The sequence below is a fragment of the Chenopodium quinoa genome, unplaced genomic scaffold (assembly GCF_001683475.1).
Source record: "Chenopodium quinoa cultivar QQ74 unplaced genomic scaffold, ASM168347v1, whole genome shotgun sequence".
Lineage (NCBI taxonomy): Eukaryota > Viridiplantae > Streptophyta > Magnoliopsida > Caryophyllales > Amaranthaceae > Chenopodium > Chenopodium quinoa.
This window is the reverse complement of record NW_018745291.1, coordinates 132,938-204,042: the sequence shown is the minus strand read 5'-3', so window position 1 is coordinate 204,042 and position 71,105 is coordinate 132,938. Positions and strand designations below refer to the sequence as shown.

At 34.8% G+C, this 71,105-nt stretch overlaps 7 protein-coding genes and 1 long non-coding RNA gene across 9 annotated transcripts; 2 read left to right on the top strand and 6 right to left on the bottom strand.

Moving 5' to 3' along the window:
- Nucleotides 1-1,640: 1,640 nt before the first annotated feature.
- On the bottom strand, nucleotides 1,641-5,430 carry LOC110712186 (probable indole-3-pyruvate monooxygenase YUCCA4). Its single transcript, XM_021890639.1, has 4 exons — nucleotides 4,311-5,430; nucleotides 3,502-3,750; nucleotides 3,172-3,294; nucleotides 1,641-2,334 (listed from the first exon to the last, which is right to left on the bottom strand). The coding sequence occupies exons 1-4, from the start codon at nucleotides 4,953-4,955 to the stop codon at nucleotides 2,161-2,163; spliced, it is 1,191 nt and encodes a 396-aa protein (XP_021746331.1). The 5' UTR covers nucleotides 4,956-5,430; the 3' UTR covers nucleotides 1,641-2,160.
- A 15,587-nt stretch (nucleotides 5,431-21,017) lies between these two features.
- LOC110712205 lies at nucleotides 21,018-24,121 on the bottom strand. Its single transcript, XR_002509519.1, has 2 exons — nucleotides 21,871-24,121; nucleotides 21,018-21,763 (listed from the first exon to the last, which is right to left on the bottom strand). It is a non-coding gene; the product is annotated as an uncharacterized LOC110712205 (long non-coding RNA).
- A 3,976-nt stretch (nucleotides 24,122-28,097) lies between these two features.
- LOC110712206 lies at nucleotides 28,098-29,173 on the bottom strand. Its single transcript, XM_021890665.1, has 2 exons — nucleotides 28,889-29,173; nucleotides 28,098-28,610 (listed from the first exon to the last, which is right to left on the bottom strand). The coding sequence occupies exons 1-2, from the start codon at nucleotides 28,996-28,998 to the stop codon at nucleotides 28,241-28,243; spliced, it is 480 nt and encodes a 159-aa protein (XP_021746357.1). The 5' UTR covers nucleotides 28,999-29,173; the 3' UTR covers nucleotides 28,098-28,240.
- A 5,159-nt stretch (nucleotides 29,174-34,332) lies between these two features.
- LOC110712156 (probable protein phosphatase 2C 22) lies at nucleotides 34,333-40,111 on the top strand. 2 transcript variants are annotated; one of them, XM_021890595.1, is made up of 4 exons: nucleotides 34,333-35,064; nucleotides 36,694-36,891; nucleotides 37,232-37,443; nucleotides 39,114-40,111. In XM_021890595.1, the coding sequence occupies exons 1-4, from the start codon at nucleotides 34,897-34,899 to the stop codon at nucleotides 39,676-39,678; spliced, it is 1,143 nt and encodes a 380-aa protein (XP_021746287.1). In that variant the 5' UTR covers nucleotides 34,333-34,896; the 3' UTR covers nucleotides 39,679-40,111. The 2 variants fall into 2 exon arrangements, with proteins under 2 accessions (XP_021746287.1, XP_021746288.1); XM_021890596.1 differs by having other exon boundaries at nucleotides 34,335-35,064; nucleotides 36,697-36,891.
- A 2,758-nt stretch (nucleotides 40,112-42,869) lies between these two features.
- On the bottom strand, nucleotides 42,870-43,877 carry LOC110712159 (probable xyloglucan endotransglucosylase/hydrolase protein 23). The gene has a single exon (XM_021890598.1). The coding sequence runs from the start codon at nucleotides 43,838-43,840 to the stop codon at nucleotides 42,983-42,985; it is 858 nt and encodes a 285-aa protein (XP_021746290.1). The 5' UTR covers nucleotides 43,841-43,877; the 3' UTR covers nucleotides 42,870-42,982.
- A 1,651-nt stretch (nucleotides 43,878-45,528) lies between these two features.
- LOC110712157 (probable xyloglucan endotransglucosylase/hydrolase protein 23) lies at nucleotides 45,529-46,615 on the bottom strand. The gene has a single exon (XM_021890597.1). It carries the CDS (start codon nucleotides 46,494-46,496, stop codon nucleotides 45,639-45,641), a length of 858 nt encoding a protein of 285 aa, XP_021746289.1. The 5' UTR covers nucleotides 46,497-46,615; the 3' UTR covers nucleotides 45,529-45,638.
- Nucleotides 46,616-46,720: 105 nt separating this feature from the next.
- On the top strand, nucleotides 46,721-48,441 carry LOC110712242 (probable xyloglucan endotransglucosylase/hydrolase protein 23). The gene is made up of 2 exons (XM_021890704.1): nucleotides 46,721-46,760; nucleotides 47,550-48,441. Exons 1-2 carry the CDS (start codon nucleotides 46,721-46,723, stop codon nucleotides 48,335-48,337), a joined length of 828 nt encoding a protein of 275 aa, XP_021746396.1. The 3' UTR covers nucleotides 48,338-48,441.
- A 450-nt stretch (nucleotides 48,442-48,891) lies between these two features.
- Nucleotides 48,892-58,622, bottom strand: LOC110712155 (pleiotropic drug resistance protein 1-like). Its single transcript, XM_021890594.1, has 22 exons — nucleotides 57,728-58,622; nucleotides 55,834-55,954; nucleotides 55,598-55,686; nucleotides 55,176-55,260; nucleotides 54,901-55,060; nucleotides 54,730-54,806; nucleotides 54,506-54,559; nucleotides 54,314-54,404; nucleotides 53,877-54,178; nucleotides 53,456-53,737; nucleotides 52,837-53,314; nucleotides 52,491-52,733; nucleotides 52,121-52,234; nucleotides 51,912-52,030; nucleotides 51,469-51,801; nucleotides 50,825-51,115; nucleotides 50,654-50,737; nucleotides 50,412-50,545; nucleotides 50,110-50,337; nucleotides 49,834-50,005; nucleotides 49,475-49,729; nucleotides 48,892-49,371 (listed from the first exon to the last, which is right to left on the bottom strand). The coding sequence occupies exons 1-22, from the start codon at nucleotides 58,063-58,065 to the stop codon at nucleotides 49,096-49,098; spliced, it is 4,326 nt and encodes a 1,441-aa protein (XP_021746286.1). The 5' UTR covers nucleotides 58,066-58,622; the 3' UTR covers nucleotides 48,892-49,095.
- Between the last annotated feature and the right edge of the window lie 12,483 nt (nucleotides 58,623-71,105).

The following is a 71,105-nucleotide window of genomic DNA, read 5'->3' as shown; positions in this document are numbered from 1 at the left end:
GAGAGGTAGGAGTGGTTTTCATCCCTGGCTGGGAAGTCTGGGCCTCGGCTGCAGGGAACGAGAGGCGACTACGCACGCTCGGTTCCTGGCCGCCGAGTCGGTCAAGGACGCTTCTGCGAACAGTCTCAGGTTCTCGGTGAGTAGATTCTGGCCGAGAAGCTGAGCTGCTGCTCTTATGCGCTTCTGGTCTTGAGGATGAGGATCCTTTTAAAAATTGAGGGTTCTTTTTCCTCTGTTTTTCATTTTTCCAAGAATCCTCCTCCCACTCTTCCAGTTCCCGGAAGGAAGGAAGCTTCCCACCATCATGGTCTAACTTCCTCCGCTGATGCCGGGTATGCGGAGGAGTTCGATCACGAGGTGGTGGCATATTTTGTGCCCTCATCGCCTCCATGAGTACTGCCAGCGCTCTTGCCACCTCTTCCGAACTGGGCCCCGTCAAAGGGGTCCTCGGCCGAGTGTGGGAATGAGGCCGCGCAGCCGATGGTTGGCTTTGGGACACTGAATATGTCCTATGATCGGACTGACCCCTGCTAGACCGAGAGTGGCCCGGCCTATATTGAGAGTCATGAATTACGGGAGATAGGGAATCCTCCTTGTATGATCCTCCCTCCGAGCCGGCACCCTTGGGAGAGTTCCGGTCCGGCGAGGGCGATGGTGTAGGGGTTTTAGGCTTTTCGCCCGCTCCTTGACGGAGGTTTTTGCTCTTGCGGTTCTTAGCCATTGCTGCTAAGATAATTGCAAGATGATCTTGGTTAGGAATTTGGCTTAAAGATTTTTGAAAGTCTTCCCCACAGACGGCGCCAAATTGTTTCGGGTGAAAACAATGAGACCTTGCCGAAGGTCCGCTGAAATGGAGAAGGCTGGATTCGGTCCAAGTTATGTTGGGCCGAAGATTTCCTGCACAGTAAACACACGTAAACTAGCCTCGGGGGTGTTGCCGAGGAAGGCCCCTCCGATGCTAAAGTTAGTACAATGTGTAAGAAGAAGACACTATGCAAGAGAGTTTGTTGCTTGAGGCTTTTTTGGAATATCTCAGAATATATGAATGAACATATGAATCTATGAATCAGAATATGAATCCCCTTTGAATGTATCAATATGATGGCTTTTATACCTCATCATACATGGAGAGGTTGGGCCTTAGCCCAATTGGCTTGCTTTGTGGGCTGTCCTTTGACTTTAGCAAAATTGGAGAGTTGAACCTTGACCTTGGGCTTTTAATTGGATCATTTAGTGCTTAGGCCCAATTGGACTAAATTGGACCCAAACATATGTGTTTCCAAAAATGTGTTTTTCACATTTTAACGTCACCATAGAGAAGTAGATTAATGCATAAGGGAAGGGGTAGCAATAAGGTACATACTTAGATTATTGCTTAATGTAAGTTGAGAAATATGTTACCAAAAATGTCAGTTTTCACATTTTATCATCACTATAAACAGGCGAATAAAGAGACAGATGGATGCAAGGGGTAGAAACTAAAAAGATATGGTATTCCGTACATGCTTGCATTATTGCTCAATGGAAGTTAAGAATATGTTACCAAAAATGTCATTTTTCACGTTTACATTTTACCATCACAATAGAGGCACATTTTAATTAACATCACTATAGAGACTAGAGAGGCAGATCGAGGCACAAGGAAAGGTTAATTTACGTATGTAGAAACAAGAAAGATATAGCGAACATACTTAAATTAGAGCGCTTAGTGTAAGAGTTTGATCATCTTCACTTAATTATACTTTGTACTTCTTTACAATACTTTTACAAAGCTTAATTTTTGAATTATATAAGGTCTAATAAATGTGCAAGAAGTAATTATAAGAAAAATATGCAATTTCTGTGAAAATCTTATATTACATTGCTAAGCAAAACAAACTAAAACCTACACTAATCCAAAGATGTACATCAGCCTTTGCAAAATTGGATGAATTTACAAGACCACCAATTAAAATTGACTAACTCCCAAAAAAAAAAGGCAAATTATACCACTCAAAATTTAAACACTTTATTTCCTCAAATCATTTTTTCTTTTTCTTTTTCTTTTTAATTTTTTTTTTTTTTTTTTTTTTTTTTTTTTTTTTTTACTTTTCTCAAAACCCTCATTTCCTACTACTAATAATGCCAGCCTTGTGAAAATTTATTTTACTCAACAATTAATTATGACCGTTGATTCCATTGATCAGCAATATCTTGAGCAACTTTAACAGCGTCTGATGCAGTCCCCAACAAACCTCTTCTCGTGAATCCAACCGTATACAATCCTTTCCCTCCTTTCCATCCATTAGGAAATGGTACTTTTGGCATCCCATCATCACTAAAAAACTCACAATCCTGCATTTCATAACATCACACACACAATTAATATCACACTTAACGTCGCAATTAAAAGATTTAAACTAATAATTGAAGTCCAAAATTGATTTTATATTCTATCAATCACGATTAAAAGATTTAAACTGATAATTGAAGTCCAAAATTGATTTTATATTCTATCAATCACGAATGTTGTAGTAATTCACGACACCTTGCTAGGGTGTAAGTAAGATTTTACGTGTAGCATGTACAAAAACGTTACGACTAACAATTATAACTCCAAATCGGACAATTCCGAAAATAGGCGAAGTAGCAAAAGGGCAAAAAGAACAGTCTCAAATTCCCCTTTTTTCCTAAAAATAAATAATTCACCTTGGGGATGGGAGAATTAAGAGATCCCAAGATGAAAGGTACACATCATGGGTGCCCCCCCTTAAAGAATTTAACCAGATTTTCATTTTTATTGTTTTTTTGTATGAAAAAAAATTCCCGTAGTAGAGGAAAAATTTGTCTTAATTAAAGAGTATATAGTATAATACAAGTATGCAGTGTCTGAATTTCCCCTTTGTTCTAAGATAGAGAGGAAAATAACGCTTTGTAGGGTAGTGTCACCAGTTGTGTAAGAAAGAAAGCGATAGATGAGTATGAGAATAAGGATAAAATGCACAAAACAATAAACATAACACTTTTTTTTTTTTCAACTTACCCTATGTTTCAATTTAATTTTCCCGAATCTATTTACATGCGAGTATTCAGTAATGAAATAGAGCAAGTAAATTGAGACACGCCATATAGGAAAATATGGGGCGGATATATTGTGAGACGGAGGGACTACAAGTAATAAGAGCATTTTACCTTGAGCCAAAAGGGCACATTGCTCTTATATCCAGTTGCCAAGATTATGGAATCAAATTCTCTCTCATGACCATCTATAAATTTGGCCCCATTCTTTGTAATCTCTTTCACTCCTTCCATCACCTACAAATTTTTTTATTAATAAAACAAAAAATATTAGCATGAAAATAACACGTCATAACTACTTAAAACTATTTTTTTTTTCACAGTATTGTATTCAGTATTCAACTACGAGTAGCTACTAAGCTCGTGCGATACACAGATTAAAACATATGGAGTAATGAAAATAATTAGTGAGAAAGCGACATTTTTCATGTTTATTTTTAGTACCTTAATATTTCCTGATTTGATTAACGAAAGTGCACCCACGTCAAGCACCGGGGTCTTCCCGGTGGCGTTCTTAAGCTCAATCGGACCGGTCTTTGGCCGTCGTAGGCCTAACCGATCCGTGTTACCTAAGGTAAGATTCGCCACTAATAAGAGAAATTTGTCTACTAATCTCAAAGGTAACCACTTTAGCAAAGCCATTGCAACACCAAATGTAGAGAAGCCAAACATTTCCCTTGGTAAAACATGCACCTACAAATATACACCAACAAACAACAATTAGTATGCCAAACTACAACTTATTAAAACATACTTTTGCATAAGTAGGAAATACCCAATTCATAAAACATAATGTTATCAAATGGGTTACAATTTTTTTACTAAATAATGTACTCAATTTTTAAATAAGGAGCATCAAAATTCAAATTGTAATACTTGGTCTTGTACATATGCAATTTCAAAGCAAAAAAAGATGATTGCTTTTATTCCATGGACCATATAATCAAGATAAGGTTTTTTTTTTTTTTTTTTTTTCTTCTTTTTGGCCAAAATACACTCTACAACATTAGAACTTAGAAGCATAACATTATAATTATGATTTAATACAATAATCTCAAAGACATAATAATTTAACACTTCCTAAGTAAATTAATCACATTTAAAAATTCACATTCAATGCAAACTGAAATAAGTCAACCAGTCAAAACCCGTAAAATATTTTTCAAAATAAATTCATTTTATAGACTAAAAATTTAATTTAAATTTTTCTAGAGAGAGAAAGTTAATATTTTTTAGAGAGAGAAAGGGCTTACAGAGTTTCTAACCACCATGAAAGGCATAGCATTGTATCTACAAAGGTCCTTACTAACTTCCATACCTGAATTTCCACACCCAATTACCAAAACCCTTTGATTTTTAAACTCAATTCCAGATTTATACAAACTAGTATGCAAAAATTTCCCTTGAAATTTCTCAATTCCTTGAATTTCAGGTATCAAAGGCTCTGCATTTTCACCAGTAGCAATAATCACCCATTTTGAAATGTACTCGATCTCTTTAATCTTCAATCGCCATACCCTCGTCTCTGTATCGAACTCGGCACTTTCAACTTCTTGGTTGAATACAGGGGAGATATTGAAAAATGCAGCATATGATTCCATGTATGAAATAAACTGTTTTTTTGATGGGTATTTTGGGTAATCTTTGGGAAACCCCATTAATGGAAGCTCACAAAATTTTCTTGGTAAATGAAGTTTGAGACGATCATATGTTTTTTGCTGCCATAATGGGGCAATGCAATCTGATCTTTCAAGGATTAATGAAGGAATCCCCTGTTTTCGTAAACACGCCGCGACTGCTAAGCCTGAAGGGCCTGCTCCGACTATTATAGGATCATGAAATTCCACCATTTTTGTTGCTGATTTTGTAGTTTCAACTTTTTCATTTGTACAATTCATTTTTGTGTGAATTGGGTTGCTCTGTTTTTTAATCACCCTTATTTCTCAATTGAAATGCTCTGTTTTTGGGGGAAAACAGAGTAAGGCGTGAAGATTAAGGTGAAAGATTTGGGTTTTTTGTGTGTTTGTGTTTGTGATTTTCTCTCTCTAAATTTTTAGAGTGAGAGTGAGAGGGAAATTGAAGTTTTTTTCTTGGGAAAATTTGAGGAGTGAGTGAAGAGGTATAAATACATATATATCCTATGTATGAATAATTTTATATTATGTCTTGGATTTTAAATTATAATTTTTTTTTTTTATTTTTTATTTTTTTTTTTTTTTTTGTCTTGTTAGAAGTATATTCCACTTTCATTTTAAGAATGTGTGACTCAAGCTCCATTTTTGTATTGGGAAGCTAAAGAGGTAAAGAGATCTTCAAACCAAATCTTATGTTAGCCTTAAGTAGTTAAGTCACTTAAGTGTGGTCACATCTCATAGGTTAGTACATATGTGTGTGACACTATTTCATTTCATAGCGTCTAACGTACCTCTTTGTTGTGATTACATAGTTACGTGTATAAGTTTTGACTAGACACGATTTTAAATTATAAAATACTATGATTTTATAGCCACGGCTTATCAATTATGAAATTTGTGCCTTCATATGCATCAAGTAAAAGATTATATCACCTAATACGTTATAGCATATGTATATTTTATGTTCCTTAAATCATAAATTTATCATAGGCTAGCTTTTGTTACAATTGTAAGAAATAGTTGTGTATCTGTGTAAAATACTTATCTATAAAGAACTAATATTATGAGTAAAATCCAGTTTTTTAATTGGCTTAAATTTAAGGTATGTTACTCAAAAATTAAAATTTCGCCTACATCATTATCTTGCTGTAACAATCCCTGCTACATAGCCCCCAAGGACTCTTATGTGCTGCCAATCTGCCATGCAACATGCCGCATAGCTTCGGGAATAAACTAAATTTGTTGCATGCGCGTGTGAAAAAAGCCCAAATATAGGCCCATTTTTTAAAATGAAACTTGTCAAAGCCTCAAAGATGATAATTGATAACAAGATAGAAAAATTACCGATTTACATTGTAAAAGTAAAGTAAATCCAAAGATCAATAGCAAATTGAAAACAGTTTCTTTTGAAGTAGTAGAAAGCTATACGACATTAAGAAGTATTATTTGTACAAAATTTGCTTGACAAAATTTGATCTAAAACTATCGTAATTTTTTGATAAGGAATATGATGATCACTATTTAAAAATTGTTGTCAAACTCGCCTCATAATACGTTGTTTAGAACTTGAATCGGTCTATCCTTGAGTCAAACAACTAAAATATACTTTGTATATGAGTATTTGGCACTAATATTCATCAATTTACTTATGCATGTCATGTAAATTGACACAAGAAAAAGAGAGATGAAATAGATGCGATTAATGATGGCAAATTAATTGACAAAGCACAATTCTAAAATACCATGCCACCAAGCCGTCAAAAGAAGGAAAAAAATATTAATTTGGACATTCTTCGTTGATTAAGCTCTAGTTGAAATTCACTCATAAAATTCTATGTGTCTTAATCGTTATAGGAAAATATAAAAACTTAATTAGCCTAATTAGGTGTATTTTGATGATTCATGATGTTCTTTTTATCATGCATGTAAAAAAGTGATCAATAGCTTATTTAATCTACTATATACGTAGTTTTTAAGTGTTGATTTTTTATTTAAAATACGATATACGTTGTTGTTATGAGTTGATTTTTCTTTTTTAGAGATGACCAAGCTAAGGTGTCAATAGTTGATCTGACTTGATAACTTATCTAAACAAAATTCGGGTTAAGGAGTTATTAAAAACGTTGATTTATTTTTTTCAACATTTAAAAGTATAATTGCAAAGCTTGTATCGATTTTTCCCAATCAATTACACCTCTAATCAATGAATTATACAGTACATAAAAAATGGGGATTTCATCAGGATAACAACTAATTTGCTTGATTAAGGTAAGAATAGATCAGACACTTCCTTGAAGGAGAAACACACCTCCATCGTGCATATAATTTGCGGGAAAGGGGTTGCTCCGGCTGGGGAAAGGGCTACTGCTGACTGTTGTTTTGGTGGGGATTATTTATTTTTATTGGTTTTTTTTTTTTCAAAAAAAAACCAATCATAAAAAGACACGTGGCAAGTAACCTTATTCAACAGGTTAAAGGACTATTTTGAGCAGATGAGGGGTAAAGGTGAAATTGTTTCCAGATTTTAAAAAGGTGAGATTATTTATTAGTTTTCATTTTTCCTTTAATTAATTAACAAGAACTAAATATTTTTATCTTAACAAATAAATTAAATCAAAAGATAGTCTAAGAAAGTAGTACAAAATTTCAAAAGGAGGAAGTATTTTTCCCATCTATCTACAAAACACATCGTTGTAATACATCCTCCTTCATTTGCCACTATTTTAATTTAAGTAAGAGAAATATACATACATATATAGTCTTTAAACCATTAAAAAAATCTACAACTAGTACTAGGTGACGTTCACGGCCAACATGCTTGAACTCAATTTAATAATAGAGTTATCACATTGTTAATTATAAAATATAAAGTATTAAGATATAGTTAGGACCCTTCATGCAGTATTTGATCTATAAAAACAGGAATAATATGATAATGACTTGAATAATATTTCACTTGAGCTGACTAATTTAGGACTTTTTGATAATTAATTAAATCGATTGCAATTTTGCAGAACTGCGTGAGCAACTAGGAATAACCACATTATTCGAAAATTGACCAATTACGGTGTTGCAATTCTTGCAAATTTCCTTACACATACTTCGTATTAAGGTGTTGAAATAGTGGTGTTTATCGCTCCATACATTAAATCTTTGTGTTATAGGATTAAAATACAAGACTCGTTTGAGAAATTTCTCTTATCTATGCACTTTAATCTCTTTTTTTCATACCTATAACTAGTTACTTATACATATATATACTCCATATGGAAATTAGTAGGTTTAATATTTGTACATCATAGCCTCCTAATCTACAATATTATTTAAATTCAAACTCTCAAAGGGATAACATGGTTTCGCTATGTGTCACCCTTTCCTTAATATATTTGGCGCCACATGAGCAATGACATGTCAAATCTATGCTAATTACCAAGATTCAATGCAAATTTATGACTGAGTTATAATTGAACCATTATTAAACTTAAGAAAGGCATATACCATCAAACTATTAATGCCTCTTAATACTTAACGACTTATTGTGATTAATAGAATGATTTAAACTACGCGTTATGGCTTTTTAATTTGACTGTAACGCTCCTTATTTCGCAACTTTGTATTATCTACTCAATACATTATTATTTCATTGTTTGTATTAACAAACATAAATTCATTTTTTAATTTCAACTTTAATTCACTATTGAAATTTTGTAACCATGAATTTTTTTAGTTTCCTCCTTGTAATATCTAATCAAATTTCAAATTAAACATTTAATGTTGTATTTAGAAATAAAAATAACTATAATTAAAATAAAAGCAATGACCCGGGACATCATTCGGGCCAAAAACTAGTTAATCTCCTAATTAATCAATAATTAACTCTGTTGTTCTTATTTTCATAAGGGTGACGTTCAATATAATTAATTCCGTTGTTCTTATTTTCACAAGGGTGACGTTCACTAAAAGGCTTGAACTCAATAATTTATTGGTATAATTGTTGGCCAAAGTCAATTTAAAATTGAGATCTAGATAAAACTAATAAAAACATTCTTTTCTTCTTGCAAAAAAAAAAAAAGAACAAAAAAATTCTTTTCTTCTTCTTCTTAATTTTTTATGAGTAGGACTTTTTTGTGTTTAGGTGATTAGGTCTACATAAAGTTAAATTAATGACTACAACGCCTAGCTAATATTGACCTTTTTTTTTTACTAGCAAAATACTCCGCTCCCTCCGTCCCTTAAACATTGAAATGTACAAAAAAAAAAAATTATATATTTATCTATTTCCATACTTGTAAAAATTATTTAAAATTACAATTAAATTGAATATCCTTTATTAGTTATCGCTAAGGATAAATTACTTGTTGTGTACTATCCAATATACTTGTCAACTTCTAATTAATACAGGCTAATCCGGAGCTCTAATAATGTATGTATATGTAATACTTCCCCTACATAAACACCTACTTATCAATTTTTTTAAAAAAAAAAAAACATAAATGTACGTCTATATGTTAGAATTGGTGACTTAAACTTATCTAATCAACTAATATTATACATAATTGAACAAAGTCCATACATTACTAAGATCTAGATAAAACTAAATTCTTGTATTTAATTGAGTTTAGATACTTGTATAATGGATTAATATAAATAAAATAATATTGGAATTGACTTATTAGTTTTAATCTGAATATTAAATCATTATATATAACATGTAGAACTCCATGCATAAGAGCATATAACTATATTCCAATGGTTGACATTCCAATGAATAAAATTGCAGCATGATGATGCACAATGACAGAGACAATTATAGACGGCTACATGTGAATAATTTGATCGGTTATATGAAGTACTACGTACAAAGTTGGAATTATTTTTTAGTCATTGATCAAAGTACAATTTATTATTTGTTCCATTTCATTTCATGCATTTTGCTTGCCTCCTTATTTCCAGCTAGCTTGAGGAATCTCAAACAAGTTAAATTGTACGTACACCACTCCTCTCCAAACTCACGTGGAAGCTAAGCAAAAGTTGTGCATCGCATATAGGTCAAGCGTGGCATATTGGCAAGTGGCATCTTTAGTTATCGATATATGACAACCTCATATTTTAGGACATACAAAGAAAAATGACTTAGATCGACAAGATAATCAACAAACTTTTCAAATTTTTGCAACTTAGATTAAACCTTACTTTGTCAAATATATATTGACTATGCTTTCATACAAATAAATTTTGATTCGTTGGAAGTCTTTTGGAGCCAAATTAAGTTATGAGGCATTCACAAGATTAGCAAAGATAGCATAAGTTCGAATGATAAAATTTATGACAAAATAAGGTATATAGAGCAAAATAAGGATAAGTTTTTCGATGAACTTAAAATGTTGAATTATTTAAGGTATGGTCTAAATTTTCAAGTTTAGCCCAGTATGAATCTATTATTTGGTGTATATATAATGTATGGTATGATCTAATTTGATATTTCGATTTGATTTACAAGACAAAGTAGTAGAGTGATATAATAAAATAATCAAAGGTCTATGTTATAATAAAATCTGTATGTTCTATAATGAAAATGTATGTTACACCTCTATGACATTATTGATATAATGAAAATCGGGATTTTTCATTTGGTACCATTGTAGTTTTGGTTTTTCTGTTTGGTACGCCCTTTTTTTTTTTTATTCCACATGGTACCATTGTAATTTTGACTACTAATTCTTTACTATAGCATCCCGTTAAATAAAACAGTAGTTTTGTGCGATTGTGGTCTTTATTTTTCTAATTTCGACTGCAAATTTTGATCCTTTAAGATCATAATGACCCCAACACTTTAACCAAACATTTTTTTTTTTTGTGCTAAACAAATCGAAATATTTTTTTTTGTGCTAAACAAATCGAAATAGAAAAAATCAGACTTTTTTGCACATAAATTATGACATTTTTAAGCATTTTTTTTTTTGCTAATTTCGACCTTAAACTTGAACCTTAAGGCCGCTAAGGGCTAAAACATCCTATTAAATCCTTAATCGATTACTTTTTTTTACACCCAAATCGAAGATTACATAATTTATTTGACAAAATGCTTTAGTAGAGAATGAATTGAAAGTATAGTGGTATTATTTGGAATAAAAATAAAAATTGGGTACCAAATAGAAAAGCCTAAACTACAATGGTACCAAATGAAAAATCCGAAAATCCCTAAAAAAAAATGATTAAAAAAAATGATACTTTGGATACTAGTCATGTTATTTTCCTATTTTATTGTTACTTAGTATGAGTACAAGGAAGTTAATTATGAGATTCTAAACATCTAACCAACTTCAATTCATGCAAAAATTAATTAAGCATGATCAACAAGGAAAAGACAAAGGATATATCTTAAGTGGAGTCCACTTTATGTACTAGTATTAATTGAAACTAGATTGCGTCTAGCTAGGTAGAAAGTAAAATAGTAGTCAGAAATTAAATGTATTGAACTTTTGGTGTGTTTATTTAGCTTAGGGTTAGCTACGAGTATAGCTAGCTAGGGTTTGGCATATTTGAACTTAACGGTGCTAATATTTTGACTTCTTATCTTCATGTAATTAATCTTGGTTCCTCTCAATTGGACCGTGTACAGTGAAAAAATCTTATGGTATCCTCTTTTCATTGACAAAAATATTAAGTATTAATTACAACTTTACAAGACATCAAATAAATTCATTAATTGATGAAATTTGAGAATCCATGTACAAAGTAATACATACATATACTACATTACTACGTATATACATGAATTTTATAATAAAACGCACCTTTAATATTATTGCTAGTATATCACTCTAATTTTATTTTATTTTTTAATTTTAAGATTTTTAAATTTTTGAACATGAATCATACAGTATATTAATTACTCGTATATACTTTATTTTAGAGTGTAAAATTTCTTAAAACTTATAACTACAGTATATGTCTATATTATATCCTCTTGTCAAAAAAAAAAAATGTCTATATTATATCTACTAATAATAATATTTACTGTACTAAATTGAGGATCACGATCGTCCCAAACATTCGCATCACATTTTGATGACTATTAGTCTTTATAGCAATTGACCAAAATACTATCTTATTTCAAGTCAAACTTTAATTTATCCCCCTTGCAATTGATGTATTTCAAAATTTATAGAGCCTTGAATTTTAATTTTGTTATGGAGTATTTACTCCCTCCGTCCTCGAAACTTCGACCCTTATGGCCTAATTTTAGTCCCAAAATGTTCATCTCATTTGCATTTTAATACCCCTAAATTTGCAATAATATTTGTGCAAAATTAGCTTCCCCATGCAAATTTTGTTTTTTCTATATACTTTTATTACTTTCTCTCTCTACTTTTTTGCAATTCCAATGTAAATTTCCCTTTTCAATTTACTTTTCAATTTACTTTTCTTAGTTTCCCCATACAGTCTTACACTTCCAATTTAACTTCTTAATACCCGCGAAATCAACCCAAAAGGGTCGAAGTTTCGGGGATGGAGGGAGTATTATATACGAAGCATTATTATCTAGGGACTTATTATTCTTTCGCATAGTACTTCGTATAATAATTGGGTAATGATGGATAAGCATGTTTCATGACGATAAATAAGAAGAGCTACTATCCTACAACGTTACGGTGACTTGAAAGGTTTCTTCAAGATGTTAAAGTGTATTGATTAGCAAATTAATGACAAAAAAAAAAAAAAAAAAAAAAACTCCAATTTAGTATTACAGTAATAAATAATAATACTGAATTTTCTAGACAAATTAATGACAAAAAAAATAACTCCAATTTAATATTACAGTAATAGATAATTTATATTTATAATATATAACATAATAATCTAAGGTTAAAAGAAGTTTTATAAAAAAAAAAAAAATCTAAGTTAAAAGAAGGATAAGAATATGACGTCAGCAATTGATTTAGGCGGGAAATTTTTTTATCACAGTTTGACATGTGTACAATTTAAAGAAGGAATGATATTAGCGGTTGTTATTTTAATAATATTTATAGATATTAATTTAAGCGAGTGCATGTAATTGATAATACATAAGCTCTCTTTATATTAGACTAGTATATTATTTTCTCCGTCTCAGAATAACTGAGACATTGGACATTATTTCACTATTTATTAACTTATTTAGTTTTTTATTAACATATATAATAATAACATTTTTATTATAAAATATTTTGTTACATAGATATTGATATAAAGTTACTTGATATAATTTTTTTTTTTTAATAATTTTCATTAATATTTACTTATGTAAAAATAAGGTCAAATTAGTGTCCCGAAATGATACAAAGTTTGACCGTGTCACTTATTTTGAGACAGAAAGAATATAATCTTTATGGTGGTAAGCATGGATGTTTTATAAGTACACGTTAGGTAGTATCACCAACACACACATATATATACGTACACTACTATTATCTTTTCTTCTTAATGAAAAATGTGATTGTTTGTGTTCGTTTTTTCTACTAAGATTTTTCTGTTCAATTCTACATGTATTGTATACAAGTCGTTGTAAATGAATAGTCAATTCCATCAAAAAATGGCATTGATCATGCTCAAAAACTCTTAGCTAGTATATTTCGAAATGCAATTACATAATTTACATCTTATCCACAAACTTAGTACGTATAACACTAAACATACATAATCATGCAATAATTAATTAATATGCATGCATGCAAACCGTACTTGCCTCTCTAATTTCAACATGCGTGGTTGCAAATTAAAGCACATTTATTTATTTATTTATTTTTTTTTTCTGAGTTCAAAGTACAATTAGTCTTTTACTGTTTTAATTCTCCAATCTTCTAGGATTAACATGCTTCAGTCAGATATCGGACCACACAATAAATCGCACAAAGTGAGAAAATTTTAAAAAAGGGGCATCCAATAATATAGATATTTGCCATTTTTTATGATTGTTTTTGGAATAAAAATCATGATCTTTTGTTGTTTGTACAAAAAGTTCATCATGCATTTGCAAATTATTCAATTCTAAGATTTTATGATTGTGTGATTGCAAATTTGCAACATATTTACTTCAAACAATAAGGGACCTACATAAAACTAGAGGTGTTTACATAAAACTACATATTTAATTCTAAGATTTTATGATTGTCAGATAAATGAGTCGGGTTAGTCTGAATCGGGTCAACTCGGGTCGGATCAATTCGAATTAATATCATAACCTATGCGGGTTGGGTTTGGGTTGAGTCATACTTGATTCGGGTCACATCGGGTCATACAACTTATTGGGTTTGGGTCGGGTTTAAGTCGGGTTAACAACAGGTCGGGTTACATTCGGGTCGGGTGAATAATAGGTCGGGTTTAATTTAGGTTAAAACTAGTTAGGGTCGTTCTCGAGTTCGAGTCGGGTTCTATTAAAGTCAAAAATTTGCGGGTTATAATCAAGTTGGGTAATGTTTAGGTTCGGGTTTCAAATATTGGGTTAATACGGGTATCGAGTTGATTTCAGGTCGGGGCATATCGGGTTCGGATACATCTTTTAGGTCGGTTTATTAACAGTTCATGTATTGGCGTTTACGTTTAATCATTATCAATTTCGAGTCACCATAATCGGGTTCGAGTAATTAAATTTTTCAGTGCAGGTCAACTTTTAATTGCTCTAGCTCAGGTCACCACTTTCTCGAGTCCAAACAAGTCAAGTCATGATCGGGTTCAGGTAAATGATTCGGGGTCAAATTATCATCGGATCATTGTCATATACTCATGCTCGCATTCAATCATTATCACGTTCAATTCAATCATTATCTGAACTCTTTTTTTTTATCTGAAATTATATATATATTTTTTAATAAAATATAAGATAAAATAAACAAGCCTAAGGTCAAATAAATGGAAATCAATACATAATTGAAATTTAGAATGCACAGCACCTACAAAGTAGTAGTATTTGTAAACCGTAATTATTTAATTGAAATATAGAATGAACTTGCACCTAAAAAGTAGTAGTATTCGTTAATAGTAATTACTAAATTTTAATAAAGAATGCACATGCATCCAAAAAGTAGTAGTATTCATAAATTTTTATAGGTTTTTTTTTTTTACATAGAAATTGTAATACATTTGATAACAGAGAATTTTATTGAAAATATTTAAATAAGCTTAAATAGGAAAATAACTCATAAAATTAGGAGGAAGATAAAAAAGAAAACACAATAAAAAGAAAATAAATGATATGACTTAATCCTAGATTGCTAGTTATTAGAAGAAAAATAAAATACTTTATGACTTAATTAGCTATTACTAATAATAAAAAAAAAAAGAGTAATAAAAGGAGTATTATTGGAGAATCATATAATCACTTATTCACTGTAATGTCGCCATTGCCGTCGTTAGTAATAGATCAGGTTAAACTTTGGGTCGGGTTAAATTCGGGTCAAGTTAGTAACAGGTCGGGTTAAATTCGGGTTGGGTTAGTAACAGGTCGGATTAAATTCGGATTTTGACGGGTTAAAACGGGTTTGGGTCAATCTCGATTCAAGTCGGGTTCGGTTCAGGTCAATAATTTACAGGTTATATACGGGTCGGGTCATCTCCAAGTCGGTTCATATTCGGGTTCGGGTCTCAAATACTCAGGTTAACTCGGGTCTAGGGTTTGCTTCAGGTCGGGTCATATCGGATTTGGGTCACCATTTTTCCGGGTTTAAACAGTCGGTTATTAATCGGGTTTGGGTAAAATTTTCGGGTCGGATCAGTTTTTAACGGCTTTACATAAAACTACATTAATTTGGATTCACTCTACTAGATTGTGTGCCAAAAGAAGTGGTGAGTAGTTTATTTTTTTTTAGGATACATTTTGTAGTATACTACATGAGATATTTTTGGTTCAGCAAGGATTAGTTTTTGACCTAAATAAAACTAGTTGAATCGAGTAAAAATATGAATGTCAACTTAATTAGTTAAAGACTTGGGGCGGAGTTGCGGAGATGGTACCTAAGATATGAAATCGAATCGTTTTTACATCGTTACTCAATTTTACGGCTTTATTTGCACAGGAAAAAAAAAAAGAATTAAAAAAAATTAAGTTAAAAAATTATGCTTATCCTTAGTTTAGTAAATATGTTTAAATTCAGCAAATATAAATCGATTAGAGCAAAGCCATATTCCATTTATAATGAGGTTTTGTTTATTTGTCGTTTTGGCGAGACTTTCTATTTCTAAATCATTAATTAGGGATATGTGCCAATAAAGATGTTTGGTCATCGATCTTTGTTTATAGTTGGAATTTAGTGGTATAATTAACATAGTATATTGTAATTTTGTTATCTATATTACTAATTATGTTCTCATTATTATTTGCATCCCAGGTAGGTTTTTTGTACATACGTTATGCAATATGCATTTGATCAATGAGAATAATGCAATGAAGAAGGATTACAAAGTTACACAATTAAAACATTAAAACCTCATAAGAAATTTAATCAAAATTACATTATTAAAAATAATTTTTGAGTTTTACATGAAATGTAATCGCACTTACATTTTTCTTTTACAATATTTATTTTTAATGTAGAGAGAATCGTAGAAATTAATAATTTATACAGAATATGATCTCATCACCACAAAAACTTTAATCAGCTTAATTAGTTGACAATACGACATCCCTATAACCCTTAATAAAGTTGGCTATTTATGGAGAAAAAGTTGTTTGATTTGGTCCGAATGAAGAAGCAATCATATGGTTGTGTGAGTGCTTTCTTTTATACCGACTAGTGTGGGCTTGCCTCAAATGTACCTTGTTGTCCTTTGTGCAACTTATGATTGTGGTGTCAAAACAATGGTCTTGTAGCATAATATAAGACCTCCAAAGTTCCCTCGTTCTCGTTTCTTTTGGTGCATTGTTGTATTATTGGTTATAAAAGTAGAATAAAAGTCACTAATGGCATGTCTTGGATTTATTGAGTTTCTAAGAAAAATAAAATTGAGAGTGAGGGATGATAATTCAAATATTTATACCTTTCCTTCCGATTTTAAGAGATTTTTGGACTCTCTAAATTCCCAAAAAAAAAAAAAAAAAAAAAAAAAAAAAAAAAAAAATTAATGCTAAAAATTTGACGCGATAGTTTGAACGTTTGCACTTTTTACAAATTTAATTTGTTCATTAAATTGGATAGAGAATGCGAAAATTTGACGGGAGTGAAAGAGAATGCAAAATTGGATATTTAAGTAATTTTCTTATTTAATTAACCATGGTTAGCTTTTTAGTGAAAACTAACCTAATGAGACTATTCATTAATATCATTGGTGGGAATAAACAACTTTTATATGTGGCTGGTCGCACTGTGTGGCCAACCATCATAAGGGTTACTTTGTTCGTGTTATAGGGTTTACTCGTTTAGTATTACAGGAGTTACTTCATCAGTGTTATAAGGGTTACTTTATTCTTTTACAAGCACAAAACGCGCTGGATTGTAATCAGGGTTAATCTGTGAATTAAAAAAAAAAAAAAAATTCATTTCAAAATTTCAAGGTAGCAAAAGAATATTCTAATTTTTTATTTTTTTTATTTTTTTATTTATTTTTTTTTTTAATGTGAAACATAAAATTGAAATGTTAGCCAGACTCGGTCCATAGTATACTAATTGCACAAAGAATAACATTTTTTCACTTACAAATGTTGGGCGGATTTGGCCCAGATTTAGGTCCAAATGAAAAGCATTGGCCCAATCGCTTTTTTTGGTTGTAAGAAATTTTTGTATTAGCAGGTCATACACTCATTAGGTTATTAGGTAGTCATTTTCAAATTGTAAGTTCTAAGTTTTTTTTCGTGATCGCTTTCCTTATAAATTGCTTAAACACAAAATAATTCCCTCTTTGTATTGTTAAACTTTTTCCCAAAATATTGGCCACGTAGGCTCAGATTTAAAAAATTTTAGTCAGCAAAATTGCTAACGAAAATAGCGGTTTTATTATAAAACCGCAATTGTCAATTGCGGCTTAACCTTCAAAACAAAGCATTATTGTAATTTATGTGGCCAAGAAGCCCAAACAACATGTAAAAGAACCGCAATTGGCATTTGCGGTTAATATACCAAAGTCAATTTCAATTGGTTAAAGTGCAAATATGCTAAAGTAATGTCCACTTAGTTCACAATAGAACTGCAAACTGTAATGGTGGTTCTTAACTAAAACCGCTAACGATGATTGCGGTTCTATGTTAAGAACCGCTATTGGTGTTAGCAGTTCTTCATTGAACTAAAAAAAAAAAAAAAAAAATTATCATATCCGATCTAATGTGGACATTACTGTGGGAATTAATTTTCAGAACGACGCAAAGAGGAATTAAAAAAACTATTTTTGATTTTAGCAATTTCTAAGGAAATCTTTTTTCTTCTCGTACAATTTGTATGATACGAATTTACTTACCCAAAAACTATTTTTTAATTTATTAATTTAAATTTTAAAAATTAAAAAAACCCAGTTTACCAGGAAAAAAAAAACATTTCAAAAAAAATAAAAATAAATGTACAAAATCCAAACAAAATTATTCGTTAAAAGATAATTAAAACAAAAACAAAATGAATAAATAATAATAATAATGTATTCTAATTCTATCTTTTTTTGAGGAAAACCTAATTTCGTTATCTTAGTACTTCGTATTTGCTTATAAATACGGAGTCAAACACACGTGTTTTTAATAAATTCACGCACACAATCAAAACACACTTAATCAGTTAATCACCAACTGAGAACTTTTTGCTTCGCAAATCTTTTTATTCTCCATGGTGGTTCATAGGCGCCATGACTAATATTATGAACTGAGATGTCTTGTGTTAGACTTAGGGTTCGAGACTTGTGGTTCATAGAAGGGACTGAAACTATCAGTTGACACAGGAGATATCTCCTGATCCTAAACAGTATAGAAGAATAATTGGAAGATTTGTACTTGACATTTCATACTCAGTTCAACAGCTTAGTCAGTTCATACAGACACCTAGAAAGCCTCACCTTCAAGTAGCTCTTCATGTGATTTCATATCTGAACAACTTATTGGGGATTATTTTATCCTTTGAGCTGAAACTTATGGGTTTCTATGATGCAGATTGGGATACTTGTGCCTTTAGTGGTAGATTTGTATATTCCTAGGGAGTAGTCTCATATCTAGGAAGACTAAGAAGACAGTGTCAAAATCCTCTATAGAATCAGAATACAGAAGCATGTCACACACAACCACTGAGTTGGTTTGGCTTGATGGGATCCTGGAAGACATGAAAGTCTCTATTCCAAAGCCATCCCTTTAATGTGTGATTACAAGGCTGCACATTACATTGCAAACAATACAGTATTTCATGAAACATTTAAAATTGGACTGTCACTATGTTAGAGAGCATAGTGAGGATGGTTTCAATGCCTATGTGAAATTAGGATTACAATTAGCTGATCTTATGAAATAACCTATGGGAGAGAGTCAGCACAATTTTCTTTCTTTCAAGTTAGGACTTGTTGGAACTTCCCCAAGTCTAACTTGAGGGGGGCTGTAGAAAATGACATGTTTTCACATGCTATTTTCTTTTCTTGTATAATGCTTCGTATAGCTGAATTTTATTGTGTATAGTTGTAGGTTCCTTTTGAACTCCCTCCGTTTCATAATAATCACAACTCTTTCCTTTTACGAGCGTTTCATAATAATTGCAACACTTCCCTATTTAGAAATGACCCACTTATATTTTATAATTTCTCTCTCACTAACCCCACTTACACTACTTTTATATTATTTCTCTCTCCTACTAATCATACTTTATATTATAAAAAAAAACACTTTTGGTCACCCTATAATATTTCTTAAACTTTGTGCATAGCCTAATGTTGTGATTATTACAAAACGGATGAAGTATTTCTTTTGTCCTTTGCTCAGGTATTTAGGGTTGGTAAATGTGGGTCTGTATATATGTGATGAATCGAATTGGGGGCTGAGTGGACCAGCAAACAGCCTCCTACGCTAGTCTATACTTGATGAAAGAAACACCTTGAGGCTCAAAACAAAGGGGGACACACTACAAGAAATAGGCTGATTTCCGACGGACACTAAATTCCGTCGGAAACCTCAGAAGTTCCGATGGAATTTTATTTCCGACGGAATTAAAATGCGTTGGAATATAAGGGTTTCCGACGGAATATTCCGTCGGAAATTTACTTTTCCGGCGGAAAAAAAAATCCGTCGGAAGTTTACGACGGAATATTCCCTCGGAAAATTACATTTCCGGCGGAATTAAAATCCGCCGGAAGTTTCTGACAGAATATTCCGTCGGAATAATTATATTTCCCACGGAATTAATACCCGTCGGAATTAAAGTAATTATTTATATAAAAAAAAAAACCTAAGACTAACCGGTTTCCCCTCTTTCTCACCCTCTTTCTCCGCCTCTTTCCCCTCTCTTTCTCTCTCTTCTTCTCTTCTCCTTCCCCCAAGTTTTTCTCTTAATCTCTTCTCCTTCTCTCTCCTCTCTTCCTTTCCTCTTTCTTGCCTCCTTCTTCTCTGACTTCTTTCCCCTCCTTCTCACAACAACGTCGAAGACATCTAGGTGTTTGCTTTCCCCTCCTTCTCGCCGCAACCAACACCACCGAACCACCACTATGCGCAACGTCTTGGTGGTTTTTTAGGCCAAATTCGACCATTAAAAGCCTAGATCTAGACTTTTAATGGCCGAATTTGACCTTGTTAAACCGTTCTCGTGGTGAAATTCGAGCCCATTTCAATTAATAAGGTATGTTTTGTTATTTAATTTTTCGATTTTCATTTTTTTTTCTTTGTTTTTTTTTTATTTTTTGGGTGTAAAGTGGTTGTGTGTGCGTGTGTGGTGTGTGGGTTGGTGGTGGGTTTTTTTGGTGGTTTCGTGGGTTTAATGGCGTGGGTTTGGGTGGTAGATCTGGGTGGTTTCGGGTTTTTTGGGGTAGTTTCGGGTTTGGGTGGTGGTTGTGGGGTGGTGGTACGGTTTAGGGGCAGGTGGGTAAGGGGGGGCAGTATTGGTTGTGGGTTGTAGGGGGGGCAGTGTTGGTTGTGGGTGGGTAGGGGGTAGTCAGTGGGGGTCGGGTGGGCTGGTGGTTGGCGTGGGTGGGTAGGGGGTGGGGTGGGCTGGTGGTGGCGTGGGTGGGTAGGGGGGGAAGTCAGGGGGGTAGGGGGCAGGGGGTGGGGTGGGCTGGTGGTGGTTTGGGTGGGGTAGGGGGTAGTTGGGGGGCAGGGGGTGGGGTGGTCTGGTGGTGGTGTGGGTGGGAAGGGGTGGCGTTGGGTGTGGGGTGGGGGGTGGTCTGGGTGGGGTGGGGGGCTGGTTTTTTTTTTTTTTTTAATGACTAACCTACATTCATTAAGCGCGTGATCCACAATTACCACATTTTTTCCGGCGTTCAAATTTCTTCCATCTCTTTGATCTTCTCTGCCTTCCTATCTCACTAATTTCAGTCTAAATTTTCATTAATTTTCTACTGTCATCTCCAAAATCACATACTTATGATTTAAAGAATAGATCATTTTCCTCTTCCTCCTGATCAATTTCTAATTATTTCATCATTAATTTATACGAATAGGTTTTCTTGATTAGTACTACATAAGTAAATTGAAGAAATAAACCTTAGAAAATTTACGTAGTATACGCTTTTCTGAATTAATGAATTAAACTCACTAATTCAGTTAAATCTCCAAAAAAAAATCTCAATTAGCAAAAATTACAACTTTCCTCAAATAAACCTTGAGAAAGAACAAAACCCATAATAAGTAAACCTTGAGAAAGAACAAAACCCATAATAAGTAAACCTAGATTTAAAATCTGAGAAAAATATATGCCTATTTTAAGCGAATAAAAACATTCACAATAAATTACTCGTATAGAAGAACACAAATGAAATGAAGTTTAAAAAGTGAGTGGTCTAATATTGTGATATAGAACAAGCTACAAAACATTCTAATTTAGCAATTCATACCACTATCTTTGCTCATTTACCGATTCTCAGAATTCAATATCACGTTGCCTCAGTTGCAACAAACAGTACATACAATTACAAGTACGAGCCACCGAAACCTATAGAAAACAACACAACACCAATTCAATCCTTAAAATTCAACTCACATTACACAAAAGTGAACATAAAACCACAACGCAAGCACAAAAGAGGAAATGTATTGTACTGGATCATTAGCAAACAGATCAAGCGAAGCTGAAAATTCAAATGTAACAAGCGTCTGATTAAATTCTTTATAAATGCTCCAAATTATTTACTCTTCACTGCTACTAAAATAATCAACAATACTAATTTTTAAAAAAATTGATAACCCTAAATTAAGTTGAAATAGATTTAGAAATTGATAGAACTGACCTAGTTGTGAATCCCAAATTATAAGTGTTTGGGTTCAATTTACTCCAACTGGGCTGGTCCACAGATGATTCAATTACAAAGCTCAAAAGAAGGTTTAAATTCTCCTAATATATGCCAAGTCAGTCAAAGGCCCGTTCAACATGGCAAGCTCATTTGACCTCAAGGCCCAATTTATCCATTTGAATAAGGTATAAAAGCCATGACTTCTCTCTCTCAATTCATTCACTTCAAATCTCAAACATTAACTCTCTTGCATAGCTTTCTCTCTCTAAACATTGTACTGACTTCGGCATCGGAGGGGCCTTCTTCGGCACAACCCCCGAGACCAGTTTACGTGTGTTTGCTGTGCAGAAAACCCTCGTTCCAGTCATCACTTGGTCTGAGTCCAGTCTTCAGCCCACAAGTAAGGTCCAGACGAAAGACCTATTGTTTTCATCCGAAATAATTTGGCCCCGTCTGTGGGGAAGACATTAAAAAACAAGCCAAAAATCCACCATCTTAGCAACATGACTAAGAGCGGAAAGAGTGCCAAGAGCACCAAAAAGAATGGTCCTTTTTCCTCGAAGAAGGTCCCAACTCCATCTTCACCCTCGAAGAAGGGACCACCTTCTTCATCATCTTCCGAGGCTACCTCGTCGGGGAACGCTACCTCGGACAGGTCATCTCGCAACATGGGTCAACCGTCCAACTCTTGGCGGCCGAGCCAGTCAAATGCTAGGAGTCCAACTCCTAGCCGCCATTCCCAATCTCGCCCAATGGGGACACCCCAAAACGGGTCCCACTTCGGAGGAAATGGCAAGAGCCCTCGCTACCCTCATGGATTCATGAAGGCTCAAGCGAATCAGCATCTCCCACCTCCTGCTCCCTCGGTACACGCTGGCTCCATAGAGCAGTCAAGGTACCTAAGGAGGAGAATAGGGCAAGAAGAAGGAGAGCGAATCCGTCTTTCAAGGAGTTCGAGCATTTGGACGAAGATACTTGGAGAACTAAACGGGAAAGAAAAAGAAACCCACAATTCTTCGAGTGGTCCGAACCCCGTAGCTTCAAAAGCAGCAACACCGCATCCACGCGGCAAGAGTATGCTCGCCGAAACGTTCACGAACGTATCATCCCTAGGGAGGGGAACGTACACAGTCGCCTCACCTACCCCGAATGTACTGCACCGTCCCAGCCGAGGACGAAAACAACTTCTACCTCTCTAAGAGGGGGAAGCTGAAAAGAATGGTGTCCTTCGAACAAGTGTATCATTTCGATAGAGGGCTCGGAATAAATTAGAAAGCTAATTATTCAGTGAGGTCAAGTGATCGGAATACCTAGGTGGAGGTCGCTTCCGATTAGTAATATTAATGAATAATTGATATTACAGCTTAATCTTGACTAAACCTTTCGTGTCACACCTAATCGTGTACCGAACCAAAAAGACGAATTAATCCGAAGGATTAAATGAATCAATCGAGTATTTACGAACAAAGACGTCGGATTCCGAGCTTAGAGCATCGAAGCCGAACATCATAAGCTGAGTCAAATTTAGGAATCGACGAGACAGAAAAATCGTCCAAACAACAAGTCATTGCACGGGGGAAAATCCTAGCCTCAAAATGGCCTAGCCGATCGAGGGCTAGGATGGCCAAGGCCATTGCCGCAAGGCAAGGCTCGACCGCAAGCTCAGCATGCTTAGCATGGCCGAGCATGCTGGCCAAGCATGCCTTGCGCATATCGCAAGGCCAGCATGGCTAGTCGCGCTTGCTAGGCAAGCCAGCAGCCAGCCCCGCACCATCGCAAGGCCAACAACAAGCAAATGCTCGCTGAGCCTTGCGCATGGACGCAACATCTAGTTGGGCTCAGCTAGCACAAGCAACGCAGCAGCAGCAGCCCGCATTGCGTGCGAGGCTTGCTGGCTATGCGTGCATGCGTGCGGGCTGGCTGGCAAACCCAGCCAAGGCGCCAGCTGGCGTGCGCCTATTGGCTCAGTTGTGTTGTGAGAGTTTGGCTTAGGGAGCAAGGGAGGTGTGGTCCTCCCATGTGGTCCTCACCTAACCCCTTGCTCTCCTCATGCCACTTGTTGTTTGGTGTGATTCATTTGGCTATTTAATTTAATTTAGAATTAAATTAAATTCCATTTTGCATTTTTTCCAACTCTCCCACATTGATGGGAGATGGGATTTCAAGGGCTCATTTCCCTATAAATACCAATCATTTGGCATTGGGAAAGAGCACTTGAGTTGGTGAACTGATCTCCAAAGAGAGAAAACCTTTGTTCTAATACTCTAAGTAATTTTTGGCCTTGCCCTGACTAAGCTTCGGGTAGGGGCTGGCTCGGTTCGGTAGCCAGGGTGTTAGCCGTTGGAGGTTCGCGCATTTGCGGGACTCTACGCTTTCAAGTCCGAGCTCTAAGTAAGAGCGCTTCTTATTTTGTTATATATGGTAATAAAATCATCGCAAGTCCCTAATGTTTGGTCTACTTCGCAAGAAATTGCAAAAAAAAAAAAAAAAAAAAAAAAAAAAAAAAAAAAAAAAAAAAAAACAAGGTCCCTAATGTTTGGTTCAGTCAAACTTTTGCCAAATGTTAGGGACCTACTACCTCCGGTTCTTGTTACTTGCAGCAATTTTCTAAAATGGATGGTTCACATTACTTGCAACATTTTATACTTTACTCGAAATTTCTAAGTTCCTTAATCCCCATGAAAAATGAGAAATAAGCATGTAGATGAGGGACAAAGGGAGTAGTAATTTTCATGCTTGAACATAAGCATAATTCCCTTCTAACTTGTCATCAGCCGATCTACATTTCTTTACACAAATCGTCTTTGAATTTAGATAAAGAAAGAGAAGATTTGAGGAGAGAAAGTATAAGATGAAGAGAGAAAGTATTAAGATAAAGAGAGAAAGTCTTGTATTGAAACAAGAATATATATTACTAAATGCCACAATAGAATTACTTATGCCGCGGTATTAATTGACCTCTCTACCCTTATAATTTAATTTTTGGCCTCATCCAATTTTCTCACCACCCATGCCCTCTCCACCACCATAAACCCTAAACACATAGGCACACAACTGTGAATTTGACCCCCGACCTGCACCACCAATTTCGCCGGAAAACACCTATCGCACCACCTGTCGCACCATAACTGCCGGAATTAGCCACCTATCACACCAAATCTACCGGAAAAAAAAGTAGGTGGACGACAATGGAATCGCGGCGTGGGAAGGTGGTTCGTTTGCCGGGAAACGCAGGGAAATCGTTGGCCAATTCGACCGCAAGTTTTTTTTTTATTTATTTTCATGTTGTTCGTCGGACTACCTGTAATACGCGGTTACACCGCGGCATAGTCGCATATTGCATGCGACTACGCCGTGGTTGAGTCGCATATTACATGCGGCTGAGCCACGGTGCAGCCGCATATAACATGCGACTCCACCATGGCGTAGTTGCATAGCTCGCAGCGCTCTCATCCTTTATAAAAGTATACCCGATCAACAAATTCATTTTATAAGGAGTAACACCAACGAGTTCCAAAAAAGGCATTTTGTATCTGTTTGTCTTGTAAGTTGAATCAACGCCAATGACCCATGGATACGTGCGTAAGAGCGCTAGCGACGTAGGATGTGCCATGAATACATGGGTCAAAACATTCTTTTCCGGGTCAACCAAGCTCCAATGTGTATACTGCGACTCGATACCAAGTTCAAGGAAATATGTAACAACAACTCTACCATCAGCTTCTTCAAGTCTTAACCGATCCCTAAAGTTGTAAATGTGTCTACGATTTGGATGGTAATCAGGAAACTGCTTCTGCACAGCCGCTAATATATTTTATGGCTTCACTTTTGCATCAGTCAGGTCACGAACAAGTTACTTCGCACCCGGACTAAGCTTGTTCATTTGTCGATTGCCTTCTTCATAGACAATTAGCTCATAATTGTGTTTACCATATGCATCGGGTCCCAAGACAATCTGCCATCCTTCATCATCAGAAACTTTGTAACTCTTGATAAAAAACTTGCAACCGCAATATTGAGTTTCTGTGTTCGGGCGTTGCGCAACACTCAGATCTCTATTTTCCTCTATCTCGAGCACCACGATTGCATCGCAAATATAACCATCCGTTATGGTTGTATGTATGCACAATTTGAAACTTAAGTGTTATTGCAATGTCTTTCGCCCATCGTGACAATTCTTGGTACGTTGGAAATAATCAGTTGGTCTGAAAGTGTGGGTAACAATTTACCCCATCGCCACCAAAATCTTCAATCGGATCCTATTAAAAAATAAAAAATACAAATTTAGCAAATATTTTTTTTTTGGACATTTAAACTATTAATACATGATATAACAATAATTATAATTAAAATTAACTTCAAATAAAATTAAATTCATTAGAAAACAACAAATAAAATTAAAAAAATCATCGAAAATTTACTAATTAAATTAAATGTATTTTTTAAATTTTAAGTATTATTTAAAAAATAAAAGGTACACGACCGCATGTAATATGCAACTATACCATGGTATAGTCGCCTTTAATATGCAACTGTACCTTGGTATAGTCGCATATTACAAGCAACTATACCATGGTATAGTCACCTGTAATATGCAACTGTACCTTGGTACAGTCGCATGTAATATGCGACTCTACCATGGTGCAGTCGCATATTACATGCGGTCACGCCATGGTATAGTTGCGTATTACATGCGACCGGGTACATCGGAAATTGAAAAAAAAAATGTTTGACATATACCCGACTCGACGGCGTCGAAGGTTCGTCATCCCCACCAAGTGCCTCCGATATGAACGCCAATCGTCGTCGACTCATTTTAGTGGTCAGAAAGTACAATGTTGGTGGTCAACCGTTGTAGAATCGGTCAAGCTGGTTGTCAAGGTGGAGTCATGGTGGTGGATGGTCAAGGTTAGTGGTGGTATGGGTGGTGGAGCTGATGGTCAAGGTGGAGTCATGGCTTGAGTAAGGTCAAGTTGACAATGATATTAAGGTGGTGGGACAAAGTTAGTAGTGGTTGGATTATTATGTAATTTTCAAAAGTAAAAGGGCAACGAAGGTCATTTAATACCATAGCTTGAGTAAATCCATTGTGACAAATGACAATTCACTTTTGAAATGCTACCTAAAATATTTTATTACAGGTTACTATTTGTTTGAGATTTTTTTTTTCTTAATTATCTATTGCGTGCATAGTGTCACCCCCAGTAGAAATCCTTAATCTAGCAGAGGTCACAATTTTGAATCATAGGATCAAATTAGAATTTATTTAATCAAGATTATATTCATAGGAGGTTGTGAGCGACTAGCCGACACCAACAACGAACCACTTGTTTTGTTTCATTGAGAATTTGCCGTCATGTCCAAACTCTGTCCAAGTTTCCAAACTTGTACTGCTTTGTAGTACACCTTTTTCTTAGATCAGCCAATTTCTGTACTAACTACTACAAAATGTTCTACTTTGTCTACTTCAATGTGTACTTCATACTTGTAAGCTGTATTGTTGTATGAGTAGTTCATGTACGAGTGTTGTGTTAGTGTGCCTCGTGCTTAAGTGGACCATGTTTAAAATGGATTACGTTAAAAAAAATAAGAATATTCCAGCCATAATAACATCATCCAAGCACAACGTATATACTTCTTTGGTGCACTTGTGTCGTGTTAGCGTGTCTCGTACTTAAGTGGATAATGCCTAAAATGAGTTAAAAAAATACTTATCACGTTGTGCTGGGCTCGTGTTGATATTTCATAAATATAGAGCACAGCCCAACAATACGACACATAAAAAAAATAAGCGGGCAAAACTGAATATTTGGTCGACGTGCTCGTGTCGAGTTCAGGCCAATTTTAAACATACACGGCCCACTGGCTAGCCTATCATGTCAAGCCGGACTTATGATAGGCTCGTGTCAAATCGGGCCATTTTCATGGAGTGCCTAACCAATCCTCATGCCAACTCAGTCCTTTCCATCTCTAGGTGCACGACGGACTAAAAGTTAGACATGCTAGCAATGTATCAACACTGAAATCCGATAGAAATTCGTGAATTGAGATAGTTACACTCATGTTTATATCCAAAAGAATATATATATGAGTACATGTAAACACGTTATAAGCCAAACTAGCATACATTTTGTTGCATATATATGCACAAGAGAGAATGTACAGTACATGTTCTTTTTTCACAATGAAAAACAATTTTTCCTTGGCTTAATAAGAAAAAGTTTAACTGAAGGAGCAGATTTAGGAGATAAAGAAACTCCCTCCCATTTTCTATGGAAAGATGGCCTAGGTAGATTTTCGGGTACAATAGTTTCCAATGAATTAATGTTCCATGGTGGGCACATTCTTTTGTCACTCCATCTTGTAACACTTCTTTTCTTATCGTTCTTTGGTACGAGTAAATGAGATTCGATTTCAAGTTCGCTAGCCATCGAATAATTTCCGTTGTCGTTGCTTAAAATATCTCCTACTTCTAGACCAATTACTATGGTTGTTGCAATTGCCATCAACTTTTGGCTCCTCCATGATGACTTATTCTCATTACCTTTCCTAATCAAAAAATCAATCAATACAATAAATTTTAGTCATGGTTTTAAAATAATTCGCTTTCAACAAGGGTATTTTAGTAAAGTCATTTATTTCGTGTAATTTATAATAATGAGAGTGAACCCAACGGTTCACCCTTGTTAATCAATTTATTATTTCTTGAAATTTAACAAATGATATACGTAGCCCAAAACCTGAGTTTCAAATCCTATATGTCTCGGCAAAACTCGGGTTTTGGGCTAAACTTATCAACAAAATGATTCGAAAATTGATATGATTACCTTGGAGCATATGAAAAATATTTCTTTGAAGGCGAAGATGATGATGAAGTACGATCAAGGGGTGAACTTGGAGGCAATGGATTATGGCAGCAATACGTTGATAAATTCATCTTACTTTTCTCTCAATTTTGTAAGCCTTCTGAAGTTTAGATCAACTATGTAATAACTTTGTTGTATTTATAGGAAAGTGAAAGGTACTGCAAGAAATGTGGTTGTACTTCTATTTGGAAGTATAGTACTTACAAGCAAGAGGATGTTTATGAGTGATCCAATAATTTTGGGCTTCGTTAATTATTAAATACAAAAAAGGGAGAAGAACCAATGGTCCAAACTGAATATGGAAATGGGTCAGACTAGGCACGACACATCCTAACATGAAAAAAGCACGGCACGATACATTATTGTTACTCAATTAATCCAATTATTACTTTCTAATTTTTTTGATTTCCAACAAACATCACTTATCCAATATTTTACGTAATTTAATTTACCTTCTTAAAACATAGCGGCTATCGATATGACACTTTTAAAAAACGAAGGGAGTATGTCAAAACCTTAGCTTAAAGTACAGTGGTTATAAGTCAAGTTTTTAGATATGTTTTTTTTTTTTTTTTTTTTTTTTTTTGGGGTTTAGAAAGCCACAAGGGCGGGCGATGAGAATTAATCCCAAGATCTCTTGGAGCTGGAAGGGGAGCTCTAACCACTTGAGTTATCCATTACTCTCAAGTTTTTAGATGTATTAAGCATGAGAATTTAAGCTTGAAAAAGTTTGAGACTCGGCTCGAGTTTAAATGAAGTGTTAGAGAGCCCAAACTACCTCAAGCTTCTCAGCTCAACTTAACTCGGGTCATTAACACCCTTAGCTAATTACGGTCGTTATGGACTAAATGTAAATCATAAGGGACTTATATTGAGCATATTCTCTAATTAAATTCAATGACAAAAATTGTGTAATGGTCAATTCCCAAAGGTGGCCCAACAAATTTAGAACTTCTTTGCATTAAACACCAATTTCGTTGGTTTATGCTTATTGAGCCATTTAACAAAGTTGCTAAGAAGAAGCAAAGGCAATTAACTTATTATTCGATCACTTTTCTAGAAGAAGTTTCAATTTTCCTTCTCTACTAGTTTACCCGTCAAACAACTGCTACCGAAATAGAGTTTAGCTTTGTCCTTTGTTTTAAAGGTCTAATTCTAACATAAAGGTGTAACGTAACGAACTTTATTTCCTTTGTTTGATGAAAACGTAATGAACTTGGATTGCGTATAATATATGCAATGGTGTGAACAATGCTTTAAACCTCCACGATACTTGGGCATGTCTTTGTCATTGTAAAGAAAAATGGGAGGTTCAAAGGTTTAGTTTTGTATGGTGGAATAGTCGATATTAAACGGCTTGAAATTTAAGATTTAATGTTCTCTTAAAAAATTTGGATTAACTTAAATCTTGATGTTTTTTTGGGAAAAAAAAGGGAAATAAGTGAAATTAAAGTTAACTCTTCATAAATATATTTCCCTAATTTATCCATCAACAATCCAACATATTCTGAATCTTACTCCTCCTATTTTTTTTTTATTGCCCCATAGTGACATGACATACATGCCAATGCAAAACTTTGACTAATAATATTTTTAATTATTATTAACTATAAATTATAACAATTGAATATTAATTATCAACTCATTGAGACGATTCTAACAAGTACCTACAAGACTATATTTTTTTTTCTTATGTATAATTCACAAACATTAGTCAAAGTATGTTTAGTAAATAGTGCCAAAATCCCAAATGGGACACTTAAAAAAAAAAGGAGGGAGTATGTACCAATAGTCCAGTATTATAATAAATCATCAGCCATTAGATGTGCACCAACATGACCAAAGGAGTCTTGATTAAACCTTCAAATTTGGTTGGCTTGATTTCTATGATTCATATAAGAAATATCAAATTAAAGATATATATTGTATTGATAAGGGTGTAAAAACTTGGTTTGTAGATCCATCAAGGATGACAAAATGAGCAAGGTTGAGTATCTAGTTATATATTCAAGATTCATAAACTTGAAAACGGATTGCAATCAACAATTAACAATCTTAAAAATAAACATTTTATTCCTTGTTGTTCTAATTACCAATTATTCATTTGTCGATGTAGAAATAACTTTGATCGTGTTTTACAATTTATATTTAAGAAAAAAATTTATCCTACAACATCTACAAGTACCAAATAATAAGGTAAAACCTCACATGAAGCCATTTCTCAAAGACTCATGTTGAGGTTGTAATTAACTATTTTTTTTTTTGTTTTTTTAGGGATTAAATTATTAACTCTTGAAATAAAATTAAAGGTTTGTGTTTCACTCCTAATTCCTAAACCATGATTACATCTACACAAGGTATTAAATCAAATTATCATTTCCCAATTATTGTCTTCAAAATGTACGGAGTATTATAAGATCTTAAAAAAAAACCATACATTGCATCTATCTACATATACAATCCAAAAAAACTGAACAAAATATTATAAATTAAATTTGAAAAGATTAATAACAAAGGTCTCAACCATGGACGACCTTCTTTAACAGGTCTCAACTTTTAAATAACTAAGAGTAGTGTCAACTATCACACTTATTTTCTTCCAATGGTCCGTTACCTGAATTAACCTGCTAAAACAGGTCAAATGGACCAAGTCTCATTGTTTCAATGGTTATTTTTTTTTTTTTAATTTTTTTTGTTGCAATCATTGTGTCATTTCATCACAAATCTCTCCAACCAATACCCTGCCAAAACTACAACCGGCGGCCACCCACCACAAAATCATTACCGTCTACTTCCTCTCTCCGGGCACCCTTTCCTGCTAAAACACTATCGTACTTCAACCTCCGTCTTTTCTCCCTCCGTCCCCTGCCAAAATTGCCACCAACTGGCCCTGCACGACAGCGACCACCGCTTAAGAACAACTACCAAACCACCCCACGACCCCACCTCACTTAAACCCTTACTTTTTCCCCAATTTTGATTAATGAGGTTGTAGAACACTTTATTAAATTTGATTAATGACAAAATTTAGGCAAAATATAAACAAATTTACCTATATGGTGGGCGAAGTGGGTACAAGTTTGGGTTTGGTCGAAGCGGCAAAATGGGTTATGGTTTAAAGTGATCGTGGTAGTGGAGATGTTAGTAGCGAGTCTGTACTCAAGACTGAAAATTTGGATTTTTTTTTTTTTTTTTTTTTTTTTGTGTAATGGGGTTTGATGGTGTGTGGGTGGTCAGTGACTCAGTGGTCTAACGATGATGGGGTTATGGTGAAGCTGGTGGAGAGAAAAGAGGGTTAATTATTTTTTTAAAGTTTATTTACAAAAATTAACCTCTCAATAGAAATGTAACATGTGGCATTAGTAACCGGCTTACCTGGTCATTTTAGGCTAAGGACTGTTTTGAGAATATATTAGTACTAGTTTTGTGCCTGGGCGATGCCCAAATTGTTGATAAAATTTCAGTATAAACTAATTTGCTTGAATGTTAAATACGGTCTTGCAATCCCTTTTTGATGATGTAGGATATTTAGACATACGATGCCATATCACTGATTTAATTAAATTAATGTGTACTTTTTGTAGTTTAGTTTGTGAATAGATATGTATGTACATTATTATTGACTTGAAATTATTTTTATTGAACATGAATTGTTTTTTTTTACTAATTCTCTATTATTTTTTTAAATAAATTAAATATATTATAAATGGATCTTATTTTATAGAACTTTTTAAAACGAATTTGATGATGGAATTAGATTAGAGTTATAAGATATTTATTAAAAGTTATGATTAATTTTGTATATATGAAATATTAGAAGTATACTGATAATAAAACTCAATACAACATTTTTATCTTAAAAAAAAAATATATATCCAAATTCACTTACTAGGTATTATATGTGTCACAATAATAGCTACGAGCGATGTCCGGATTGTTGATAAATTTTTAAGATAAACTTTTTAGCTTTAATGTTCATTAATACGGTCATGTAATCCTTTTGATAATGCAGGATATTTAAACAGATCGAATCCTATCGCTTATTTATAGAATAGTGTACTTTTTGTAGTTTTGTTTGTAAATAGATATCTATGTTATTGTTGACTTGAAATTATTGTTATTGTACTTAAATTATTTTTACCGAACTGAAAGTCTTTTTACAAAACCAAAATTATTTTTACTTATTAAAACCTATCTTTACTAATTCTCTATTTTTTTTAACTAAATTAAATATATTATAAATGGATCATATTTTAAAGAACTTTTTGAAACGAACTTTATGATGGAAATAAAACCGAGTTGTAGGATATTTATTAAAAGTTATGATTAATTTTGTATATATGAAATATTAAAAGCATATCGTTGATAAAACTCTATACAACATTTTTATCTTAAACTAGTTTTGTTCCTAGGCGATGCGCAGATGGTTGATAAAATTTTTACTTGAATGTTAAATGCGGTTATATAATCCGTTCTGATAATGTAGGATATATAAACATAAGATAACTTATGGCTTATATTTATATAATAGTGTACTTTTTGTAGTTTTGTTTGTAAATAGATAAATATGTTATTATTAACTTGAAATTACTTTTATTGAGCTTAAATTATTTTCAAAGGTAAGTATTTTTACCAAACTAAAATTATTTTTACTGATTAAAACTTATTTTTATTGATTATCTATTTTTTTTAAATAAATTAAATAACAATGCATTTTGTATGCAATTTGCCACACCATTTGGTCGGACAAAGTAACCCATATAAAACTGTCCGAGTAACCCCTAATACTAACTGATAAATAACCTCTAACGCTGACTAAGTAACCCTTATCTATAACACTGACTGAGTAACCACTGTAACACTAACCAAGTAACCTCTATAGCACTAACAAAGTAACTCTTATAATAGTTGGTGACACGGTTTGACCATCTACATACAATATAAAAGTTTTAGATTAAATATATTATAAATGGATCTTATTTTAAAGAACTTTTTAAAACGAATTTGATGATGGAAATGGAATTGAGTTATTAGAATTCTATCGATAATAAAACTCTATATAACAATTTTATCTTAAAAAATCTATCCAAAAATCGTTTACTTAACATTATACGTGTCATAATAATACCTATTTATCGCCAACGTGGCGCGACACTTAACGAAAAACTGGAATGCCGAGTGTCGCTGTCTCGTGGCCTGGCTGCGAGACCGACTTTATTTATTAGAGATATAATATGATGTGATGATAGTTGGGACTATTCTTAGTTATTCGAAAGCTCATACTCGTACCTTTTAAAGAAGAACGCTCGTAGATGGGACTTTTCTTGTTAATTTTTCCATTAAATTTCTCTTTTTACTCATGTACTCCATAACGAAGTTCTTGATAATGATCAAGATTTTTTTGGATCATCATACTTAAAACGCAAGTAAATTAATGACAATGTATCTATGATTGTATGGATAAACCGACATTTTTCATAGATTTTGTATAGAGATTAACCTTATCTTTCCAATTTAAAAAACCCCAAAAAAATCCTCACCCTTAAAACCCTTTTCACGAATTTAAGACCGTTCCTTTATTAGACACGTATTCCCCAAAATTTCCCTAAAATTTCAAATCTTTGATTTCGTTCACAGAATCATACCATAAATTTATTCCAATACCAATTCAATTCAATCTCCCCCGAATTATGCTATTTACTTTAATTTAATTTATATACCGAAATTTCACATTTAGGGTTTCCATCTGATTTTTCCGACGTCTTGTATTATTAGGGTTTAGATCTAGCAAAATTGGAGCTTTATCTTCATTGATTATTCCAAGAATTTGAGAAAGGCGTGATCTTTGAGTGTTGAATTCAATTGAATTTGAGTTTTTATTGAAGGAGAAGTTACATGATTGGGGGATTGAAGAAGCTAGGGTTAGGGTTTGTTGTTAATTTGTATTAGAGAAAATTGGAGAATGTGTGATGGTTTGTCAAATGGAGGAATTTAACAAGGTTAATGGTTGTGGTGAAAATGGCAGCTCAAGTGAGGGTTTGCCGCCGAAGCCTCTTGCAGCTGCGTATCGGCAATGCTTCAGTGCTACTCGATCTTCGGCGTTGCGGAAGAAGACGCTTTTGCGACACCCTTCTCTTGTAAGCTTATCAATTTGGAGAATTTAATGTATTATTTAGATAATTTAGCTTTATGTTATGTATATTGCTGTTTAAATTTTGGTTATTAAGTTTTTATTCAAGATTTATTAGATTTTGTTTTTTGACTGCATTGCTGTTGATTTGATGAAATGATGTTTGTACAATAGTGTTGTATGCTGAAAATTGAATATGGTTGGAGAATTGTGGACTAATCTTACTTGATGCGAGCAAAAAGTCGAAAAGTTTGGCTTGTTGCTTCTTTAGATGCAAGTAAAATGGAATTTTTAGAGTAATTGGCTTGTCGCTTCTTTAAATTCAAGTATCATAGAGATTTGAGAGTAATTGGCTTGTTGCCTCTTTAGATTCGAGTAACATGAATTTTAAGAGTGATCATGTAGGGGATGGGTTGTAGTATTTGGAAAGAAGGGACGATTTTGGCTCTCGTGTTAGGTTGGATTGGTTTGGTTGATGCAAGTTAAGCATTATAACAGAGATGGTAATTCATCATTAGGGATTCAACAAGTTAATGATCGTGGAATTGATTCATAAATGAACTACTTCCTATCTCTCTACATAGTGTTTGGATTTATGTAGACATTTAGTGAGAACATCCAATGCAGAATATATCCATTATAAGTCTTATAATGCATTAATTTAAAGAGTTATTTATGATAATCGAACTGAAATTGAACGACTGTTCTTGGTACTAGCCCTTCAGGTGCATTACACTGGGCATACTCTTGTCAACTTCTTTACCCTGTAGCATGTGGTTCTTAGACTAGCTCCAGCATGAAATTTGACTCTTAAATATTGGGTTATGGCTGCCTGTTTGTGTTTATTTGGTTAAACAACTGGTATCACGGTTCTTGGGTTTCAAGTCATCTTTTTGTTTAAAATCATTTTTGGTTTCACGGATCTAGGCGTTGCAGCTTTAGTTTAGCCATGGGAAAAAAATGTGTTATTTTTTCCAGCATTAGAGATAGAATAAAAAATGAGGTTATTCGCAAGAAAGTAGGTGTGGCAGGCGTTGCAGACAAACTAAGGGAAAATTGCATGCGTTGGTTTGGGCATGTAAGACGGAGACCCGAGGGTGCACGGTTTAAAGTGATAAAGTGGGCCAACAAGCCAAAAGTCAATAGAAAAAGCAACTTATATTAGCTTTTGGCTTTTCGCGGAAAAGCCAGCTTAAAAGCCAACGAAAAAAGCCAAGTACCAAACATATTTTTTTGGCTGTTTGACCAAACTAAATAGCCAAAAGCCAAAAGTTAGGCAAAAAGCCAATTGCCAAACATCCCCAAGTCTATTTGTTTATGTTGTATGGTCTCTTTAGGTTTTATAGGTTTCTGCACTTGACTCATTTCAATCACAATGGGTCTGTCAGATTGATTTTCCCTACCCTTGATGTTTTGTTTTGGCACTAATGCACAACGAATACAAAATTTTATTTTCTGTATTTTTTTTTGTGTGTGTGTGTGTGTGTTTTGGGGGGGGGGGGGTGGGTTGCTGAAGCAGGCACACCTTTTCAATTATTCTGTCATGTTTAATTTTGTTTCTTTGATTTTTTACTAGAATTTTCTTTTCTTTTGTGTATTATTCTATGTGGTTGAAAGTTTCTAATTAGAAAATTAGCAGGTGAAAATGCCAGACATTCCTGTTGAGCCCCTGATTGGTGATTGCGAGTCTGAGTTCCTTCCCATTGTTCGTTCTGGAGCATGGACAGATATTGGATTTCGTTCAAACATGGAGGATGTGTATGTATGTCTTGATGATTTTATGCTTCATTATGGGCTTCAGCATACTGGTGAAGGACCAAATGCCTTTTATGGGGTATATATCCAACTACTTACCTTCTTTCGTGTTTGAATTACATGTGATGTATTTCCTTCCTGCAAACCTAGATTCTGTGGTGCAGGAAAGTGGAGTCTAGGCATTCATGGTTTGTAGGACAATTCTATAGTTTATATTGTAATTATAATTTAGCAATCCACTTTTTCTATTGTAGACAATCTTGTAGTGGGATGCAGAGCTGTGAGTTTTTATTTTATTTAATTATTTATTTATTGTGTACTGGTGGTACTTATAAGTTTGGAGTGTTATGCCTTGATGGCTTTTTTATTTTATTTTATTTCTAATGATGTTTTTTTTTTTACTAAATCTTAACATATAGGTTTTTGATGGTCATGGGGGCAAGCATGCTGCTGATTTTGCCTGTTGTCATCTGCCACGGTTCATTTTCAAGGACACAGAATTTCCCGGTGAAATGGAAAGGGTCATCAGCTCAGCATTTTTGCAGACTGACAATGCCTTTGCTGAAGCATGCACGTTGGATTCAGGGCTTGCCTCTGGTACAACTGCATTGGCAGCTCTTGTTGTTGGCAGGTTGGTCTTTCTATTCGTTTCTCTACTCAGCAATTATATCCTCTATCAGCATATATTTGGCTTACCACTGGCTGAAAATCCTCTATTTTTCATCTGGCATTCTGATTGTCCCTCTTTTGTTGTTTTTGGCTGTGATGTATAGTAGGCTACTGCCTACTGGATTGTTAACTGTGTTTTGAGTTTCCATCTGCCTTTTTATACTGGTGAGCAAGTTGTGTATGTAGCCAACCCTTGTTGGCTTGTCGCAGCACTCCTTTATATGGCAACTTTGGCTGCATTTATATTACCTGGCCTTGATTGTTTACTTAGGTATCTAAAGATAATACAGTAGCCTGAGGGTATTGTATGCAACTCTGAGTGATATGTGGACCCATTTTCTTTATTGTTTTGGTTTTGTTTCATGTAATCTATGCTAGCCTTTTATAGGAAATATTTATATCACTACATGTTTGGAGTAATATGAATATTTTGACAGCCTTTATTCCTGTCATCAAAGTATTAGGTAGAAGGTAGTTTAAAATGTCGTCGATGAGTTGTTGGAGAGAAAATCAATGGAGTTGTTGATATGATAGGATTGCATTTGAGATATAAAGTATTAGGACTATCAGGATAATACTTAAGGTTGAGAACAACTTATTGGATTTTTAATTTGGGCTTAATGATTTTAACGTCCTCTTTTCATCTGATATGGGGAGAGAGATTACAGTTAGTAGTGATGGAAGGTAATTTACAGCCCCTTCCATTAGGATACAAAAATGTTCCATAAAAATGAGCCTAGAAATCAGAATGAAAAAAAAGTTTAGCAATTGTAGCTGATGAGCAACAAAATACTAAATCTGTCTGGTAGTGGGCTCATAACTCATATGGAATTAGTTGCATGAAATGTGTTTATGTTGTCGAGGGATTCTAAATCAATAATCGCTCTTGTCATTAATGACAATAACAAGTGCATGTTAGTACTTTTAGACCTTATGCTGGTAAAATATTATACCGACATGAGGCTTAAAAGTACCAACAAGATGGTTGGTATTTTAAGACTTCATGTTGGTAAAATAATTTACAAACACAAGGTTAAAAAGTACCAATAAACACACGTTATTGTCATTAATGACTAGAGTAGTTATTGGTACAGATTCTCTTGTATTGCCATTTTTTTTTTTTTTTTTTTTTTGGATGGTTCTCCTTTTTACCCGGTTGGCTAATTGGAGACTCAAAAGCCCATGATATTTGAGTTGGTTTTTAAATTCTAAGAACAGTTAAAAGATCTTGTTGAAAGTTACCCTTAGTTTGGCATGACAATATAGAGTAATACTGAAAGAAGGGAATTGGATAGATACCGAAATAATAAGTTTAATGTTGGGATGGAGAGTGAAAGGGCTGATATGTTGGGAGAGAGGAGGGTATAGATTAATATTTCAGTTGTCACTTTCAACTCAGAATTATGGTGAAGTTCATCTTGGGACATCGCAAATAGGAAAAATGCAAAGATATTTTAGGATGGAGGGAGTATCTCTATTAAAGAGGTTTTAAATGTTGGAAGTTCTTTTGTTCTGACAAAATCCTTATCTAAGCGGCTTTAAGTTCAAAACTATATCTTGGCGGAGTATTTGGTATTTTTTTTTTATATATGAGATGCCTGAATGTGGAACTCATTTTTTGATTTACCACAGGTCATTGGTTGTGGCTAATGCTGGTGATTGTCGAGCTGTATTATGCCGGAAGGGCAAAGCAGTTGAAATGTCAAGGGATCATAAACCGCACTGCTCTCGGGAGCTGAAACGAATTGAAGCTTGTGGAGGCTATGTTGATGATGGCTACCTGAACGGCCAACTCAATGTTGCCCGTGCTCTCGGAGACTGGCATATGGAAGGATTAAAGGGTGGTGATGGTGGACCCTTAACTGCTGAGCCTGAGCTTATGACAATTGAGTTGACTCAAGAGGATGAGTTCCTTATCATAGGATGTGATGGATTGTGGGATGTTTTTAGAAGCCAGAATGCTATTGATTTTGCACGGCGAAGACTTCAAGAGCACAATGACCCTGTGATGTGCAGCAAGGATCTTGTTGATGAGGCTTTGAAGAGGAAAAGTGGGGATAATCTTTCTGTTGTTGTAGTTTGTTTTCGGCCTGAGCCACCCCCTAACCTGATTGCTCCAAGGCCTAGGGTCCAAAGGAGCATTTCCGCTGAAGGGTTGCGAGAATTGCAGAGCTTTTTGGATGGTTTGGAAATTTAGCTAAGATGGTGACGACGAATAGTTAGTTCCTTTCAGATTCATATAATCGTAGCGTCGTAGTTAGTCCTGTTGAGATCGGAGAAGTCATCGAGGTGATTGTCCAACTGTACCATATGCGGCAGTAAGTTGACATTTTCATTCCTGTTCTAATCTAGTTTTATGGCTGATTTATATTTTAGGCAATGAGTTTAGTATCTCACCTCGCTGTAAGGTTATATTTTTGTAGTTGGTAGTTTGGCAATGTTGGTTCGCTTTATGAAGGATGCTTTACGCTTCATAAACACGACTTGTAGGGGGATGGAGCCATATTCTTTGAGCTCCCTCATGATTCTTAATATGAGACTTTCCTCGTACTACAAATTGTGGTACAAAATGTTCTATGGTTTTGTTGCTTATACAACCTTTATTAATCTCATTAGTTTTGCTGATGATATATTTGTTTGTTTCACAACAACCATCATATTGCAGTTCCATGAATATATCCATATGCTTATAAAAATTGCTGATCGGTATTGGGTTTTTTTTTTCCCCCCTTCAAATGCTGCTTTTAAGAACACAAAATAAACTGGTAGCTTATTTACAGGGGAGAGATGCTGGTTCATCCTCATTATGGTATATACTACGAAGTACTCCCTCCGTCTCTTTATGTTTTGCCCTATTGCAAATATATAACAACTCATAAACCTTTAACCATGAATTCTCGTTAATCTATGAGTGATAATATATTCATGTGGGATCTTATTAAAATCTTCTCATTGTATATTTATTAATATCAAATTTTTATACTCCCTCCGCTTTATATTAATCTAGGGTGTTTACAAAATTTAAGAAAAATTATAGGGTGGAGCCCAAAAGAGAATTTTTTAAAATATGAAGTATTGTTAGTAGGAGAGAAAAATAATAAAAAAAAAAATGTAGGGTAAGTGGAGTTGGCATGAAGGAGAAATAATAAAAATATTTGTGAAAGTGGGTTTAGTGGGAGAGAGAAATCTAATATCTAATATATATAAATAAATTAGGCATTTTTTGAGAGCATTCGAAGCGCTACGTAAGAAATATACTTATAAGATTTGTATTTTATTTTTGAATTAAAAGATTATGTCGCCACCTAGATAAAAATAACGAATTAGATTTGATATATCTAAAATTTTAATGTCACGTAGATTATAATCCACGAATTAAATTTTTTTTAATGAAAAAAAATAAAGTTAAAATATAGGAAAAGATAAATTTATTAATTCAATACTACGAGTATAAGAAATCCAAAAAAAATACTAAGAAATATTTAAATGATAAACGCTTATAATAAAGTTTGATACCTATCATTATAAGATAACTTTTGATCGTATTTATGATAAGAAATACAAATTATTCGTTAATTATAATTAAATTAAAATTTGTGATACCTACCATTATAAACTGACACATCAAACGACACAAACAAAATTTCGTATCAATAAAAAACCTCATCAAGTGAATTTTGTGTTAGTAATTTTGTGTTAATTTTTGGTCATTAATGGCCGGGTAATTTTAAGCTTAATTTTTAAAATCCTATGTTTAAATTAGTATTTTTAATTATTACTTACATTGTATTAATTTGGGATTTTCAACGATTATATGTTTATGTTTTATTTACTAAATGTTTTTTTACATGCAGATCTAACACATCATACGACACAAATAAAATTTCATATCAATACAAAACCCCATCAAGCGAATTTTGTGTTAGTAATTTTGTGTTAGTTTTACGTCATCAATGTCCGGCTAATTTTTAAAATCTTATGTTTAATTTTATATTTGTAATTATTAGTTACATTGTATATATTTAGGATACTTAACGACTATTTGTTTATGTAATGACATACGATTAGATGTTGTATACTTAATATATGGATGACTTTTGTTATTTTTGGAGATGATGAAAAAATTCCAATGCATAGATTTGATTTTATATCGCAATAATTTTTCATTTATTGGTAAATATATTGATTTATTTTATATAAATGTAAAGATTTAATTTATATCAATTTCAGTTTAGCTATCATTTCAAGGTTCAATTTATCCATTGATGTAGTAGGTTGGTTATGGACGAGGTTGGTGATTCTATCGAAATAAAAGATATGATTTGTCTGAACTTATTAAATACAATAAAAAATAATTAAAAATCTTAGATGAAAAAGCCGTGCATCCGCACGGGCTTCCATCTAGTTATAAAATAATGGTGGGTCCTTTCCAAATATAGACGTGTTGCAATTAATATGAAACAGATGTAATAGGAAAGTGTTACGATTAATACGAAACGGAGTAATTTTTATGCGTATAGAAATTGAAATATATGCGTTTGAACACGCGTCTTGAAGACCATGAGAAGTCAAATGGAGCAAAACATAAGGGACCGAGGGAGTATTATTTACTATGTATATGGTAATATGCTAGACGCTTTTGTATTGATGATGCAACGAGCTTCATTGCTAAACGGTTTTCCCGGGTTCATTCAGTGTTCAGTACCCAAATGATCCTACAATTAGTATTGGCTACGTTTGTGGAGAAGTTAGGATTTCCCAACCTAACTACAGTAAGTATGGTCAGGCACAATCCAAATTGTTGAGCCATTTTTTGAGTTGACCTGACATGACATGAATCAAATCTTTATACTACTACGGTTTTTTGGGACATAGACCAGCTCTTTCTTTTATCTTTTCTCTATTTATTACAAGGACAGCAGGTGAATTATGGGAAATACTTCTGTCTAATGAGACGAGGATGAGATAATGTGACAACAATCTTTAGATTAGTTTAGCTGTAAAATACACAAAATGCGAGCTAAATGCAGTTCATGTTCAATTCACACAGTTTTCGCGCATCATAACAATTTTTTTTTTTTTTAAAAATGTATCATAACATATTTGAACTTTTTTGATCTTATATAGTTGTATATTAAATTTATGAAACTCATATTAATCATTATTAAAACTTATCTGAATTCTTCTAAACCTATCTAAATTATTCTATAACTTTTTTTTAACTTATTTTTCATGATGAGGGGAAATAAGGTTCTTAGTTGTTGAACAATTAAACAAAGGTTTTTAAAATTTCACTGTCTTATAAAGTTACAAGCACAATATGCTGTAAATGGTGTAATTTCTGACTTGACAGTTGATACTTTCAGGAAAAAAAAAAAAGTACTAGTATACAAATTGAATAGCAATTCTACAATATGAACTTTTGGGTGTACATTCATTTAATTTGCTACAAAGAATCAAGAATAAAGAATTTAATATCGAAACAAAAAGTGTAAATGCATTTAGGATGAAACACTGCATTCAGTAGGAAGCCCTTCAGGAAACCTCTGAACATCAGCACAATAATTGTAGACCATATAATTCTTCTGCACCCACTTCATCCTTTCCATGCTTGTTGAATCTAGCTCTTCAGTCAGCCAATCTGAGGTCGAAGAGGGCGAAGAACCCGACCCACACGAAGATGAACCAGATGCCCAAACACAAGCATCAGCATTGAATTTCCTGTATGACGCAGTAAACGGGGTTTGAGTCCAATCAGTCTTGACTCGCCCGCCTTGTGTAGCCCAATCATCAGCATTCCACAAGCTAGAGTAAATCCTCATTGGTTGATTCTTAGGGAATGGGATTCCTTGTGATTCCATGTTCTTGTGCTCTCTAATTGGAATCCCATCAACTGAGAAAACAATCCTCTGAGGGTTCCAAAGGATCGAGTACGTGTGGAAATCCTTTGTAGGATCGAACCATAGGTGGAACTGTTTTTCGCGGTTACCTTTCCCTTGAGCAAACACATTGGTATGGAGAGTGTAAGGTTGTCCACTAACATTTCCTAAAAACTCAAAATCTATCTCGTCGTGGGTAGTTCCCATCGACGAAAGATAATAAGCGGTGACAGTACCAGCAGAGTTACCAAGAACGAGTTTTAACTGCATATTGATTTTACCAAATAGGTACTCGTTTTTAGATTGGAAACCCGACCCTGAGGCTTTGTCTAGGGAGAGGGTGAGGTCATCCCCATCGCCGAGGATCTTACCTCGACCATCTCCCCAAGTAATGGTGAAGTCATTGTTGAAGTTAGCATTAGAAGTGGCAATAAAAGTGGCTAGAAAAAGAGTGGCTAAAACAAGTGAAGAAGATGCCATATTTTGAGTTGGTTGATATTTCTAAATTTGGAGAGAGATTATATATAGGAAGTGAATGAATGAGTGGATGAATGCTAGGAAGGTTCTTGCATAATAAGTGGGTAGGATAGCTGGAGTTTGGTGGATGGCAATAGAAAATGACATGAACAAAAAAACCGTGTTTAACTCATTTTTGGAGGTGTATATAAAACACTTGTGATTTTTATATTATTCGTTCTTTTTTGACGCGGGATGCAAAAAGAAAGTCTGACCTCTTAGACAATGATTATGGATTCATCATTACTGCGAGTAGTTTACTAATGGCTCACCGTCATGGTATTTCAATGCTTTTTACATTAAATAAATAAAACAGTATGAGTAATTTAATATTAATTATTGAATTTATGTACTAATATATGAATGTCAAAATGTTTTAATTAAAATAAATTGAGAAATCAATGTAGGATCCAACTCTATCTCTCGACTTCGGTCTTTAGTTTGGTGGTGTGAAATTAGTTTACTTGGGTTTTTGTTATAACATTACTTAGTTAAGTTTCTACTTTGTTTAGCTTAAAATTATTTGCGATTAAATATATTCAAATAACCTTAAATACGAATAAATTAGTTCAATCGAAAAAAAGTTATGAAGTTTAGCAAATTTTAAATAATATAATTTGTATTAACATTTGTTTAGAAAATAAAAAGTCGAATAAGTCTTCTTATGCCTAATCAAAAACCACTAGGATTTAGTGATATTAGCATGAAGGTATGATTACAAATGCGTAGCGATGTTAAAAGCTTAATACTCATAATAAGAAGTGATAATAGATAATAGGCCATTTTATATCTTCAAAGGCTGTGTTTTCGGACCATGGTATTCAATTATAATGTCAATACTCCGTTTCAAGTCGATTAAATTTAAGTCTATAGGAGTTGTATCTAGTTCATCATATTCATTTTCAATTAGCCTATATAGATCAAAATATTATGTCACACATATTATCTTCAATTGATTAAGATAGTTCCACAATTCATATCAATGTGGGTCATGTGATTTTGGTTAGTATGTGTTCAAAATCAATAGTATAAGGTCAAATAATCAAATATAGATCCCATTCATCAATCTCATTATAGTATTCATATTTAATATTGCCCACCACATCTACAAAACATTCTTTAGATTGTCTTAACTCTTAAGGACACAAAACCAGGATTAGTGAACAGAATATGGGTCACATTCTCACATAACAGAAACCACGTGCATTGATATTCCTTTGTTTCTTTGTCCCTAGATTTCTTTTTATTCAATTTATTTTTCATAATTCCATACTCCTCCATATATTCGCTCTCCTTCAAACCAGGCTTCCGTTTGGATGAAGACGTTCAACTTTATAATACCTCAAGTGAGTCAAGTCTTAGACATCAAAGTCCGTACTTAAACATATTGTACGTCATTCAGGCTGACTGAGTAACCCAAAATAAGTAACCTCGATCACACGGTGTGACTAACTACACAGAAAAAACACTATATATAATCCTAATATACTCCGTGACAAATTATCCTTGATTTAGCAAAAATTCTTGGTATAATTAATTACCCTCGATTTAGTAAAATTCTTGGTATATTTGCTTCTGTAATCCTTTAATTAGTGGGTTTAATACTTCAATTTGTTCCATGCGAATAATCTTTACCATTCACATGACAAACTTCACAATTTCCAAAAATATTCATATTTAATATTTCCAAATCATTGATTTCAGTACAATACATTGATTAAAAGAATAAATGAATTAATTAACTAACACTAAAAAATTATTTCTAAGATGTAGCAGTGCATTCAGCAGGAAGACCTTCAGGAAACCTTGGAAGATCAGCACAATAATTATAAATCATATAATTCTTCTGGGCCCACCTCATTCTTTCCAAACTTGCTGAATCCAACTCTTGGGTCAACCATTCTGACCCGGATTTGGGTACTGAACCCGACCCGCATGATGATGACCCGGAAGCCCAAACACAAGCATCAGCTTTGAAGCCCCTGTAAGAAGCAGTAAATGGGGCTTGAGCCCAATCGGTCTTGACCCGGCCACCTTGGGTGGCCCAATCTTCAGCATTCCACAAACTAGAGTAGATCCTCATTGGTTGATTCTTAGGGAATGGGATTCCCTTAGATTCCATGTTCTTGTGTTCTCTAATAGGAGTTCCATCAACTAGGAAAACTATTCTTTGGGGATTCCAAAGAATGGAGTAAGTGTGGAAATCTTTAGTAGGGTCGAACCACAAGTGGAACTGTTTTTCGCGGTTACCTTTACCTTGTGCGAACACATTGGTATGAAGAGTGTAAGGTTGCCCACTTACGTTACCTAAAAACTCGAAATCTATCTCGTCGTGGGTAGGCCCCATCGACGATAGATAGTAAGCCGTGACAGTACCAGCAGAGTTACCAGGTACGAGTTTTAACTGCATATCGATTTTACCAAATAGGTACTCGTTTTTGGATTGAAAACCCGACCCGGAGGATTTGTCGAGGGAGAGGGTGAGGTCTTCCCCGTTGCCGAGGACTTTACCTCGACCATCTCCCCAAGTTATGGTAAACTCATTGTTAAAGTTGGCCTTAGAAGAGGCAATAAAAGCGGCTAAGAAAAGAGTAATGTAAACAAGTTTTGAGGTTGCCATTTTTTTTTTTGTTTGTGTCAATGTGTTTTTTTTTTTTGTGGGACAAATTTTTTATGATATTTGAAATGAGGATGATGAAATTGAGTAGGAGAAGATGGAGTTATATATAGGGGTGTTTGAAAGGAAAGTTGAAGTGAAGTGAGTAGGTTGTTGAGTGAGTGGAGAGTGAGCTGGTAGAAGTTGTTAGCTGGAATGTGATTGGAAAGGAGAAAAGGGATAGGGAAATGGTAAGAGATAGCTGGATTTTGGGGCACAAAGATGCAAGTGGAAAATCGTATCTAAAAAATATGGGGTCAATAAGGTTGCAACCAAGCCAAACCATATTTTTTATATTCTCGACAAAAATAATTGATTACGCGGATCTATGCATGGGAGAAGGCACTCGAGTTGATTAATTCTAGGGAGTGTTATCTTGATTTCATTATACTCCATATTATTTCAATTCGAAAATTTTACCCGAACTCGATCATGACTTGACCCGTTTGAACCCGAGAAATTGGTGACCTGAAACCGATATGATCCGACCTGAAATCAACCTGAGACCCGAGTAAACCTTAGAATTCGTGACCCGAACCCGAACAAGACCCGACCTGAGATGACCCGAACCCGAACATAACCCGTCAATTATTGACCTGAATCGAACCTGAGATTGACCTAAACTTGTTTTAACCCGTTGAAACTCGAAATCAACCCGACTTGTTACTAACCCGACTCGAATTCAACCCACCCTGTTACTAATCCGACTCAAATTCAACCCGATCTGTTTTTAACCCGACCCAATTAAACCTAATGTTACCCGACCCGAATAGTAATGCAATTAACTCAAATTGATCCGAACCGAGCTAACTCGACCCAAACAATCAAACAAACAACTACCCAAATTATAACTCCCATAAATTTTCACTTCACCCATTTTATTTTGTCAACCAAACAACCCCTTAGTAGAATTATATATGCAAATCCATAATGGTGTTCCTATATCATTCTTTTTAAATGTAATTCTTACTCCATAAGACATGTATCTAGTGTATCTACCACAAACATTCTACTAAGGTCTGGTCGAGTTTACCATAACTTGGGGAGATGGTCGAGGTAAAGTCCTCGGCAACGGGGAAGACCTCACCCTCTCCCTCGACAAATCCTCCGGGTCGGGTTTTCAATCCAAAAACGAGTACCTATTTGGTAAAATCGATATGCAGTTAAAACTCATATCTGGTAACTCTGCTGGTACTGTCACGGCTTACTATCTATCGTCGATGGGGCCTACCCACGACGAGATAGATTTCGAGTTTTTAGGTAACGTAAGTGGGCAACCTTACACTCTTCATACCAATGTGTTTGCACAAGGTAAAGGTAATCGCGAAAAACAGTTCCACTTGTGGTTCGATCCTACTAAAGATTTCCACACTTACTCCATTCTTTGGAATCCCCAAAGAATAGTTTTCCTAGTTGATGGAACTCCTATTAGAGAACACAAGAACATGGAATCTAAGGGAATCCCATTCCCTAAGAATCAACCAATGAGGATTTACTCTAGTTTGTGGAATGCTGAAGATTGGGCCACTCAAGGTGGGCGGGTCAAGACTGATTGGGCACAAGCCCCATTTACTGCTTCTTACAGGGGCTTCAAAGCTGATGCTTGTGTTTGGGCTTCCGGGTCATCTTCATGCGGGTCGGGTTCAGTACCCAAATCCGGGTCAGAATGGTTGACCCAAGAGTTGGATTCAGCAAGTTTGGAAAGAATGAGGTGGGCCCAGAAGAATTATATGGTTTATAATTATTGTGCTGATCTTCCAAGGTTTCCTGAAGGTCTTCCTGCTGAATGCACTGCTACATCTTAGAAATAATTTTTTAGTGTTAGTTAATTAATTCATTTATTCTTTTAATCAATGTATTGTACTGAAATCTATGATTTGGAAATATTAAAGATGAATATTTTTGGAAATTGTGAAGTTTGTCATGTGAATGGTAAAGATTATTCGTATGGAACAAATTGAAGTATTAAACCCAGTAGTTAAAGGATTACAGAAGCAAATATACCAAGAATTTTACTAAATCGAGGGTAATTAATTATACCAAGAATTTTTGCTAAATCAAGGATAATTTAGGATTATGTACGGTGCTTTTTCTGTGTGGTTGACCACACCATGTGGTCGGGGTTACTTATTATGGGGTTACTCAGTCGGTTAGCACGTTTTATATGTGAGAGTAACCCTTGATCGACCAAGTAATCCATGACCGATTGAATAACCCCTAAATAGGTAACTCCGACCACAAAGTATAACCAACATGTATGAAAATTTGTGTATTTGGAGTTGGAGGCTTCACATTGTGATATTGAGACATTTGATTCTTATTAGTTGCTCTAGTTGCGTTTGAGAATATTGATTCCTGCTAGTGATGCTAATGGCCTATTATTTCTTTGGTTGCATAAATCTAATAATATTTGACAAAAGCTTGTACACAGTTACAGATCTTAAGACTTGACTAAAATTAATCTATATTCTAGCATGTAAAAGCAAGCCAAATTATATATGAACAATTCTACTTGTGATACAATTACATACGTACTGTATGTAAGCATCCTCGAAAAATCGTATCATCTTCTCTGGAAGTTGAAGGCCTTGAGAGAATAGGCATAAACCACAGCAAACAGAACATTTATCCCTAGGATTACACCAGCAACAGGTCCCAAAAAGTCGCGCTTATAACCAAAATAGCTGTGCAAAAATTCCTTCACTGTAGGATTTCCAGGAACATCTTGGAGGCGGTCACCTATACCGTCGTAGTCACCAAATTGTGAGACTAACAATCCATACAAGCTCCACGCTATAGGGCATCCCCAGTAGTACCATCTCCACCATACTGGCATTCTCTGTAGGAAGGGAATTTTTGTAAGATAACACAAAAGTTTGATATAAAATGGACTTGATTTGAGAATAATCGCTAACATAACGTATGTACAGAAGTGAACTTACGGGTCTTGGGATAAGAAATCCGGAGAAAAGATTCCATACTCCGTAGAAGGCAGAGGAAATGATAGCAGACACGCTTGCATTTGGGGTTAGACCAACGCACATCATGCCGTAGTATGTGAAGTATAGCAAGGTGAAGAACATGAAGAAAATGTACCAAAAGAACTTGGCTAAAGTCCACTCAAATCCCATCATAGCATATACTATCACACCATAGAAGATTGTTTGGCAGAAAGTGTATGGGAGCTCAATGATAACCTGTATTACCCAGTTTCGAAACAAGATTAGCAGAGGTTTAGCATCATTAGTTAGTAGGAACTAATCACAAACCAAGAACAAAGAAACAAAATTTCTAGTTGTACCTGTGCAAAGGCATAAGGCAAAGCAGCATACATTCCTGCTGCTCTTTCTCGGTAAAAGACTGTCCTTTCGACAAACACAACCGGCTGAACTCCTGAAGAGTTCTGAATACCAAGAAAAAGAACGGCAGTATACATAGAACCCATTGCATTGAAAAGGCTTTGTTGAGTTTCCCTGTAATATTAGCAAATATTAGCAAAGTAGTAATTTATACTTGTCGATCTAAAATAGAACTGTAGCTTATTATTCAGGGAAAGAGAAATCATCAATTTAAGTACCTGTTACTCCCAATCTTCCAAAAAATGGATCCAAACATAACTCCCACAAATGATGCAAACAGGAGCCTCATTGCGGTGTACATGGTGTTTCGCCAATATGAACAATGTAGTTTCCACAAACAAGCCATAAACTGGGATATGAACGATTGTGAGTATTGAGTAGGGAAGTACAAGTCCTTTGATCCTGGTTCTGGTACACTAAGCTCTGTTATCAATGCCTTGCTTCTCCTGAAATATAAATTAAATTTTTAGCTGATTGAAAATTATAACATAATCAAAATTGTGCTATTCAGATACGTTACCTATAAATATCGGAATTCTTGTATATTTGAGCAAAGTCAACACCAAGTGCAGTTTCTTGAGCCATTGATGTTACCTCCAACATCCAAGTTGCTGGATTATAGCCCTCTTTGATCTTTTGAACACCATTGATCGCCTTTATTCAACGACAAATATGACTCGTTACTCATTAGATCAATATCACCAGAAAAGCAACTTGTGCCACATTATTTTGCAATTAGAGACAAGTCTTTAATTCCCTTACCTCAAAGTATTTGATAAGTTGGACACCATGGCGGCCTAATTGACCAAAATATATTTGCTGTCCACCTCGCTTGAGCAGTAGCAACTGCAAAAAATTTAATAGAAAATTTTGAGTCTCCTTGGTTTCTTAAACTGAATTGGAATTAACATATCGGTTCTTTTAGGATCAAACCTCGTCAAAAGCATCAAAAATATCAATGCTAGGCTGATGGATTGTGCAAACCACTGTTCGTCCTGTATTAACTGTGTTTCTGACAGTCCTCATTACAATGGCAGCAGCTCTAGCATCAAGCCCCGAAGTTGGCTCATCCATGAAGATTATAGATGGGTTGGCAACAAGCTCTACTGCAATTGTAAGCCTCTTTCTCTGCTCAGTTGAGAGACCATCTACTCCCGGAAGTCCTACAAGTGCATGCCTTAGCGTGTCTAGTTCTACAAGTTCCATGACCTCCTCGACAAACATCTGCAACATACATTCATCTTCAGGCATTTATATTTCAGTAACATTATTATCATAATTCATGTACTTAAGAATCCTCGATCTAACCTCAGAATATATCCACATATAATTTTCTATGTTAGGTTCCATTCTTTTCAACTTTAAAATAATTATATTTAGAAACAATCAGTTTTAATAGGTAAAAAACAGTAGCTTCAGAAACCAAAAATACTAGTGCATCAAAGCTATCAATATTAGTCATTTTAAATCATAAAAAATCAGTATTAATAGTAAAAATATTTTCAGTCTTGTAAAAATCATGTGAAGGGAACAAGGCCTAAGATTTTCCATATGACAAAAAAAAAAAAAAAGGTTACCTCTCTTTTTGATGCATCTACTTCAGAGGACAACCGAAGCCAGGCAGAAAATATCAAGGACTCATGAAGTGTGAGATGAGGAGAGTGAATATCAGCCTGCTCACAGTATCCAGAAACTCGGGCAAAGGTTTCTTGCTTCTTTGGGTACCCCGATATTCTGACATCTCCATCGATATATCCACCAGTTTTCCTTCCCGCTAGCACATCCATAAGGGTGGTCTTTCCAGCACCACTAACACCCATAAGTGCTGTCAACACTCCGGGTCTAAAAGCACCACTCACACCCTTTAGGAGTTCTAGTCGGTCCTCAGTGACACCTTGTGCTTTCATTTCCTGAAAAGATCAATATACATGTATTTGTCAACAATTAGACAGGGAAGATCAAAATCACAATTCAAGTGAGGGAAACATTTTTCTTTTGTTGTAAAAGAGAGAAAGATTACAGGAGGCATGTCTACTGAATATCTGATTTCATCGAAGGTAACAGAAAGAGGTTCAAAAGGCAAAACCATCCCTCTTTTTGAGTTTTCATTAGCTTGTTCTTGAATCTCTACTCTCCTTTCTATATAATAGAAAAACAAAAAAATATTGAGTTATAGTCATTAAAATCAGATACATAATTCTATAAATTATTTTAAGGTACTGGACTAACGTGAACGTGAGGATCTCCTTTTGCTGGAAGACAACTCAATAGCTCGACCAGTTAAATTCGCTTGTTTTTCTACCAGATCCTCTTCAGATAACATTGCTTGAGGTTTCCCAAGAGCTGCAATCAAGAAATCATATTTATCACAGCTAATTCACAATCACATATATCTTGTGAAACTGGTTCTGTTCTTTTAGCTTAAAAAACAAAAAGATTACAGGATATTAAATGTAAATAAGCGCTGTCCAAGTTCATCAGCTAACTTAAGTTCACACAGTTTCAAACTAGCGCCAATAAGTTCACTAAGAAAAAAGTTCAGATAAGGGTTTTCAAGTGACATACAAAGCCTGAAAGATATAGAGACAAAAGAACTTACGATTCAAATATGTTAAAGTCCATGTATAGAGCAGGTTCAACAGCAACACGTATCCTACGAGTGCTCCAAGTCCAATCCAATACCAATATGCATTGGTATACACCCCACGAGACCTCAAGACCTGTATTCCTAAAGATGAATCGCTCCAACTATGGCCTAGGAATTCATTAACGTTAAGTGCATTCTGCCCGTACATCAGTGGAGATATCCAGTAGCCCCAAATCCACCATTTCTTTACATTTTCTAATTTAAAAAAACACAGAATAATTGAATGTTCAGTTTTCAGTCTTATGATATAATCACCAATTAAACATAAATAATTAATAAACCATTAAGAACTACATACTTCGAGATATAATGAATCCACCCAGCACAAGAAGAGTAACCAGAGCACCAGTGCCAAATGTGTTAGCCAAAATCATGTTTCTTCCAACTCCTGCATTAAATCTAAACAGCGCCGAAGCCATTTGGTGAACACCTAAGAGGATGAGATACTGTTTAAAACACCTTCCCACATTGGAGTCATAGCCAATGACGTAGTATGTTATTACTATCCAAATGGCCGTTTCTATAATAGCTATTGGTATTTTGAGAACCCATGAGGGTATGGCATACGCCCAAGCAGGATAAAATCGCAAGTCTCTTTGCTTATAGAAGACTGGGAGCTTCACAATTGCTAATGCCATCTCAGCAAACCCATTGAAAAGGATTTGAATTTGAGCAAAGAAGAGTGCACCCATGAAAATCATTCCATCTTGAACATTTCTTCTATGCATATGAGACCTCAAGAACAATGTTGCAGTGATTAGTGCCGTTAGAACGAGCTGTAAAGACAAGGATCACTTAATCAGCTAAGCTAATAAATCGTGCAAATGAAAAATTTTGAAGCAAAATGAAATAGAAGTTGAATTTCCAAAAGAAAAGTAAAAGTGTTGCTGGATATTATCTGTTGTGTAGTTACTTACTTGAAAGGCCTTAAAGATGTAGACAAATTTGTTTCTCTTCATCAACAAAGCTTCTCTAGACATGCATGCTTTAAACAATTCTCTTTTACCAAGGCCAAATGTCTCTGTTGTTAAGGCTGCAGGATGGCTTTTCGACTTGTCGAATGGATTGGAAAGCTCGCTGGCAAGCTTCCTTCCAACATGGAATGATTGAAAAGCTTCTGTAAACTCCTTTACGGTCACAAAGGTATAAGGTTCATTCTCATGGCACCAATATTGTTCTTGATCTTTCCTTGATGTAACCTGTTGAAAATGAAAAAGATCCCCAAATCAATATAAGGCCTTCTTCTCTTTAACTTACAAAAATGTTTATTAAAAATCAGTTTTAAACTGTATAAATAAATTCAATATTGAAATCATGTCACAGGAAGAATTATATTACTTCTTGTAAAAAGTCAGCAACTCCCTTTCTCTGAGGACACTTGAAGCCCATGAATTCAAAGAACTCTAGAACATGTTCTCGAGGACCTTGATACACAATTTGTCCATCAGCAACAAGTATTATATCATCAAAGAGGTCATATGTCTCAGGAGCGGGCTGGAGGAGAGAAATGAGAGCAGTTCCTTTCAGAATATGAATAGATTGCCTGATTGAATTCACAATCTGATATGTTGTAGAACTGTCCAAACCAGTCGATATTTCATCCATGAAAAGTGCTTTTGCTGGCCCAACCAGCATTTCTCCTGTATCATCAAATTACAAAAAAAAAAAAAAAAACAATGACAAAGTCAAAGATCATCAACGAGACAGACAAGATTAAGATCATCAAGGAGACAATCAATAGATAGTGGTGAATGCGGAACAGTCTTTGCTCATACCAGTGGTAAGCCGTTTTCTTTGTCCTCCAGAAATACCCCTTATCATTTCATTTCCCACCATAGTATCAGCACAGATATCAAGTCCCAAAATCTGTTTAAGCAGACAGAGCCCAAATGATGAGATTCTGATGTTTTGATCAACTCAATGAAAGTTACGAGTATATCAGACCAATCCTAAGACTGAGCTATTACCTTGAGAATGTATTCAGTGACTACACTCGCCTCCTGCCCCTCAATTGCTGCTGCCTAATGATCAAAACAACGCAACTTAAGAAAGTCGAATCCCAATAAGAACTGTTTGCTGTGCTTTTGTTGCTAAACAAATATTTACAAGGTGATTGTAGCCAAAAAAAAAAAAAAAAAAGGAAACTTTTCCCATGTTCTTACAAAAATGAGGTCCATGTTAAACTTCTTACCTTCATGTAGACATCAATATCAGCATCTGGTTTAATATTGGCTTCTTTTTCTCTCCTTGACAATTCTACCAGCATATCTGGTATATAACGAACACATTTCGATTTTACTAAATAGTTCTGCTGCTGCCAAGTTATTATGAAAAATGATCATTGCTAACATCATAAACTAACCATAATTTGTTCCAACCCCTTGAACTCTTGCTGAAAAAGCTAACGTTTCTCTGACTGTCATCTCTCCAATGTGAAGATCATGTTGACTGATATATGCTGAACTCCTTTGTGGAACAAACTCATTCATCGCGTGTCCGTTATAGGTGACATTTCCCGAAAACTACAGGTCCATGAATTTACAGGGAAAAAATAGCTAAATATTTTGAGGAGAAATAAAAAGTATGAACTAGAAGCTAGCCATTTGTGGGATATACAGTATTTCTGTTAAGTCTAACCTTAAGATCTTTGGCAAGTTTACCAGCCAATGCTAGCAACAAAGTAGTCTTTCCAGAGCCAGGAGGGCCTAGAAGTAATGTCAACCTGCAAAGAATCTCGATATGAGATCGCCGTGGAATACAATTTATTTTCGTCTCTAAATTATAAGCCACATTTATACTTTAGGTTGTTCCATTGCGATAGGGAACTTCCTAAATATGATGAGTTAAACCTTAAGACTTTCCCATATTACCCTTAATGATGCCTCTATGTCATTATTCCAATCGAAGTGAAAGATATACGTAGTATTTGGTACCACATTATAATTCTACAAAATGACTCTCGCTTAAATGTGGCCTATTATTGAGTGACAAAGGGAGTAAATTAAATTCGAACGGTTCATAATTGCTTCAACTTAAGATTAGCATGCAAATCAATTTACCTGCCAGGCTTGATATGTCCACTGACATCATGAAGAATTGTGAATGGTTTTCTCCTGTTTGGTAGAATGTGGAGAAAATTCAAGAAACCCTGGAAGACATTCCCATGAAAAATGGCACACAAATTATTACATAATTAACTCAAAGAGAAAATAAAAATTCAGAAGGATAAAATTATAAAGGTGCAAAAGAAAAACAAATACTCAACCCAATGAATAGTCAAGAAACAATTAGTTACCTCAAATGTATTGGTGAAGAAATTCAATACAGAAGGCAAACCTCTGCTTCCCACTAAAACTTGTGCTTCAACATTTAAATTCTCATATCTTACTTCAATCGTGGGGATTTCAATTCCAACTCTGATTATAGAATTTTTTTTATTTCATATTAGCATAAACTCCAAACAAGTCAACTTAATCATAAACTTAAATTAACACAAAACATTATTATATCATTCTAAAAAAGGACTAAAAGCTTTATTACTTGTTGAAGTAATAGTTACACACAAACCAAAATTGCAACAAGTCAACAACAATAAAATTTGTAAATTAGAGGAATTCACATAAGCTTGAGACTTGTCGTCTAGTCAATGGCACTGGGTTGTGTCGGTCTAAAACCATCCACTAGTAATTGTTGTGCTTCAACACTAGGTCAGTGGTGTCGTCCTTTGAATTACGTATTTAAAAAACACATTAATGTATAACTTAACATTCAACATGTAATAGGAAATTTTACAAACGAATACAAGGGTGCATCACGAAGTACATAATATTGATTATGAAAAAGAAGAGTTAAAATAGAAACGCAACCTGTTCCCAAGGCTATTGTTGCCAACTCAGGTGCTCATTTAATAGAGCTCCAAATGAATTAATAAGTCAAATAATAACCTTAGTTGTAGCATGCATATTGTGCAACCGGGTAAGTAAAAGCACCGTGGAATGCTCTCTATACCAGTGGGCCAGCATAGAGTGCTAGCCCATGTAATGCCATGCCCATCTCAAAGATCCTTGGCCCAATCAAGCTTGCAGCCTAGGCTCCCTAGTCACTACATGATTTATCTGTTTTGGTTCGGGTCGGGTCAGGTTATACTGGACCATACCAAGGCCCATGCCTTTGTTCCACAGTGGCAACTCTTAATTTACAGGTAGTATAGTCCATTATTCTTGGATTCTTAACCAACGCAAGGAAAGAACACTAAGCATAAAATATCGAAAAAGTCAATTTCATGTCACATCTGATCTTGTCACATTATTTAAAAAATCTTTTATGAATTGACCCGTCAGAAAATTTCAATTGGTTTATGACAATCTTTTGTTACATATTCTTACAACGAGCCAAAGATGGGGTCGTTAATGATGAATTGAATCATGTTAATTACTTAAGTAATACACAATTCTTTTAAAAGGCCCAACCATAACATTAATTAATACTCCGTGCAATATAAAACCCTTAATCTCTCAATCATAATACCACATTTTACTAACCTAAACTATTTTAAATTCTTACATTGGACAGAAAATGTGAATGTAAGCTAGTTTAGTTATTACTTGTATAACACTAGAATCAAATCTTTTAAACATCATTTGCCTTTTTACCCTCACTTTTTCATTGTCTATTACTAGTCTAAATTTGATCCAAACGTATAATATTTATACTGTTACAAAGCATGTAATGTACAAGAATACAACTAATTAGGCAACCAATAAGGATTGCAAAGCTAAGATGATGTAGATTAGTAAGATATAGAGCATCAAGGGAGATGAATAACATTGAGAGAATCAAGGATACATCAAAATCTGTGTTATAATAAAAAATTATTTACCATGATACACTAAATCTTCATTAGTCCAAAAATTGCTATTTAAAAAAACTAAAATCAACTTTTACCATCATTTTAAAATTTTGTCACCCCAAAATAGACATTACTAAACAGACTTTGTATGATGCAAAAATTGAAGTGTCACAAACTCACAAAGATACAACTAATGTTAGTAACATGAAATGTGCGACAATACTGTCACTGTGTGAATCCATTTCATTGACACATAAGTTGTTCATAAGATTTCATCATAAAAGCCGAGAAAGAAAATAACATGCACACCCGAAAAGAAATACAGAGTCAAGAGACATACCTATCAATACGTTGTCTGAGCCTAAGCAAGAAGTTCTCATTATCTTCTTCAGCAGTCTTAACAAGCCTTTCTAAGAGCTCTCTTTTTTCATCAAAACCAAGTCTATTAACATCAATTTCTCTAGCAGGACCTAAAATATCAGTCAATATACCTTTCCTAAGTCGATTATAAGTTGGTAATCTCTCAATTGCAGCCCATTTTAATGCTTCTTCATCGTCTTCGTCTCGAGTCGATGTCGAAAATACTTCCCTTCCACTATTTCTCCACACTGCTGATGAATTTCTCCCTATTCTTGCACTTGCTACTCTGTATAACTCTACTGCACTAGTTGCCTCCATTTTTTCTTACTTCCAAACAAAATGGACTTTTTTTTGGCAATCTGAAAAGAACCCAGATAAAAAGATTTGATTTTTTGTAGAAATAATCAATACCCAGAAAATTTTGGGACAACCCCGGAAAATGTTGCCCTGTTATAATACCAAAAAAAACTAGTTTTGAGCTGATTTTGTGTGTATTTTTCTAAAATAGAGACTTTTTATACCAATGTATGAGTAAATGAGTTGAAGATTTCAGAAAAGATTATTTTTTTGGAGGAAGATTAAATAAAAAAAAAAAACTATGATGTAATTGTTAAATGAAAGGGGATTGTATTATATTTATATAGATGTCCAAATTTGACTTTTGACATATTCTGGGTTGCGGAGATTTTAATCAACTCTACGAATGATGAATCTATGGTTGGATGATACTCCGTAGACCGTAGTTGTCATGCCTCAAGTGATTTGAATAAATGGTTTTAAGACCATGGAATTTTCCAATTGTTTGACATCTCAAATTCAATAATTTTTTTTAATACAAAATTAGATAGAGAACTGCAAGAAAAGATAAATTCCTAAGTTGCAGAAAAAAGAATAGTAAGCTGGAAATGTGGAACTTGACCCAATGACCGCCGTTTCACCGTTTGCTAGTTTAGTTAGCTCATTTAGCTGGTTCGATTGTCCTAATTGTGGATTTCTGTTTTTTGATTTTTTATATTTTAAAATCATATGATATATGTCATATCATGAATAAAAAATTAGCTAAACTTATTAAAATTATGATAATTTTGAAAATTGACATTTTCTCTTGTTTTCTATTTTTGGCTTTTTGTTTTTAAAAAAACAGAATTTGAAACAAAAAACGATGCCAAACAACATGTGTGACCGTGAGTCCGTGACCGAGGTAAATAGGTAATACTTGGCTTAAGGTGTTTTCGGCTCATCTGATTTTGTCCGAACTTATTTGTGTCAACTTATTTTATTTGTGTTTAAATCTATCTAAACTTATATCATGTAATTTTTTCTATTTTTTTTATTTTTTTGTGAACTTATTTCATCTTAACTTATTTTATTTAATTTTTTTCTAAACTTATTTTTTTTTTCTGAATTTATCTGAACTTATTTTTTTGAAATAAGCTTTAAACCAATGCTTCAGGCAGAATGCAATGGAATAATGTGAATAAAAGAAGTACTTCATCCACCTTACATATTTTATTTTTACTAATTAAAAATTATTTTTACCATTTGGAATCAATATTTAATAAATACTAGGTTTTTTAAGGTGAAAAAAAAGCAAGACTTAAGTCTTTTTCTCCTCGACTTACTTATAAAAAACATTTCTGCTAACAAAATTAATTTTAATTGAGCTTAACTCCCTTTTTAATTTTATTTTTCTTCATTTAATTAGGTCTTGTTTTTTCACCTTAGAAATGTATTCAGTTTAAATCATTTTAAATCAGTAATATACTTTACAATAAATAAAAATAAGTTTAATAATTAAAAATAAATCTATTCAATAAAGATTAGTAACAACATAAAACATTACTACAATAAATAAGTAAAAATAAGTTTTGATCAGTACATATAAAATAATTTCAATTAGTAAAATTGAGGTAGTGAAACTCGCTAGGTTTTAGATTTAATAAATATAATGACCTTGTGAACTTATTAATCTAATTAAAGTTAATTTGTTTTTGTTGAACAAAATTATTATCTAATTCAGTTTAATTTATATTCTTATAACCATTTTTATTAATTAGAAACTAATAAAGCTTAGTTAAGCTATCCAAATGGGCTATATTTTATAACCATGTTTTAATATAAAAATGAGTACAAAATTAATTAGGGTCGTAGGTTATATATCTCTTACATTTTTCACACTATAAACATCCTTAGTCATGTATATTTAAACCACCAATAATTTTTTTATACCTATATCTTTTGTAAAATATAACTTCAATTGCATTTTGAATTATTTTCTAACAATAATATAGATTTGATGAATATAGAAAGACCTAAAAGACCATTTCTACTACTCAAACTGGAAAAGACATGTGATCATAATTTTTATTGATGATGTAAATTTTATAAGAAACGTTTGTATCTTATAGATTGGATATATAGTAATCCTTGGTTAGTAATCCTTGAACATAAATGATTATTGATATAAAGTAACATGAGCTAATTAAAATTAAGTGAATTGACTATTCAAATTATTTTATAACGAAATTAGTAGATTTACCCTTGGTTAGTCAAAATATTTCAATGATACTAAATAAATATGATAACGATCATTCACCCAATTACAAATACATTGAGTGCTCAAATAAAATCCAACATATTTACTGATTTTAGTCCCACTTAACACAATTAATTAGTCAAGAATTCTCGTGACATTGTAGGGAGACTTCTATTATTGTTAAGAATATTATTTGCCAAGAAAATTCAAATTTCTAGTTTTCTACCATCCTGAAGCATACAAGGTTTATGGCTAGTAAAGTCCCGGGAATTAATGATCTTATAATATACGAAGTCTCATATTAATAATATAGATGGACAAATCCCTCCTATAATATTTAGGCTTACTCAGATCAGTTACTCCCTTTGTTTCAAAATTCATATGTTAAGATTATACATTTTTATGAATATAAAAATATTGATCTTATATGTTAGTACTCCGTATTTGTTTTTGTGTATCAGTTAAAAAAATAAATAAAAAATAAAAAAATAAAAAAAATAAAAAAATTCCCTAGCTAGTGATCGACAAAGTGAGATATGTGAATTATACCAAAAGTCAAGCTAATAAGTGATGTATTTATTATGATGAAAAGAATTAGTGATTATCGTATTTGCAAACCACACTCGTTGATCTCCTTAATTAACTTACATAACAATCAAGACAATGTGATTGTATTATTTTTTTATAATAAAAAATTTGTTAGAAGAATGACCGCAATAATCCAGCACTTCACATACATCAAGCAATCTAACTACATGGATCAACACTTGATAGTAAAGAAGGAAGGTAGGAGAATCTTAGTCTCCTTAAAACAAAAAAAAAAAAAATAAAAAAAAAAAATAAAAAAATAAAGTGAATTCTAGTGTTTGATCTGAAACAATATGGTTGAAAAATGAAAGTAAAGGGAAAAGGTAAAGGGATCATCTACATGACTACGTGTAATAATTCAACTTTAGCCCGGCCAGTTGAAAGGGAGGGTTATAGACTTTAGTCTAAGAAATTTATAATTTGGTTGTACGATTAGTATCCTAAGACTTGGAATACTATGTACAAGTACAAAGATACACTCCTTAATTCAAATATATGCTAACTCCGTTTCACATAAAATGTAATAAAGAGGTATTATCAGTGAGATATAAAAAATATCTTTGATGTAATTAATGTGAAACTCAGGTTTTTTTTTTTTTTTCCAAATTTTCTGACATAATAAGAATGGAGTCATCACATTCTCCTTCTCGAAACATTGACATGATTTTCTTTTGGCAGATTTTCGTGCAAATTTGTTTGTTGATTATAGATCAACAAAATTAGTGAATTTTATGATTATTATGGTCAATTCCAAAGGACTATTGAAGTCATGCTATAATTTATTCAAGTAGTTTTTGACCTCGTACATGGGCATACTTTACAAATACGATTAGTGAAGATCCATTTATTTATAGAGATTTTTATATACACTATTGTTTTGAGATTAAATGGGCAATTAACTAATAATTATGCGCGTATGCAAATGTATAATCAACCCTTTGTAAGTTATTGTGCATTAATGTTGGGTTTTGTGAAGATGTCTGGTTTGAATGAAGATTCATGATGCATAAGGATGATGTTCGTGTTTAAACATGGATGATCTTTTTACATTAAAAAAAAGGATGTTGCTAACAAGCGTTGCAGGGCGTTAGATAACAACTTAATATATTACTTAAAATAGTATTAAATCTGAAATGCATGATAAAATTACGCATCGATCGGTGTAATTAATGTTAATTTTACTTTAATATTTCTCCATTTAGTTTTCTTATCTAACGCATTAAAAGCGCTCGTTGACTTTTGTCTAAAAAAAAAGGGAGTAATTACATGAAGACAGTACAAACGTAAAAAAAGTGTGACAATTAAAAAACCGATTCTATATATATGATCCTTAAAGGCCAAAGTTGCGGCAGGTTATCCTCCCAATCCTCAATAAAGGACATAATTGGATCTTACGCCTTAATATTTTGTCCATTCAAATTAATGAGAGTCCTAAAAAATTAATTTTGTGGTGGTGCACGACATTGCAATTTGCAAGTCCAAGGCATTCGTCGTTGCATTGACCTAGAAAATTCAAATTTTATAATAATGCCTCTTCTAGAAAGCATTGACGAATAAATAAAAAGTAGTAGTTACATTAATACTTTCATAAATTATTGTTAGGATTATTATCATATATTGTTAGTATTAATCTATAGTGTTAAAACAATGACTAAGGCCCAATTATTTTGGATGTGTTTGCAATTCAGTTTAGGTCGTTTTCTTCAGTATTAGGTCATGTTCACTTCACTTATTTTTGCTTAATCGTAATTATTATTATTAAATTGAAATTATTTTTATTGAATTGAAAATATTTTTATTGAACTGAAATTATTTTTACTAATTCTCTTTTAAATTTCTTCATTAAAATTACTGATTTTTACTGAACGGAAATTATGTTTACTAAATATTATTTTTTTAAAGTGAAGTGAACAGGGCCTTATTATTATTATTATTATTATTATTATTATTATTATTATTATTAGTCAAAAACCGACAAAGTCATACAGCTTACAAAAAATTAGTGGGATGCCGAGATACAATATGGGCCCCTACTCCTCTAGCTATAGCAAATCCTACCCTAGTGAAGATATGAGCAGCAGCACGTGCCCCAATGTCCAAAGTCTTCGAGAACTTCTGGACCCGCTTCAGCAACGCAACCGCCTCCTTCTCTGATTCCCCAAGTGAAGAGAAAGAGAATGAGAAAGGAAGGAAATCGTACCTAATCGCCTGACAACTAGCTTCGTACTTGACCCGCTTATGCTCAGCCGCATCAACCACAACCCGCCCAGATACAAAGTCAGACAACCTAGTCTGAGTCAAAGGAAAAGACCATGTCAAGTCAACAAACACATCGCAACCTCGTTCCTAAGAGTAGAGTAACACATCTGCAGGTTTGAGGCCCCAGTTGTTCCCCCTAGCTAACCCAATGTCAACCTCCTTTCTTGCTGAAATCCTAGACCGGTAGTAGACATCAAGAAGGGTATTCGTATCCCGAACAACATTATGGCGATGTTTAATACCCACCATACCAGCACATGACACCGCATGATACCTAACAAATACCCTAAAGCAAGTAGAGCACGATGTTAAAATAGAGAACAAAGGAACACCTAATCGACAACACAACACACAGCGATAAGTCTTAGCGTTCATTGTCTGACCCAGCCTAGAAATAGGGACCGCCCGAAGCCAAGCCGAGGTGTGTTCTCCCTACTAAGACTTCCACAAAGCTAACTGGCAAGGAGATAAAGAAAAACTGGATTTTGCAAAATCAGTAACCTTTGTGAAATATATATCTGCCAATTTTTTCAAAAGTTTTGGGTTAGTGACCTCACTAGGACGGATTACTTAAAATGTCAGACTCCACAATTCTATTAAATAGACTCACCACATCATCAAAAGCACGACCAATACCAACAATACCAACACGCCATATAAGCTGAGTTTGCAAGCCAGCAGACTGCAAACAAGAAGCGAGAAAAGCATAATGCCGAACATCACTCGCGGAACAAACACCAAGCCCTCCAAAAGAAAAAGGTAAGGTAGCAAGACGCCACTGCCAACCGCCAAATCCCGGCCTCAAAGCAATAACAATACGCTCCAAGGAAGAGCGAAGAGCCATTATTATTATTTCCTCCGTTCGTTTTCTTTTATTTGTCTCATTTCCCTTTACAAATCTAAAAATGTTCCTCTCAAAACCATGTGGCAATAGGAGCAATCTCTTAGCATTATAAAATGTTTAAATCTCTTAACTTCTATCAATGTGGGACACTTACTTGTGTAAATGTCTTGTTAGGGAAGTGTATGTAACCTATGCCTCAACAATATTATTGTAGATTTAATTTTGCTATTGTTAAAGCAATAAAAGGATTGAACTATATGTTCCTAGTACGGAGTATATCAATTATAATAGCATTTTCAATGGCAAGTTAATTAGCAAAATAGCTTGTCATGCCACATAAAATTTTAAAGTATTCCCTTTGTAGCTAGTTTGTGACCCCAATAACTAGCTAATACTGGCTTGTAATATAAATGACCCTTACTTTATTAATAAACTTTAATTTAAAAATTAAATTTATTAATATATCCATCTCCCTATTTTTGGCAACTTTTTTTCTGAAGCAATTAAATTTGCTTTGCCAAGTTTTTTTTGTTTTTTGTTTTTTTTTTACAAATGAAACTAACTAAAGTTATTCTTGCACTCATTTTCCAAATCATGTGCTCTCTAAACTTGATCCCTGCAGACCTTCCACACAACACAGTTGTCTAGAGAAGCTCCTACCCTACAGATGTCTTGAACAATCCAGTAGTTTGCCATTTGTCCCCTGTTAGAGTTCCTTAGAATGCCAACCACTTCTGTTGAATCTGTATAAACTAATATGCGACGAAAGCCTTTGTCCTTCGCCCGCCTAATACACCCTAGGCAAGCTAGTAGTTCCGTGTACAATGCCGAGCTTGTCCTGCAAAAACCACTCCCTTGATCTTCGAAAACCTCTCCTGTAACCGAGAAAGCCCACCCAAACCCAACGTTCCCTGTCTGTTTATGCCACGAACCATCGCACAATATTATAACCTTTTGCTCAAATCTGAGATCCCTATTATTTTGGGTGGAATTAACCCCCCAAAGTAGCTCTAAGAAAACCAGGTGGAGGCCCTTCACTTATCGCACCCACCCTTCGTAAATCAGGTTTCTGGAAAACACTTAGATCATGTGTTGTGTTTTCCAAGTGTCTTTTAAGAGCATCCATATGGTCCGTTTCATTTCTGAAGACCCTACCATTTCTAGCTACCCATAAGCTCCATAACACACTCATAAAAGTAAGCATTCGCTCACTATGAGTACCATCCTCGCTATACTAAAGCAAGATATAGCTTTGGATCCATTGTCCCAAAGAAGTAGATCCATCAATTTCTGAGCGAATATGAAGGGAACAATTAAGCCACGCATACCTAGCCAACGAGCAAAAACGAAAAAGATGCTGAGAATCCTCTTCAGAATCCCCACAAAGATCACATTTAGCGTCCACCGACACTCCTCTATGTTGTAGATTTGCCTTTACTGCCAAACCATTCAAAATAATCTTCCATAAAAAAAAGACTCCATTTCGGAGGAATCTTAAGCTTCCAAATGAGTTTTAAAAAACTCATCCGTCGTTGTACTAAGGTGGTTCCCCCTACCTTCTTGGCATAAGAAGGCATAACTAGTTTTCACTGTATAAACTTCGGACCTATGACGATACCAATACAAAAAGTCCTCCGTCAAAGGAAGTTCCATGGAAAGAATTTGTTACGCTGAATCCCACTCAAATATCTCCCTTACCAAAGTTACATTCCAAGCCATCCCTGTAGAGTGTAGAAACATATCTTTGACCTTCCCTATCCCTATCCCCCTCAAAGTGTTTCTAGAACTAAGAATGGGCACTTTCCCATTGACCCACTTCATATTCGCATACTTTACCTTTTCTCCATTTCCAATCTTCCAAGCAAGACCTGAAACAAACTTATTAGCCACATTATGAAATCCTCGTCTCCCCCAGCATTGCCCCGAAGGGTAGAAGAGACACTCCCAACACACAAAGTGCATGAGTGAGTGGGGGAGTAAGAGCGAGCCAATAATAGTTAGGGATTACAATGCATACGATACACCTGTTTGAACAACAAAGCTTCATTAAGATTGGACATGGACCTAATTCCAAGCCTACCCATTCCTTTCGGGATATGCAGGGTATCCTTATCGACCCAATGCATACCTTCTCCCCATTTCTTGCCTAAAAGAAACGAGCAATAATAGAGTCAATCTTGTTAACAATGGAGAGAGGCATCTTGAAACATTTCATAACATGTGAAGAAATACTAATTAGCACTGAGTTAATGAAGAAATGTTTTTCTAATTGTGATAACTACAAAGATCCCCAATTAGTAACTTTCTTGACAACTTTATGAACCAGGTACTGAAAGGACTATCGTTTCCCCATTGAAAAATCAATAGGGACCCCTAGATATATTCCCAAGTTTGGGACGTGACCAATCTTCAAAATGGCCTTAAAAACCTCCGCATCTTGTCTATCCACCAAAGGACTAAACTTGACAAAAGATTTATCAAGATTTAGTCTCTGGCTCAAAATATCCCCAAATCTTTTAAGGATACCCACCAGGTTCTCGCAAGACTCCTTTGAAACCTGTAAAAAAAAATCATAGCATCATCAGCAAAAAAACCAATGTGAGATTGAAGGCGACCTCCTGGTAACCTTAAGACCTTTTATTTGCCTAAGGTTTTCCGCCATAGTTAAAATTCTTGATAGAATATCCATATAAAATAAGAACAGATATGGGGAAAGAGGGTCCCCCTGTCGTAAACCACAACTTGGCTTGAAGGTTTCCGAAACTTTTCCGTTGACAAGAGTCCTGTAGGACACCATGGAGACACATTGAGAGACCCATTGCACCCATTTTGGAGGGAATTCATAAGCTTGTATCACCTTGAGAAGGAAAATACAGTTAACTTTGTCTTAAGCTTTTGACATATTAATCTTGATTGCCGCCTTGTGAGCTTGTTCTTTGTTCGTATTAAGCAAATGAATCAACTCATGGATTAATAGAATATTATCTTCTACGTATCTCCCTAGAACAAAAGCATTTTGATGTTCCGTAATAAGGTTTGGAAGTAAAACTTTCATCCTATTGACCATGCATAATTTTTCTATGCACTTGTAAACAATGTTACATAGACTTATGGGTCGAAAATGCGCCGCCACTTCTAGAGTATCCACCTTCGGAATCATAACCAAGATAGAAGCATCAAATTCTTTTATTAAGTAACCCGTTTCAAAAAACGATTGAATAGTCGCCACCACTGTTGTACCCACCATCTCCCAGTGTTGATGGAAAAATTCCGCAATAAAGCCATTCGGCCCAGGAGACTTAAGGCTATGAATAGAGAACATTGCCTTTTGTATTTCCTAAGCTATAAAAGGTTTGATAACATCAGAACCTCTTTATACCTTCGATATAGGGGAGATCTAGTTCCCGAAGAACCAGGTCAATCCTTTCCCCCATGCCTTCCATATTGTCAACTGTCAAATTATACACATCATACAATGAATTCGTGATTAATGACTAAATCTCCTGCTGCTCGGTAACCCAGTCATCCAAATCATTATGGAGAGTTAAAATTTCCCTACGTTTTTGTCTAATCTTGACCCTATTATACATTAGTGGAGACGGCATGTCCCCATACTTCAACCAACTGTCCTTCATTCTTTGTTCCAGTAACGAAATTCAATGGTAGTTTGTTCCAGATGCGAGTTTACCTATTCCACAAAGGTAAAACCTTCTTGAACTGTGCTAATGTTATTACTTTAGGTTACTAGTTCTGTTGTAATTTTCCTCCAGTTCACACCCCACATCCTCTTGTTATCCAAACACCATCCCTGTAATTTTTGTCTCAAAATTTTGAAATGCTTCATGAGCGTGAACATTTCCGAGCCAATGTAATCCGCCTCATAAACTCCCAATTGGATATTTGATACGGACTATTCGACCGTAACCCAATTGGAGTTATATCATACAAAATAGCTGCATGATCTGAGGCAATAATAGGTTCATGGAAGACTCGTCCCTCGGGATAGGCATTAAACCAATCCGGAGTTGAATATGCCCTATCCAACCTTTCCATAATAAGCTGATTTCCTAATCTTTTGATTGTCCATGTAAACCGAGGCCCCGAGAAAGGGACTTCCCAAAGACCATTTTGTAACCGCCAATCAACAAAAGCATCCAACCCCTTAATTTGTAAAGACCCTCCTAGTTTATCACTTAGATTTTCAATTTGGTTGATATCACCTAGTATCAAGCAATTAGGAGTAATATTGAGCAAGAGACAACTATCCTCCCACACACTAGGTCTATCCTCAACTTTGGACGCTCCGTACAAAAACAAAACATGCCTACTCATTCCATTAGCTTCAACGAGCTTACAAAAAATAAAGTTTGGTGAAGAAACAATGCAAGTAACATCCCCTTGATACCAACAAAACAAATCTAAACCCCCCTTAGTACCATCGGAGTCCACCCCACAAGAAAAACTTGGGGTAAACTTAGCTACAAGATCATTAACACTATTAAAAGTCATCTTAGTTTCGAATAAAAACACAAAAGTAGGCAATTTACTAGTAATTAATCACACTAAGGATAAGTATGGGCTAGTGGGTCATTTAGGCCCCTACAATTCCAAGAGATGAACCTCATAAATCCATCGGGGGCTGATCCGGTGCAGCCTCCTCACCATTGTTGATTTCCATCGAATCTGCTAGAATTTGCTGAACTTCATAGTTAAAATCCTCCAGACGAAGAAGAAGAAGAAGAGCAGGTGGCTGCTCGTTTCTTCCCCGCAAGCTTGCTGAGCGACTCACTAGGACACACACCATAAAGCCTTGCCGTGGTTACTATCATTGGAGTTGAAATCCGAATCAGACGTCGCATTAGAGTGCGGCTTGTCACGCGCTGACTAATTCCCCTAGTCTTTAGCACGCGGCCTACTAGAGTCACCACCCGTTAGACTACTAGTCAAGGCTCCCCAATTGCTTAGCAAAGCTAAATATTGATGTTGTTAGTTAAGTGTGGTTTGCTTGGAAAGCACAAGTGAGAATATATGAGAAGGCTTTAAGGAAGAAAGCTTTTTATAAATGCTTGAGAGAATACAAGTGTTTGTTATGTGTTAAGAATGGGTGGGAGGTTTCCTATTTATAGGCACCATCCCCTTTCTAGAGTGTTCTAATCTAGATGCTTCCTAACCTCCTCAAATGGAAGGTCCTAGAGAACTCTATACACTTTCTAATTACATAGACTTATGTACAATGTTCTAGAACCATCTACAAAGTTCTAGCATCTTAAGTATGTACAAGTTGTCCCTAGAGGCTTCTAGAGACCTCCGGATGCTTCACGAACCTCTTCGTGCATTCTGGAAAGTTCTGGGCCTCATCTTCAAATTCTGGCTGCACCATCATCTTTATTGGGCCCAAAAATGGTGGACCATCAAGTTTGGGCTTATTTGGAGTCCATTAAGCCCGGCCCATGGCCCGTTATTGTGTTACTGTCATGGGCGTGTTCACTAGAGTTAATGGCAGGGTGCTAAATAAAGCTCTTTAGGGGGAAAGGTGTACTGGCCTTGCTAGCCATGCACCAAGGGCATTCCCCCTGGCCACGATTATAACTTGCTGCCTAGTGGCTCTAGTGAGGGGTGGGAATGTGTGAGTCGTGACATGCTCCCCCACCCAAGTCTTGACGTCCCCGTCAAGGCCGCCCTTCGAACTTAGCTATCTTGTCTTGGAATTGCCATAGGTCTCCTTCTTTTTCCCACGTTGCTTCACTATCCGGGAGACCCTTCCAACGAACAAGATACTCGTTGTAGCTTGGAACCCCTCTCTTTCTTATGACCCTCTTGGCTTCAATTGTCTCGATGTCTCTCTCGAAGGATGCCACCACAGCCGTGGGCGCCCTTTGTGACTCGCCCCTTGTTGGATCTTCATGGTCAGCTTGATAGGGCTTGAGCATGCTTACGTGGAACACCGGATGAATCTTCAACCTTGGGGGTAACTCAAGCTTATATGATGTTTTCCCAACCTTCCTTAGTACGGGGAATGGTCCCTCATACTTTCGCACAAGACCCTTGTGCACTTGTCGGAAGACCTTGAATTGTTGGGGTAGCAGCTTCACCATCACCAAGTCTCCTACTTGGAACTCCATTGGGCGCCTATGCTTGTCAGCCCACTTCTTCATCTTCTTGGCCGCCTTGTCCAAGTAAGCCTTGGATATATCGAGTTGTTCGTGCCACCCTCGTGCAAGCTTGTAAGCAGCTGGGCTGCTCCCTGTGTATCCCGAGGCGATCCCTTGTGGAGTCAAGGGTTGCTGTCCCATGACTACTTCGAAGGCACTTTTGCCCGTAGCCTCGGATCTTTGTAGGTTGAAGGAGAATTGGGCAACATCCATGTACTTAGCCCAATCTCGCTGGTTGGCACTCACATAGTGCCTGAGATATAGCTCCAGCAAAGCATTCACCCTTTCAGTTTGCCCATCCGTCTGGGGGTGAAAGCTTGTTGAGAAGTGGAGTCCGGACCCAAGCAACTTGAACAATTCTGTCCAAAATTTTGCTGTGAACCTTGGGTCTCGATCACTGATGATGTTCCGAGGCAAGCCCCAATACTTTACCACGTTCTTGAAGAATAGATGGGCTGCTTGCTCGGCTGTGCAATCCCTTGGTGCCGGTATGAACGTGCCATATTTGGAAAAGCGATCGACAACCACCATGATCGAGCCATACCCATCTGACTTGGGTAGGGCTGAAATGAAATCCATTGATACGCTCTCCCATGGCCCTTCAGGTATAGGAAGTGGCTCAAGTAACCCAGCCGGCACACGTTGTTCGACCTTGTCTTGTTGGCACACAAGACAAGTCTTTACATAGGCCTCCACATCTTTCCCCATGTGTGGCCAATAGTAATTCTTCTCCAGGAGTGCTAACGTGCGTAAGACGCTAGGATGACCAGCCCACTTAGAGTCATGGCACTCTTTCATGATATCCCGCCTAAGATTATCCCACTTAGGCACGAATAGTCGTCGCCCAGCAGTATAGAGGATCCCATCCTCTATCCAAAACCTTCGGGTTTTGCGTTCCTTGACTAGGTTCAGGAGCCCCTTAGCCATAGGATCTTGAGTAAGACCATCCTTGATTCTATCCAAGATGGTGCTTGTGGCG

Excerpts from the sequence above, each read along its gene's own strand:
- LOC110712159 (XM_021890598.1), bottom strand. The coding sequence starts at position 43,840 with ATGGCATCTTCTTCACTTGTTTTAGCCACTCTTTTTCTAGCCACTTTT.
- LOC110712186 (XM_021890639.1), bottom strand. The coding sequence starts at position 4,955 with ATGAATTGTACAAATGAAAAAGTTGAAACTACAAAATCAGCAACAAAA. Across the intron at positions 3,295-3,501 it reads TCAAATCAGGAAATATTAAG|GTGATGGAAGGAGTGAAAGA; the intron begins GTACTAAAAATA and ends AAAAATTTGTAG. Across the intron at positions 2,335-3,171 it reads ATGTGCCCTTTTGGCTCAAG|GATTGTGAGTTTTTTAGTGA; the intron begins GTAAAATGCTCT and ends TATGAAATGCAG.
- LOC110712206 (XM_021890665.1), bottom strand. The coding sequence starts at position 28,998 with ATGAATTTATCAACGTATTGCTGCCATAATCCATTGCCTCCAAGTTCA. Across the intron at positions 28,611-28,888 it reads TATTTTTCATATGCTCCAAG|GAAAGGTAATGAGAATAAGT; the intron begins GTAATCATATCA and ends TTTTTTGATTAG.
- LOC110712156 (XM_021890595.1), top strand. The coding sequence starts at position 34,897 with ATGGTTTGTCAAATGGAGGAATTTAACAAGGTTAATGGTTGTGGTGAA. Across the intron at positions 35,065-36,693 it reads TTTTGCGACACCCTTCTCTT|CAGGTGAAAATGCCAGACAT; the intron begins GTAAGCTTATCA and ends TTAGAAAATTAG. Across the intron at positions 36,892-37,231 it reads GACCAAATGCCTTTTATGGG|GTTTTTGATGGTCATGGGGG; the intron begins GTATATATCCAA and ends CTTAACATATAG.
- LOC110712157 (XM_021890597.1), bottom strand. The coding sequence starts at position 46,496 with ATGGCAACCTCAAAACTTGTTTACATTACTCTTTTCTTAGCCGCTTTT.
- LOC110712242 (XM_021890704.1), top strand. The coding sequence starts at position 46,721 with ATGGTAAGAGATAGCTGGATTTTGGGGCACAAAGATGCAA. Across the intron at positions 46,761-47,549 it reads TTTGGGGCACAAAGATGCAA|GTCTGGTCGAGTTTACCATA; the intron begins GTGGAAAATCGT and ends CATTCTACTAAG.
- LOC110712155 (XM_021890594.1), bottom strand. The coding sequence starts at position 58,065 with ATGGAGGCAACTAGTGCAGTAGAGTTATACAGAGTAGCAAGTGCAAGA. Across the intron at positions 51,116-51,468 it reads TAGATGCATCAAAAAGAGAG|ATGTTTGTCGAGGAGGTCAT; the intron begins GTAACCTTTTTT and ends TGTATGTTGCAG. Across the intron at positions 50,338-50,411 it reads AAGAATTCCGATATTTATAG|GAGAAGCAAGGCATTGATAA; the intron begins GTAACGTATCTG and ends TTTATATTTCAG.